General features: G+C 37.0%; 1 protein-coding gene across 3 annotated transcripts; it reads right to left on the bottom strand.

Annotated features, from left to right (window-relative positions):
* Nucleotides 1-24,227: 24,227 nt before the first annotated feature.
* LOC121376174 (alpha-glucosidase-like) lies at nucleotides 24,228-46,521 on the bottom strand. Of its 3 annotated transcripts, XM_041503983.1 has the most exons (10): nucleotides 46,106-46,519; nucleotides 42,982-43,161; nucleotides 41,832-41,989; nucleotides 40,765-40,890; nucleotides 40,255-40,380; nucleotides 39,254-39,369; nucleotides 35,655-35,838; nucleotides 34,000-34,185; nucleotides 27,662-27,796; nucleotides 24,228-25,420 (listed from the first exon to the last, which is right to left on the bottom strand). In XM_041503983.1, exons 1-10 carry the CDS (start codon nucleotides 46,329-46,331, stop codon nucleotides 25,082-25,084), a joined length of 1,776 nt encoding a protein of 591 aa, XP_041359917.1. In that variant the 5' UTR covers nucleotides 46,332-46,519; the 3' UTR covers nucleotides 24,228-25,081. The 3 variants fall into 3 exon arrangements, with proteins under 3 accessions (XP_041359917.1, XP_041359919.1, XP_041359918.1); XM_041503985.1 differs by lacking the exon at nucleotides 35,655-35,838 and having other exon boundaries at nucleotides 34,000-34,168; nucleotides 46,106-46,521; XM_041503984.1 differs by lacking the exon at nucleotides 42,982-43,161.
* Between the last annotated feature and the right edge of the window lie 25,568 nt (nucleotides 46,522-72,089).

The following is a 72,089-nucleotide window of genomic DNA, read 5'->3' as shown; positions in this document are numbered from 1 at the left end:
GAAAGAAAAACAAAGTCAGGTAGTTAAACTCGAGAAATGTATTCTTGTAAATAATTAATATTAACAGCAGTATAATAGTCAAAATATAGCCTATATATTAACTACACAAAATACATCAATTTAGTATTTAGAATTAAATTATGATTTCATTAATAAACTTTCTAATACCTTATATAGTTCATTTATTTATACTTATTTACACAATTCTAAGTTTTATCCTACCGCGTCACCCGTCACTACGTCAAGGAGACGGACGTAACTTTAACGTGAACCTAACGTTGTCAAAATCTGTAATCTGTTTGTAATCTTCAGATACTTTTTCTTTATCTGTTCTGTGTGTATGTGCTGTATCTGTGTGATAATATTTCTGTATTTGCTGTTACCTTTGGAGCAATCTGGATTTCGGGTGACTTTCCTTCTGATTGGAGAAAAGCCATTGTCATTCCTATTCCTAAGCCTGGCAAGGATCCAACAAATCCTACCAGTTATCGCCCTATTGCTTTGACAAGTTGCAATGGTAAGTCTTACTTGCAAATGCTAGATCCTATACACAAACAGGGACTTAGGCTTTGTCTTGGTGCTTTCAAAACATCTCCTGTAGAGAGCTTGTACGTCGATGCACACGAACCTAGTTTGGGTGCAAGACGTGCAAAGCTTTCTCTGCAGTATGCTACAAAGATTAAATAATGCCAAAACATCCTGCACACACAATGCGGTGTTTGATAATAAATATATGAAGTTATTTGATGCGAAACCGATGCGATTCGAACATTTGGTCTTCGCATTAAGCAGTTTTTATCAGTTTTCAACATTGATTTAGCAGACATTTTGGAAACGCCTTCATATTTTATTTTGCCACCTTGGTGTATCAAACCACCAAAAATTGTATTCGATCTTGTGCATCTAAAAAACAGATCGCACAGATGCAGTTATTTATAAACAGCATTTCATGGAAATCCAAGAGAGGTATTGTGATTACATTCCTGTTTACACAGACGGATCACGGGATGGGAATTCTGTGGCTTGTGCTACAGTTTTACCATGAGATTGCCCGATTCAGCATCAATTTTTACTGCTGACATTTGGGCAATCATTAAAGGTCTGGAACAGATTAAGGATTCATGTGCATCCAAGTATATTATTTTTACAGACTCACTTTCGTGTCTCCAAGCTCTACAGTACATGAAATTGGAGCATCCCTTAGTTGGGATGGTGATACGAAAGTGTGTCTTTTTATCAATTGCCAATAAAGATGTTATATTTTGTTGGGTACCCAGCCATGTTGGCATTAGGGGTAACGAAAAGGCTGATGTTGCTGCCAAGTCTGCTTTAAACTTGCCCCGTGTCCATTTTGGTGTGCCCTACAGTGATTTTAAATTTCACATTAAACCAATATATCTTTTTGACTTGGCAAGATGATTGGGACGGTGAGGTTGCAAATAAGCTTCATTCTGCCAAGGCAGTCCTGGGAGAGTGGCAGTCATCCTACAGGCGGTGCAGGAAGGATGAGGTGGTCTTGTGCCGTACCCGCATCGGCATTCATTTATATTAAAGGGACATTCCTGAGTTTGCTGAAACTTTTAATATGTTATCGACTAACAGAGCCATTTTAACGATTGTAATTATATATGAAATATATTTTTCAGCATAAAATATTAGTGGCTGTATATTAAACGTGTTCTAATATTTGTACTAGGTTAAATTTCATTTTATTTCCTAAAATATGATTTTTTCGTACGTACGAAATTATTTGAAGACAGAATCTAGTTTGGGCTTCCTACAAATATTAAGACGACCAGACACTGATATTCTAAACAAGAAAATATATTTAACATGTAAGTTTAATCGTAGAAATATTTTATTAGTCGGAAACATCTTACAATGCAGCAAACTTGGGAACGTCCCTTTAAAGAAGGTCCCTCATCCTCAGTGTGAACACTGTCAGTGTACACTGACTGTGCGGCACATTTTGGTGGAGTGTGATCATCTCAAGCCGACGAGAAATTATATATTTGGCAACAAAAATGTTTTTGGAATCGTTTAAATTCCATCCAATGTTAATTGTAAAGTTTTTAAAACACTTTGACTTCTATACAAAATTTTAATATATACTTAACTTGATTTTATATATATTGTATTATACTTTCCCGCCACAGCTCCTTACACTGGTTTTACATAACTATATATAAATAATATGTTCATATACTTACCATTTGTGACACCCAATAGCCGATATCTATATTGTGCTGGGGTGTCGTTAAACAAACATTCATTCATTCATTCAGTTTTGTTGATTTTTCTTTTTTGGCTGGTAGAACAGCTGCGGTTACAGCTTCGTTTTTGTCCTCTCATGAACAGTTGTGTGCCACAATTCAACCCTGCGTCGTTCATTGCTTGGATGCTAGTTGTTCCTCGAAGAGAGTGTTCTGTGTATAATATACTGTAATCTGAATATCGAGAAGAATTGGGGAAAATTGATATGGTTTTACAGGCTTTGATGTAATCTTCCGTTTCGGGTGAAATGTGCGTATTTTTGTTAGAACTTTATTAAAAAGCGAATGAGCGTTTGGGTCAGTCTTTTTAATAAGCATACGAAGTGCTTCTACAGAAAGCGATTGTCTTTTGTGTCATAGATTCGCTTCCTCGTGTTGGATGCTCCCTTGGCGATTTTTCTGTTTCATGAACGATAGTTAATTGGTCTGGGGGATTTTTGGCTTAAAAAAAGGGTTGTTACATAAAATTATGGTAGGTAGGGGAACCTGAAACACGCAGATTGTTTTAGACCTTAGAAGCCGACTGACTCTTACCTAAAAAATTTTGCATGTTACTGTACAGTAAAAAACATAAACGCCCTGCTTCCGTTTGTATTGCCAGGCCACTCATTTTAGGGATACTACGATCTTGATTTTCACTTGTTTAAGTTACTACTACTAGTCTATGATGAATAATTCATGATAATATATTTTATACATATTATAAAATTAAATTAGTTCCCTAATATATTAACCACTGAAAAACAGTTAAAAAGTTGTTAGTTGCCAGTGACGGATCCAGAAAATCCATTGGGGGGGGGGGGAGGGGGGCAGTGACATGAAGTGGAATTTCAAGGGAAGTTTGGAGGGGGATCGTAAAAAAAATGAAAAGTAATATATAATAAACTTATAACTCGCAAAATTTAGCCCCCCCCCCCGTAAAAAAAAGATAAAAAAACCAAAACAAAATCTGTTACCTTTAAATACAATAACATGACAATTTACTGGTTATTGATATTGACGTTTTAAGTATATAACCCCCCTGAAATGGCTGCAAAATGGTAGCTACGGCCCAGAGTTGTGATAATATTGATTAAATCATATTGTGTAGCAAATTTTTTTTTTTTTAAATGCCTACAATAAACAAAAGCCTAATACAATAAATAAATCGCTGGGTACCTTCTCCACACTACCGCCCCTACAGGCCTAACTTAAAATAACCCCGTATATTGTTGATACTATTACTAATAGTAATTTAATAGTAATATTTAATTCTGGTCTGACTGAAAAGTAAAAGGACCTACCGTTTGTCAAGGAACGGTAATTTTGCAACATCTTCGTGTCGTATGCCTGCAATGCTAGCTTTTTAGTTAAAGGGACATTCCTGAGTTTGCTGCAATTTTTAAGATGTTATCGACTAACAGAGACTTTTTAACGATTGTAATTACATATCAAATATAATTGTCTGCATAAAATATTAGTGGCTGTATATTAAACGTGTTTCTGATCTTTCTAATATTTGTACTAGGTTAAATTTTATTGTTTCCTAAAATAATGTTTTCGTACGTACGAAATTATTTGAAGACAAAATCCAGTTTGGGCTTCTTACAAATATTAAGATGACCTGAAACACATTAAATATACAGACACTGATATTCTAAACAAGAAAATATATTTAATATGTAAGTTTAATCGTAGAAATATTTTATTAGTCGGAAACATCTTACAATGCAGCAAACTCAGGAATGTCCCTTTAACACCAGCGACTGCACTCTTTTTCCTAGGCTCACTCGGGCAATATTTCGTATAACATCGAGACGTTGTTTGCGTTGTTTTCCCCTGACAATGCCGTTAATTATTTTGTCGACACTTCTCTTTGGTATTCGCCATTAATCGCGTTCCAAAATTGCGAAATCTCACGTGACCTCTTTTTGGGGGATTCCACACTTGTCATGAACCAATCAAAACCGATATCAGTAGGAGCCCGTCAGAAGTGTCCCACTTTCCAAATACTGGCTTTGTTTTTGACCCAGGTAAGCCAGCGTAGTGAAACCAATGCGGAGTGCGGCGTCATATATGCACCAAACGTAATTGGATTTTCTGTTCTATAATATGCTTAAATAATAAAAATATTCCAGGGAATGCCGCTTTAACTGTTCGCACTATTTTTATTCATGTCCCCTACAGTGATTTTAAATTTCATATTAACCAATATATCTTTTCGACTTGGCAAGATGATTGGGACGGTGCGGTTGCGAATAAGCTTCATTCTGTCAAGGCAGTCCTGGGAGAGTGGCAGTCATCCTACAGGCGATGCAGGAGGGATGAGGGGGTCTTATGCCGTGCCCGCATCGGCCATACATATTTGACGCATTCATTTATTTTAAAGAAGGACCCTCCTCCTCAGTGTACACTGACTGTGCGGCACATTTTGGTGGAGTGTGATCATCTCAAGCCGACAAGAAATGATTTGGCAACAGAAATGTTTTGGAATCGTTTAAATTCCATCCAATGTTAATTGTAGTTTTTAAAACACTTTGACTTCTATACAAAATTTTAAGATATACTTAACTTGATTTTATATATTGTATTATACTTTCCCCCCACAGCTCCTTACACTGTGGTTTTACATGAGTCTATATAAATATGTTCATATACTTACCATTTGTGACACCCAATAGCCGATATGTATTTTTGTGCTGGGGTGTCGTTAAACAAACATTCAATCAATGTATAACGATTCAGACCACTTCGTCCAAGTACTCACGACGAATAACATTTTGTATTGTTGCCAATATCAAAAGACTTATTCGTGCGTATAGGCTCGCAATTAATATTGTATCGAATAATTATGAGTCAGAGGCATCCCATCAGATTTGTCAACAATTAACACCGAGTTAAAAAAAAAGAGTATGGTTTATTACTTTTTTCGATTATATAGTACATTGTAGGTCTCTGTAGTACAGGTTCACAAGAAATTGCAATCAAAATATGCAAGGTATGAGTTTAGAAACTGACTCTTGACTTCGAAAAATAGTTCTAGAAGATGTTTGATATGTTGTTGGCAATGGGTTTTTTTTTGTTTTGTTTGGGGTTTGTACAGGATTTTAAAAAATATATATATATATATTATTTTTTTTTGTAGCTAAACGAAAAGGAAACTAAATTAAAGGTACTATTAGTCTGACCCTAGGGCTAGACGATTTCTAAATACGTCTGGCATATAACTCATGTTTTACGATAACTGACGTCATAACTCATTTCTTTTTCAGAATTTTCGCTAAGATACAAGTTTATGTTGAATCATTGTTTTAAAAATATTTAGGTGAAGTGTATTAATGGGTCAATAATAAGCAAACGGTTTGTTGTAATTAAGTGGGCACGGAAAACAACCAATCACCGTTGTGAGATATAGACAGAAGGCAATTCCAGCCCGCGGGACAGCAATGTCTTTATAAAGGGCTTCGGTAAAGTTCGGCCCTCACAAATATATTTTGTCCCTTTGGTTGGAATTACCGTATCTATACCCAACAGCACATTATATTAATCAAGACGGGTTTGTATGGTTGCGTAATGCAGTAGAATATTATGTTACCTTTTTTAACTAAATATAATGATATCTAGGTTTTAAGACAGTAACAAACGTTTGTAATATCCTAGACAAGTTTAGAAATCTTCACACAACACTGCTCAATGTGCGTGTGTGTGGGGGGGGGGGGGGGGGGGAGTATAATACAATACATGAATCAAGGTAAGTATATTTTAAAACTTTGTATAGAAGTATTTTTAAAACTTTACAATTAATTCTGGATGGAATTGAAAAGAATTATCAACCGTAGACTTGTCTGGTATCTTGAGTCCCACAAATTGCTTACTGACGTGCAATATGGGTTCAGGTCTAGACGTAGCAGGGTTGATCATCTTGTTAGATGAAACGTTTCGTAGGGATGTTTTCATTCATAGGCAACATTTTGTAACCAGCATGAGGAATCCAAATATCGAATATCAGACGGGTGACATCCAAATCTAATTATTGAATTAAAGTTTGTTTTGTTTAACGACACCACTAGTAGACATTGAAATACTAATTATATAATTATCTGCTATTGGATGTCAAAACATTTGGTTATCTGCCATGTAGTCTTAGAGGAAACACGCTACATTTGTTTCATTAGTGGCAAGGGATTTTTTTATACACCATTCCACATACATGATAGCACATACCACGGCTTTTGATATGCCGGTCGTGATTCACTGGCTGGAACGAGAAATAGCCCAGTGGGCCCACCAACGGAGACGTATCCCAGATCGACCGTGCATCAGGCGAACGATTTGCGACTGAGCTCCGTCCCGCCCTGATGTAACGATTACAAATCAATACAAATAACATAATTTACAAAATTCCGTTTATATTTGGATACCATATGGCTAGAGATTTATCTGAAACCAGTCAGTCGGCAAAGGCAGATAACATCATTTAACAGAGTATTTACAATATCAGTGTAATACCATCGATGTCTCAAATTCCGTTCACGTTAACAATCCGACGCTAGTACCGTGCATGCAAAACGAATGACTTCTATTTTTTAATTAGGTAGACCGAATATTTCTCTCTTTAAAGCTACATTTATTTAATTTTTTGAGTCTATTTTCTGTATATCTTATCTCCAATGGTTTTACAACAAGAGACCGAACGAGCTCTACACCAGAATAAAGTGACTGTCAGCATGATGATTGCGCTCAGTGTCTCGCCAATGCACAGTACAGAGTCAAATGGGCATTTGACAAAATAGTTATTAATTCCATGCATATCTCTTTCCCCCTGCGCGTGCTGTAACCAACCTCACCGTGGTGCAGGGGTGTAACATTCTCTTTGAGAATGGCCAATACAGCACAAATCCCCTTGTTTTCTTCGAGATACAATTGAAATTTTGAGTGATATTTGTATTTTTGCACAGTTCTTTACACTGTTTTTATTTAAATCTTGAATTTTTATATTGATGTTGATCATCACTTTATTTGTTTGTATTACCATAGTTTGACACCCAATAGCCGATGTATTTTTCGTGCTGGGGTGTCGTTAAACATCCATCCATTCATTCATTCATTCATTCATGCATATCTCTTTAGTGCCTTGTCTATAGGAGGACCCAGTGCAATGGTTTGGCGCTGTTAATACAGGTTAATTGTCGTTTATTTACTTTAAGACGATATGTTCATACATTTACATTCATTTAATAACAAATTGTGTGCGTCTCGTAAATGTTTCAAGTGCATTGATATGTTAGTAATGTGTGCGTTTTACCACTCATCGATTACTGTCGTGTAATTTGGAGAAACTGTAATCAGGATGGATTACAACCCGTACTAAATCTACAACAGAGAGCTGTTACCCCATTATGTTGGATGTAAATCCTCTTTGTCCATCTGCCCCACTATTTAAACAGTTACAATGGATGACTGTTGAAACAAGAATCACAAATGTGCACAATTTATAAATATCTATGCAATGAAGCCACAAACTATCTTTCACACTGTTTAATAACCCATCTGACTATATTCGTTCAGAAATAAGACTGATTGACGTTAGGGTCGTACCAAGGTACCGTCGTGATGTTTAGAAGGGCTGTACTGCGACCGTAGTACAAAGTTTGAAGGCAAGATGCCCAGAAAGAAGGGTGTTTTGTTTTTGCAGTTATATCTTCGTGTTTAAAATTGGATACATTTTTACTAAAGTTACCACCCAAGGAAGATTATATATAAATATAATTGAATATATATGTAATATGAAACATAAAATGATAGATATGACGCTACATTTGGAAGACAAACGTATTTTGAAATTCTACATTTTGACTTTTATTTCAAATTTTAATATACTTGTGATAATTATACTTTGCACAGCTCATTTTAATTTTATATTGATGTTGATCGTCAATTCGTTTATATCACCCCCCCCCCCCCCCCCCCCCCGTTTGACACCCAATAGCTGATGTAGTTTTGAGCTTGAGTATCGTTAAACATTCATTCGTTTATTACCCCTGCGCGTGCTGTAACATTCTCTTTAAGAATGGCCAATACAGCACAAATTGAAGTTTAGAGTAAAAGTCAGTATCTTATCTGTGATATTTGTATTTGTATTTTTGCACAGTTCTTTACACTGCTTTTATTTATATCTTGAATTTTTCTGTTGATGTTGATCATCACCTTATTTGTTTCCATTACCATAGTTTGACACCCAATAGCCGATGTATTTTTCGTGCTGGGGTGTCGTTAAACATTCATTCATTCATTCATTCGTTCATTACTACTTTAAAAAAAGCATCTTAGTGTGTCGACCCCTATCGTTCGTATTATGAGTAAAACCTGCGGAAATAGTGTAATACCATGTGTTTGTGAAAGATGAATTCAATCCTCATAGTATATTTAACCAATATATATTGCCCTGTAGTGCGCATACAATTTAAAAGAATACACTATTTTACACATTAAAATCCATAGTCTCCATGTGATGACTTCATGTATCGTTCTATAGACTCATGTTTTAAAGATATCTCACCAGTACTATGCTTATACATTGCCGAGCATACAAACAATTGCCTATGTGGCAATTAAACTAGAAAAACAATGTTTACCTTTCTTCTCCAGACGACAAGAGTAGCATCTGTGATTTTATTCTTCTAAAACTAGTTAGCCTCCTGGAAGATTGAACTACTACCACTATTTACTTCGAGGGATCCAAAACAAGACTGGCAACACTATATATGGCATTGATGCCGGAATCAACCCCGGTTAAATGTGTTTTTACACAATAACTCTGGGAGTTGTGTCCCTTTCATTACTGCGTAACATAACAGTCAAATTAGTTATGAGTCCAAAAAGAGAAGAGGATTTTATATAAAATACCGGATTCCATGCGTTCAACAAACTGAATCCAGGAGGAAGTCGTAATATTCGACTGTAATCCTAAATATTTAACTATTAAAAGAGCTGTACGTCTTCAGACTATAAAATACCTTGCTGCTTTATCACTAGACGTAGCCTGTCGCGGCAACAGGTTTTCCCTCTCACTTTCTTTGATAAAAGCGTCACAATAATGTATCGTTAAACAAATATAACTTTACTTACCTTTATTTTCAAACTATATCGTTCTGGTAACCTAACTTAGGTCCGGGATGGAAAACATATTTGTTGTAGTTAACGACACCACTAGAGCACAATGACGAGTCAATCATCTTCTACTGGGTGTCAAACATTTGGTAATTTTGACTCGTAGTCTTGATGGCAAACCCGCTACATTTTTCCTAATGCAGGAAGGGATCTTTTATATACACACCACAGACAGGAGAGCACATACCACGGCCTTTGATAAAATGTAGAATAAAAGTCACTATCACGCAAAAATTGTAATAAAAGTTCTGGGTGGAACCAAAATGATTCCATCACATTTCTTTGACCAAATATTTCTTTTCTAGTTTCTTTGAGGTGATTGCACTCCACCAGAGTACACTGACAGTGCTCACACTGAGAAGTATGACCGGTGCTAGCACAACACAATACTATTTCATCCTTCCTGCACCACCTACAAGAGGACTGACACTCTCCCAAGACCAGCTTAACAGCATGAAGCTTGTTCACAGATGCACTATTTCAATCATTTTGCCAAGCTGACAAGATATAAATTGGTTAATACTATGTTTAAAATCAGTATAGAGCACACCATTCCTGACATCAGACAAAACCAAAGCAGACTTGGCAGCAGAATCTTCCTTTTCGTTACCCCTGATGCCAATATGGCTGGGCACCCAACAAAATACAATGTCTTTATTGGCAATGGATAAAAAGACGCGCTTACGCATCACCATCCCAATTAAGGGGTGGTCCAATTTCATGTTTTGTAAAGCTTGGGGATTACAGTTAATGTTGATAAATCTAATATAATTATATTTAAAAATGGTGGATACTTATGACGTAACGAGAAGTGGTTTTATAAGGCATTCAATTACCAACTGTGTCATATTATAATTATTTTGAAATAACATTCTCTCCTCGTTTGAAATCGTCTATGGCTTGCGAGACTATCTGTTCAAGCCAGTGAATCCTGTTCTCCTATTTTTACTTTATTTAAGAGATACCCTACATTATCATATAATATTGTCAAGAATATATTTGAAACTAAAATAGCTCCTATTTTACTATATGTGTCTGAAATATGGGGATTTACCTATCGAGAATTAATTGAAAAGGTTTTTAGGAGTTTCAAAGAGATTATCATCAAATGCTGTACTTAGGGAAATAAGTAGAGATCATTTGTGTGTGAAATAGTTCAATCGTATAAAATATTGGTGCAAATTGTTATATATGGATTCATCCAGATATCCTAAAGCTTGTTATGATATGTTGAAATGTCATTATGAAACTGGTAAAATTAATTGGGTATCACACGTAAGAATACTGTTGTTTCAAACAGAGTTTTCTTATGTTTGGATTGGCAGTATCAAGTTATTTATGCCCAGCTTTGCACAGAGATGTAAAGACATTCATTTTTAACACTGGCATGATAAAATTAATCTCGTTTAGAAATTGAAAAGTATATATTATATTTGTCACAATATAAGGATCTCTTGAGCATTTATTTTCTTCTAAATTTAGGTGTTTGTCACATAAATTAAACGTTCAGAAAAGCAGATATAATCCAGTAATAGAAAGAAATGAAAATATCTGTTTAAAGTGTAATCTCATTCAAGTGGAAGATGAATATAATTTTCTTTTAGTATGTCTATATTATGCTTTGAGCAGGACATATGTCATATCAGAATACTTTATAGAAAATCCTTCAAGAGAAAAATTCTATTTATTGATTTCCACCCAAAATACAAAGTATATTAAAGGAATGACCTTGTTTATAAAACGAAATCTGCCAGTTTAAATTGAATAAATATTGTAAGTTTAAAAGTAGTTATCTTGGTCATGTGACCTCAATAGCTGAATAAATATCTTGTCTTATCGTGTGAGACACGAAAGTGAATATGTGAAGACGATAAATTTGGATGCAATAGAATCCTCGATTTCTTCTAAGGCTTTAATGACTACCCATCCAACCAGTTTGGACCAAAGTTCCTCTGGAGTTATTCCAAACTGCTCAAGTAAGGCCTGGATAATTGCCCTCTCTCAACTGTCTTGATGGCAAGGAAGTCTGTGCTGATAACACCACCATTAGCATGCCTTAGAAAAAAACAATACACAATTGGAACATGTTTACATATATTTTAATGTACTTGATCTATATAGGCTCTGCCTGTTGTGCAATCCTTTTGATTCTTTTTTTATCAATAAAATATCTCAAAACAAAACAAAACTTGATCTAACGAGCACCTCTATATAATATCCCCTTTCATAGTGTTTATATAATAAACAAATTGTTTTATATTAAGTAGATTGTGATTTTGAAATAAAAGAATGCCAAGCAATATTAATAATTTAAATATCAGTTTAAAATATATACTCAAGACTAGTGTTTTTAAGGTGTAATATATGAAATATTTAAAATTATTATTACTGATCTCGATGGCGTAAAGTTAACACACACCCTGATAGTTAAGATGACAACGTGAATAAGCACGTACATAAATATTAACCTTGTGATCTAAAATTTCTAAGGAATTGCTCGTTACACAAATAAGCATGTATATCCGACAGATATCTGTTTTTACACTATCGCCAATCATACATTTTGTTCATAGCATGAACGTAATATATAATGTACTATTTTATGCGAAACACTAGGTCTGATGTATGACAAAACCTTTGACCTAATCTCTGCACAATACGAGCCAGTAGGGGTGCCAATGGGTTATTTTAAATGTTAAAAAAAAAAATATTTATCCTGGGGTCTTTGCTCAATAATGCCCCTCACTACTGACCTAAAAGAACCCCCCTCTCCCATAGGTCTGTATTTTGTTTTTTTTAGATGGATCGCTTTGCCATCAACACCATGGTGGATTCCTTCACGAGCAGCGACTCTTACTTGCCTGGGCTAAGCAATATGGGCTGGAAAACGACGAATACGTCAACTTAAAACTCGTAGAGCTGCTATGTCAGGAAATTAAACAATCAGAAAAAACCCGCTGCGATGGAGATGGGATAATTAGAAGAAGCCACTGCGTTGGAGACTCCTCCTGGTCCCGAGGTTGAAGAATTATGGTCTCCCTTAACACCTGAGGAATTGATCAAACTGTGTGACGAACATTGGAATCCATCCTATGACAAACTGGCCAGAATTTGTATTGACGACGGAGAATGGCAACCAGAAGAACCTATGGTTACCTCCAAAGAAGAAGAAGACGACGTTAAACAGGGGAAAGATCTGCCATGAAGAATGCCCGATCTAATGAAGCATAGAATACAGTGTGCACAGACCATCGTCGCCACTACCATCTACATCGTCAGAGCCGTCATTGAAACGCCAGCGTACCATCAATCAAGTGAGAGGGATCCTCTTGCTTCTGCTACCGCTCCAGTGACCACTGAAACACCATCTACTCCCTACGTGTTTACAAAGAAAAGTACAAGGTCGCACAAGAAAACAACGGCAGTCGACACGATCTACGACATAAAGTTTGACGAGCAGTGGAAAAGGAAAAAACTCAAAGATTTTCACCACGATCTGCATGACATGTTTGAAGACGTTCTCAAAGAAGCCGCCATCGATCTACAAGGCAGAGACCTTGGACGTGTGATTGTCCATCACGATGCCCCAATTCACCGATCGTCGTACCCCTGCAACCACTATCCGAACTGAATGCTGACGTCATCTTGGGACACATCGAGAAAGTGCTCCAGAGTCACGAAGACCTGTCGTTGAACGCATCTTTCAGCATTCACCGGCCTCGGTGGCAGGCCATCGGTCTACAGGCTGGTAGGTACTGGGTTCGGATCACAGTCGAGGCATGGGATTTTTAATCCAGATACCGACTCCAAACCCTGAGTGAGTGCTCCGCAAGGCTCAATGGGTAGGTGTAAACCACTTGCACCGACCAGTGATCCATAACTGGTTCAACAAAGGCCATGGTTTGTGCTATCCTGCCTGTGGGAAGCGCAAATAAAAGATCCCTTAATGCCAATCGGAAGAGTAGCCAATGTAGTGGCGACAGCGGGTTTCCTCTCAAAATCTGTGTGGTCCTTAACCATATGTCTGACGCCATATAACCGTAAATAAAATGTGTTGAGTGCGTCGTTAAATAAAACACTTCTTTCTTTCAGCATTCAAGTCGGTACCATACAAATCCCGAGAGGTGGAAGATCAGCCACCAACCTAACTGTTCTGACAGGCCCAAACAACTCGGTGCACATAAAGCAGTCATTAGTCGAAATCGTAAACGACGACGATTTGTGCATGTCCCGTGCCATCGGTGTTGCCTGGGCCAAACTGAATTACATCTCAAGCAAGGACTGGCAAGACCTCGTGGGTGGTCCTTACCCCAAAACGCCGCTCATCGATTTGATCATGCATCACAAGAAATGCCCTCAATCATTCTACGACCATGTAAGGAAGAGGAATCGAGGAGAACAGAAAAAACTGGCTCTGAAACTGTGTGCACTGGCAGGAGTACCCACCGATCGTCCATGTAACTTGAACGACATCCCTGCCAGATCCTCGTGATCAGTGCCGAGCTGGATAACAAATTCCTGCGAGTCGGCGACCAGACGTCACAGGCACCCAGACTCTTTCTATATTTTGTGGAGCAGCCACGACCCCATTTTCACACCATTGTCAACATCACTTGATTTTTATCGGTGTCCTACTTTTTGCCAACATTGTTTGAAACCGTACACTAACAAATTATACCATTCCTGTTCTTTGACCTGCATCGTGTGTCATAGCCAGAACTGTCCCGAAACCGAAGTCCAGATGTCGTACCGTCACTGTCACGTGACCTGTCGATCGCCGGAATGCTTTTGGCGGCACAAACAACAGAAACGAGACAAGAAGGGATTCCCACCCCCTCCAAGTGTGAGAGTTTTTGTAAATGTACCATCTGCAAAAAAGATGCTCGACAGAAGCGAGAGGGATCCTAAACTCCACACCTGCGGGGAATGGAAATGTCCTTTGCTGCAACAACTATGTGGACGCATTCATTTATTTTAAAGAAGGACCCTCCTCCTCGGTTTGTACACTGACTATGCGCCACATTTTGGTGGAGTGTGATCATCTCAAGCCAACAAGAAATGATATATTTGGCAACAAAATGTTTTGGAATCGTTTAAATTCCATCCAATGTTAATTGTAAAGTTTTTAAAACACTTTGACTTCTATACAAAATTATAAGATATACTAAACTTGATTTTATATATTGTATTATACTTTCCGGCCACAGCTCCTTACACTGTGGTTTTACATAACTATATATAAATAATATGTTCATATACTTACCATTTGTGACCCAATAGCCGATATGTATTTTTGTGCTGGAGTGTCGTTAAACAAACATTCATTCATTCATTCATGCAATATATTCAGAAGTTGTAATAGACAAAATTAAAATAATAACGTCGAAGTGAGGATTTTTATTTACCTTTAGTATTTGTGAATATGTTATCCACATAAAATTAACGCTTTGTGTACTTGTTTTCCCCACAACATGCCTCCGACAATAAAACTAAATAATGGCTCATTTAGTGGAGAATGGACTTGGAACTGATTGAACGCTGGAACGCTTCTCGTTTCGACAGCCTGCACCACCAGGTTGGATTCTTTTTTAGCGAGATTCCTTGCCTACATGCCATTTCTCCGGCTGAGTATGTCGACTTGTTTTTTTCGTGACTCTTATGACGGCCATTCTGCAGAACGCCACGGTTGTTCGCGTTTAGTCTCTACATGACCGCCCCAATCTAAGAAGAAATAGGAAGCGGGGTCGGTCCCTACTACTCTCTCTAAGACTTTACTTTGCTTTATAGTGATACCATCTCGTATCCTCCGGAGTCTGGGCCCGTCCGCACCACAAAACCAACCCATGACGACGACTATACCCTAGTCTGATACTCTCTCTCGTTCAGATGGATCCGGCTTCTCAAGATCTGTATTTCAGCACAGCACTACACCTTCAATGTCTAATGACAGTCAATCTATGGGTTTTCTTAACGGGGTGCAACCCATCTCTTCTCTATAAGCTGTGCACCCAAAACGGCCTTAACGAGGCCACTCACGTGGACATATCGATCGGACTTTGAACTTTTAGATCTGCGTTCAAATTTTTTTTTAATATTATTAAATAGTCCGATCCTCTCTTCTTTGTCTCATTTAATTTTGGACTGTCCTAAAATGCTCCAAATTATATAAATAAACGGCCGAGCAGTCGATTCTTTTTATTTATTTTTTCATATTTTTTTAAAATTTATTAATTGTTTTACTAATTGCTATTTTCAAAATTCTGCCCATTTTCAACTCTACCCCCCCCCCCTCCCTCCGCCCCGATCCCGAGTCAGGCCACCGATCTTATCGAAGGTTCGGACTCGGGATGGGCCGTTTGGTGTAAAAAAATGTTAGTCGTCCGACGGGCAACTAGTATCATAGAATTAAGTTGCCCGACTGAATATGAGATCGTCACAGACGACCTAAAAATTGAGCGTTGCTAATGGTTTATGAAATGCATACTGGTATCAAAATGCACGTGCTCTCCTGTTGCGATAAACTTGTTTGTGTGCAGAATATATCTCTTGCTATCCTACTGTTTGTAGTAGCCCAAACTTTAATTTACCTTCATATAATATTTTATTAGGAAGTGAAATTAAATTGGAGCTATTATAAACATTAGGTCAACCAAACCATATTTGATATACACACTGTAGTTGTTAAAAACGATTTATTATTTGGAAATACCTGTATGTCACAATGGTTGCAAACTCCGGATAGTCCTTTAATGCTTGGGGTTTTCTTTATTAAAGTATGTTATTATACCACCACCACCAACAACGTATTCGATATAGTTTATGATGTTATTCAGACGTGTTTACCTTTTTATTAGATTATTGACGTTATTACAAAATATAATTTAGAAACTAATAATAAAAGTATACATTTTATTAAAGGGACATTCCTGAGTTTGCTGCAATTTTTAAGATGTTATCGACTAACAAAGACTTTTTGATGACTGTAATTACATATCAAATGTATTTTTCTACATAAAATATTAGTGGCTGTATATTAAACATGTTTCTGATCGTTCTAATATTTGTACTAGGTTAAATTTCATTTTATTTCTTAATTTTTTTTTTTTTCGTACGTACAAAATTATTTGAAGACAACATCCAGTTTGTACTTCTTAAAATATTAAGACGACCAGAAACACATTGAATATACAGACACTGATATTCTCAACACGAAAATATATTAATATGTAAGTTTAATCGTAGAAATATTTTATTAGTCGGAAACATCTTACAATGCAGCAAACTCGGGAATGTCCCTTTAATGCATGCCTACGCATTCAGTAAATAGAGGGGGCGAGACGTAGCCTAGTGGTAAAGCGCTCGCTTGATGCACGGTCGGTTTGGGATCGATCCCCGTCAGTGGGCCCATTGGCCTATTTCTTGCTCCAACCACTGCACCACAACTGGTACATCAAAGGCCTTGGTATGTGCTATCCTGTCTATGGGATGGTGCATATAAAAGATATCTTTCTGCTAATCAAAGGGTAGCCCATGAAGTAGCGACAGCGGGTTTCTTCTCTCAATGTCTGTGTGGTCCTTAACCATATGTCTGACACCATATAACCGTAAATAAAATATGTTGAGTGCTTTATTAAATAAACCATTTCCTTTATTTCTTCGGTAAATATAATGGCAATCTGAATGACGTTCAAATCGCAAGTCAAGGCTTTTCTTTTTTAATTTTCACGTTTTCCTGCATGGATCCCCAAGTAACATTTAACGACATGACAGCCGAAATGTATTTTTGTGCTGGGGTGTCGTTAAAGGGACACACCCTAGTTACGGCTAGTTGTTAACCATTACGGCGTTGTTTTTCGCTATTAAACCCATTTTTTCACAAACAAAATTGCACTTTACTTACCGTTTATTATTTAGAATATACATTTCCATTCACCTGAAGTGTTTTTTGGTAATCCTGGTAATCCTGGTGTTTGTAATACCACAAAATGCATTTTTCGTATTTCTGAAAAACGGACGCACGTTTGAGAAAAAACCGTTGAGCAGACAAGGTCTAATCTATTTTTAGACGGGATATTTCCATTTCAGTGTCACAGACGTTGGTATACCACGTGACCGTTATCATTTTGGTTCGGTTTGTTTTCTCGTGCACGGTTCGCGCAATCAACATCCGATTTGTTGTTGTTGTTCATTTGTGAGATTTTTCTTCACAGTTCGTGAACATTTTCAGTAACAATAAAGTTCAGACAAGTAAGTATCTCAATACAAAACGTTACAAACCCTTAAAACAAATAATTTTGCTAAGTCCTACGATATCTGGAGAGGGGATACAACCAGAACAGAACAGTTGGAACATGTCCAGGAGAGGTGAAAAGAACGCACCCCAAGTCTGTGAAATTTGTCGTGCTTCGAGCGACATCTACCGGTGACATCAGAATACAAACTTTCAAAATTATTTCAAGCAATTGGGACATGGGGATTCCCATGGTATTTATCGATATAAAACCTGCTTTTTCACTCCATTTGATAAAAACGTGATCTAAGTGTGTTACAGGTTTGTAGATTAACCAAATTATAATTTATTTTCGCTGGATGGAACTAGGGTGTGCGGCTTTAAACATTCATTTATTCTGAAACTCTACTGTCATTTATACTGACAAATGGTGCATCAGTTAAATCCAGTGTCTGAATTTACTTTGAAAGTCGCGAATGTTCTTATTATTTCAGCACCTTAACAAACTTGCTAAACCTTTTTGGCAAAGTATATTTATTTTACATTTATTATCGCTTCCAGATTAAAACCCCTTTCGCAAACCCCTGATAGATCACGGTTTTCATAGTGATTCATGAGTGCATGTCATCACAGCTGTACTTATTCCATTGAGCTGTGTCCTGTGCTAGTTTTGATTTAGTCAATTAGTCTGGAAGTGGCTGCCCTCCTATAGACGTCCTAGACAGAGATTCATGCAATCGGCCACTGTTTTGCTAAATGCCTTGATCACGTATTATGGTTTTTGTTCTTCATATTTATATGACCATAATTTGCACATATTTAATCAGCTACGGTGTTATAATTATTTTTTAGACAAATAAATTCTAGATAGTCCATCTAAAACAACTCATCCCTGTATGAATACACATTTATATATCGGCCGACTAGTGAATTTTGATTGTTAATGTCTTTCTTTAGAGTTGAATATCGGTAAAAGTATGCATTGCAGATCCCTGAACTTTTGCACATAACCATTTTGTTATATTCCTACACCCCATAGTCTCTATGTATTTATTTATTTATTTATTGTTGTAAAATACACTTCTTTATTTCTTCTGGAATGTATTTTGCCTCCATTTCAAGATTTACTTTTTATGTCTGCAACCGTATGTCCTACTGAGGACTCTTTCTCTGACAAAGACCAGAAATCTCGAAATGTTGAGACCAAAATTAACACTCGAAAAAACAAACAAGTGTATAATATTCATGTATGAAAATAATAAAATTGCACTCATTAGACAACATAATATATTGATTTTTATTTGCAAAATTTCAGTGTTCTGATTTATTTGCATACTTGTTCCGCAATTCAACCGCTATTTTTCTTCAAAAAGGTGGATTTGTTTTTAATCACCCTGAATAAATATAATTTTGTGTCCTAGAGAATTCCTTTCTTAAATGTTAAAAAAATAAAATAATAATAATAATACACGCACTACAGAAAGAAACCCGACAGCACCCACATTCAGCTAAGCTTCGGCAAACTCCGGACAGCTGGACCCATATTCACAAAATATCGTAAGCCTAGTTTTACACGTAAACGTAAATCTACGACTTAAGAGCTATTCACGAAACAACGAAAACGTAAGTTACGTGTTAAGTTGGACGTAAATATAAGAGTGCCTCAGGTTGCAACTAACGCTGCACGTAAGTTGTGTACATATAATAAATCAAGCACGATCGCCGTTATTTACTATTATTTACGGAAACTAGCAGTATTTCCAATAAATTAAGCAGTTTGCGATGGCGAACGCCCACGGATTGAACATATTTTTGTTCGTGATCGAACGGATGTTTTCGACACGGCCAATTTCTCCTGAGTTATCTTTTCCTTTTTAAGAAATGTCCTCAAGTTCGTACCAAAACGCGGATCCCTACCAATACCAAAATGCCATGGTTCACTGTTCGCTATGTTATTGTTAGCAGACGACAAACAAAATTGCGTTTTGCGCATTTGTTATTTACCCGGTATCCATCGTTTCTAATGTGTTTTTATTAATTACTCCAGTGAGAATGTTAAATCGTAGATTTACGTCCAACTAAGTTACGTTTACATTTACGACCATCTTTGAGAATAGGGTGCTTCTTGCACGTAAACGTAAATCTACGGCACACGTAAGTGCTAGTCGTAGACGTAAATTTACACTTTTTTGTGAATATGGGTCCAGAATTCTAAGTTCGCCGACCTATATCGTGACGTTGCGTCACATGATCGCCCACTCAGCCATTCCGTCTTCCAGGGGCCATCTCAAAACGACAAGTGCCCGACAATCACCAAAAAAAGTTTGTTTTGTGTAACGACACTACTAGAGCACATTGATTCATTAATCATCGGCTATTGGATGTCAAATATTTGGTAATTTTATCAGTGTTAGAGAGGAAACCCTCTACATTTTATCATTAGTAGCAAGGGATCTTTTATATGCACCATCCCACAGACAGGATAGCACATATCACGGCCTTTGCCGAAGCTTAGCTGAATGTGGGTGCTGTCGGGTTTCTTTCTGTAGTGTGTGTATTAGTGATTAATATCTGAATTTCTTTTAATAAATGAACTCAAAAATGATCGATGTAAAGGTATTTCACGTCAAACATAGGATTGTTGTGGTATTAGAGCGGAAATCTTTGCCAACTTTTTGGTTGTCGGGAATTGCCAAAAAAATATATAGCTTGGTCTCTGACTGTAATGAGAGCGTATTTATGTCCAAATGTCCGTCTAGCTCTCTTACAGTCAGAGTACTCAGGCTATCCTGTCCCGTACATAGTCACTGGCGATGTCAGAGGCTAAGCCGTGATGGGCGTGTTCGAAATCTTCGTGGTATATGAACACGTTAACAGAGTTACTTACTTCCAAAAAATGTATTGACATCATGCGTCCTACTGGCCGTTTCCAAAGCAAAGTATGGTGTACATTAAAGGGACATTTCTGAGTTTATTGCATTGTAAGATGTTTCCGACTAATGAAATATTTCTACGATTAAACTTACATATTAAATATATTTTCTTGTTTAGAATAACAGTGTCTATATATTCAACGTGTTTCTGGTCGTCTTAAAACTACATTCCCTGGAATATTTTTATTATTTAAGCATATAGAACAGAAAATCCAATTACGTTTGGTGCATATATGACGCCGCACTCCGCGTTGGTTTCACTACGCTGGCTTATCCAGGTCAAAAACAAAGCCATGATTTTGAAAGTGGAACACTTTTGACGGGCTCGTACCGATCTCGGTTTTCATTGGCTTATCACAAGTCTAGAATTCCCCAACAAGAGATCACACAATTTTTTAACAAATTTAACTGTCTTGACTGAGGGGTCGTCTCATATCTCCAAAACATATTTATAGCCATAGAGGTATGGTACAACGCCTTTACAGGGGTCGGTGAGTGGGGGATTTGCCTTGAAATTTTGACAGTGGCAAGCTGTTAGCATACGCGTTACATGTAAGGGGGCGTTACTAATTACGTAACGCTCTAGGAGTAGAGGAAGAGGGTACTGTGTTCGATTTACGTAACATTTTTAAAGACTATATGTTATTTTTATTCATTACTTAGACCTAAAAAGGTGTTTTCTGGAAATGCGCGGTCTGTCTAGGATCGATCCCCATTGGCGGGTATACAAAAATACCATGGTATGTGATATCCTGTCTGTGGGATGGTACATATAAACAATCCCTTGCTAAAAAAAAAAAAAATGTAGCGGGTTTCCAAGGCGCGTGTGCGGGGATTTCAGCGGGGTTGGGGTTATAGACTGTGTTAAGCGAAGTTTATATGGGGCCATGCTCCAAAAAATACATTTCAATTTTTTTTAAGCTTGGGCAAGTAAGGGTTTCGACCTCCAATACCATTCCCCTGCACATGCACCCGATTCCTCTAAGATTATATGTCAAAATTACCAAATGTTAGACATGCAACAGCAGATGGAAGGAAGGATAGGATATGTTTTATTTAACGACGCACTCAACACATTTTATTTACGGTTGTACGGATGATTATTAAATCAATATACTTGATCTTTGATGTCGTTAAACAAGCCCTCCCCCCTCAACTTTACCTTTCCAAACGAAATAATATTTATTTGAATTTGTCGATTTTAACACTTTATAGTATATTTTATTTTTAAAATATATACATGATTAATCTGTTACTAGTATACAAACTAAACTTTGAAAGTTCTACTAACACTTTATAAAATATCAATTCTGAAATAGGAAGGTACGACTCGATAATACGTTGTCAAGATCAAACCGGATTTAACTACAGCGCAAGATTTCTCTTTTAATTTTTTGAGACGAACCCTACAATTTGAAATCGGCAAACGTTAACTGAAACTGACAACAGGCTGTCGTTTGTGCTTTGCTGAGCTATGGCGGCACAGGCGACGAATCAAGTGTATACGTTTGACGATATCCGTTCATAGCGATCACACACGACTTTATAAAAAGTGCATTTGAGCTTGTATTTCACATTTGTACATGATGTTATTTGGTAATCAGATAATATAACTTTAATATTTGTAAGTAGTCGAAACGGGATTTTGTCTTCAAATAATTTCGTACGTACGAAAAAACATATTTTAGTAAATAAAATAAAATTTAACCTAGTACAAATATTAGAATGATCAGAAACACGTTGAATATACAGACACTGTTATTCTAAACAAGAAAATATATTTATTATGCAAGTTTAATCGTAGAAATATTTTATTAGTCGATAACATCTTAAAAACTGCAGTAAACTCAGGAATGTCCCTTTAAAAGCGTCTGATATTTTTGAAGAACTGATATAGTTTGTGTCACATTCTGATTTTAACAGAAAAAAAATAGTTTTGTTTAACGACACCACTAGAGCACATTGATTTATGAATCATTGGCTATTGTGTGTCAAACATTTGGTAATTTTGATATAGTCTTAGCGAGGAAACCCGCTACATTTTTACTTAGTAGCAAGGAACGTTTATACTGTATGTACCTTCCCACAGACAGGATAGCACATACCACGGCCTTTGATATATCAGTCGTACTGGCTGAAACTAGAAATAGTATAATGGTTCCACCGACGAAGATCGATCCCAATTAACAACAGAAAGTAGAGAAAACATCTTGGAAAGATTTGATTAGATGTCACAGGCTAAAAAATACCCAGATCGAGTGTTAACAAATTGAGATAGGCATTATTTGCTGCAGAAGATTGATGCTGCTGTCATAGGATTTGTACAATACACTACGGTTCTTGGACCACAATCAGTCCGCGCTACAGGAGAAAATAACATTGAGTTGATCATTGTTTGGTTCATTGTTGTTGACAAAGTACCAGAACATGCCCGATTGGCGAAACATTCTTTTTTAACAAGCTATAACCGATTTATTAGTTGCTGAAAGCAGTTTATCCCTATATAATTCGATACTGACATTTGTAAGAGTTATCTTCAGATTATATGTGGCAGAACATGCCGTACAATTTGTCAAATCCTACCGCAGAATATATAGTCCAAGAGCTGGGGGGGGGGGGGGGGGGGGGGGGGGGTGTAACCAAAAAGGTCCAAACGGTCTGAGGGTATTTGTGAATACCCTGATATATGTAGTTTATGGAATGGGGTATCTTAGATGCCAAATCTATTCCGATTTTAAAACATTTTGATGTTTTTAATAAAAGTGTTGAAATCTGCGCCATGAAGGAATTAGAGGTAGGGATAACTAAAATGTCTGTAGTTCAGTCAATATACAAGACAGAATAACACATAACCTCGTATATGAACTCTACTGGTCGCTACTATATATTCATAAAATTTCTAAAAATGTAAATCTTTTAATTAGGTCAGCAGAGGTCCAGTTTGGACCGACGCCGAAAATATGGACCATTTGTTGCTCAAACGTCTCTCTCATTTCTGTCAAATGTATCAAACTTTTAAAACAATTTTGTATACTTCTGTGCACGTGGAAGAGAAAAACAAGATATTTAGTTAACTGGTTCCGACATAACATATATAATGGCATGATTTTCGTGATATGACAGTTTGTTGGATTTCCCAATATTTCCTAACTGCTGTTCCTGTTATTATCATCAGTTTAATTCTGCTTCGTTACTCACTATCAACTTTAGGTTTTTCTTCCTCTTCTTTTTCTTTCTTCTTCTTGTTTTCCTTCTTCTTCTTCTCTCGTTGTTACCCTTTTTTTCTTTCTTTTTTAAAGTCCTGGACCATAAGGCGTGCATAAAAGGAAGTACTATTTTATTTTGATATGTACCTGCATATATCAGAATAGAATGTAATGTGAGTGCGTACGTGCGTGCGTGTATGCGTATGTGTATGTTTGTATATATGTATGTATGTTTACACATGTATGAATATTAATTTAAAGATAAATTGTAAGGCGGTGTATCAGGGCTCCCCAACCCTGGCACTGTCTAATGGCATGGGGACAATAAAAACTAAAAAATAATGGTAGAGGAAACACAATTCCACATACCTTTTTAACGGTAGTATTATATATTAACACTCAAATTGAAAGTGATAACACGAGATAATCATTGATCTGCATTTCTATATAGTTGGTTTATTAATTAGGTCACCAGAGGTCAAAAGGTCACGATATTTTACCGACGCTTAGAATTGGGATATTTTCTTTGGTCAGACTTCGCTCTTAGTTCTATAGCATGTGATTTATCAGTTTTTGTATAGTTTAGGCACATAGAAGAGGAAAACAACTGGTTTAGTCAAGTGGGTCCGACTTAAAATATATAATGGCACGATATTTGTGATATGGCGGTTTGTCGGAATGTCACACATTTAAAGGTAGTGGAAACATAATGCTATATAACGGTATGATTATATATTACCACTCAACTTGAAGGTAGTAGCGTGCATTTTTATATGTTTGGTTGATTAATGAGGTCAAAAGAGCTGACCATTTGTTTTTACAAACGCATACAATTTTAGCCATTTTCTTTTGTCAAATATTTCTCTTATTTCTATAAAATGTGGTTTATCGAGTCTTTTAATCAGTTTTTTGTATACTTCTAGGTAAATAGAAGATACAAACAACAGGTTTAGTTAACTGGTTCCGACATAAATTATATAATTTCACATTTTTGTGATATGGCAAATTGTCAGAATTTCCGATATTTATGCATTATGAAGTATGGTGTATTTTACAGCCACAAGAGCGATAAAAATAATATGGCGCTTGAAATTATATAATGCATTATAACATATGGTTTGATTAGAACTATAAAATATGGTAGCTCTTGTGTTTAGAAGAACTATAACAAGTGATTGCTCTTGAATTACAAGATAGTAAAATATGTTTTCTTTTTCGACCATAAGAACTATGAAATATTGTCATCTTTGAAATTATACAAACTATAAAATATATCAACTATTTTGAATGTCACAGTTTGATAATAATACCACTACCAGGCAATAACGATATGTCTTTTAGTGATCTTGTATTCTTCTCTTCGCTGTTCAAACTGCTGGTAGTCACAACAACTGTGCCTTTTTCCGTATTAACTGGATGGATGCTATAGTTATCTGTTGACGTCTTGTGTCCAAAATTCATAGCCACCAGGAACCTACCCTCACCATCTGATCCTCTGACATATGACAGAATATTCTTATTTACTACCACGTACTGGAGGGAACCAGTCTGAAAAGATGGATGCTCTCTCAAAAACGCCAACTTTCTGTACAGTTGAAGTGGGGAAAGAGACTTGGAATTCTTCTGAACCTGAAATAACAATTTGTACAAAACTCAAATTTGTGTTAAATGAATGTTTCTAAATAACTATTACTTATATATTATGTCCTATTTCAATCGATACATTTTGTGTTAATAGTGTGTATGTTCAAGCATACTTAAATGAGTCCACTTCATTGCTCAAGGCAATCTTGAATATGCATGATCATGGTTAGCAGATTATTTCAACAAAACCATCTTGAAATTTTCTTTTTTCAAATATATCAAATTTACCTGACAATCACCGTCCTATAATTTCGATCTGCACATAATGCTCGACAGTAACCGCTCGATAGATTTCATGTACAACTAACAGGTGCGGGTCCAAGGAGGGTCACAGGGGTCCCGTGGCCTCTCCTTTGGACAAGGTTAAGGGTCACAATCCTGCTGTGATCCCTAAATAGTTTTCATTCATATTGCACAGTAGCTACATAATATTACATTGCATTAAAACAAATGTTGTACGTTATTCAAATTAAGAATCTCTTAAAATTATGCTAAATATACTCTCTTCTTTCTTGTATATTTCGTAACAAACCATAGACTCTCGCCGATGTAGACGAAAAGCTTGGTCTGTTATAAGTTGTTAAATAATATCTATACAAACCCCGATATTGCAGCCTTGATACATTCACTTGGAGCTGCATAATGATAAAAATATGTTTTCTTGTGAAATGTTACGATTTTATCTTGAATTAAATACCCGTATTCCACCCAAAAATAAAAATACATCCAAGGGTTCGAATTTCACCACGGCACCGACGGCAATTACCGTTATGCGTCGGAAATCTAACGGTGTCGACGGCAAGAAAAATGCCGCCCTGCCTTACCTGGTATGCCACCGTGCCCTTCGGAATGTTTTTTTTCTTAAAACCTAGCATTTTATTATGTAAAAATTACACAAAATGTAACATGAAAAATCACATCTAGCGAAGTGGGGCTGCTTGTTGACACACGAAGTGACAGGTCAGTTATACTAGGATGTAAAACAAAACGTGCTAAAATGCCCTTTAAAATAACGTTATTTACAGCAGTTTAAGTTCACGACATTTATAAATATATTCTTTGTGACTTACACATTAGTGATTACTTGGCAAGATGATTGGGACGATGCGGTCACGAATAAGCTTTATTCTTTGAAGCCAGTCTTGAGAGAGTTGGGAGTCCCCCCACATGCAGTGCAGGAAGGATTAAGTAGTCTTGTGCCGTGTCCGCATAATAATAGTCAAAATAAATACATAAAGGAAGCTCGGACGCCTATGTTGATTGTTTCTTTCTTTTTTTATCATTGAAACAATAAACAATGAATGAATGTTTAACGACACCCCAGCACGAAAAATAAATCGGCTATTGGGTGTCAAACTATGGTAAGTCAAAACATGAAGACTTTCTTTATCAGGACCGACGAAGTAGGAGGTCACCTGGTGGGTGCGTAGGCATTGGTGTAATCAGTATTTTATACACCCACACTGTCAGTGAGTTGTATTATTGGGTGACAAGTACATATAAAAGATGATGGGGGAAAAAAGGTGACTGGCGGGCATTGCAACCATGCCTCTTTCCCAGCTACGCCAATAAATGGTAATAAAGAATACAAGAAATGTTAGCTAGCTTAATTCAATTCAGTTTCTTAAATCAATTTAAGCATAAGAACTGTTCCCAAAGGACTGCAACCGTGGAACTAAGAGGAGGGTGTTAGAGTGGCACCTCTCCTAAATTCGAAATGTCCACTGTTTAGCAGTCGAAAATAATGCATTTATTGGTTTATTGTTTTCTTAGTACAACCACCCCCTTCTCCATCGCCAGCTTCACAGCCTCGTTATAACCCCTGCTCGATTTCACGCTGGATAAGCCACTGACAAGTAACTGTTGATAGGATCATGGACAAGTAAGTTAACAGTCACCGTCCTGTATTTCAAAATTACCTCAACATTGACCGACTTGTAGTTTAATACATAAATAACTCAAAATTACCTCAATATTGACCGACTAGTAGTTTTAATGCATAAATAACTGAACATTGACCGACTTGTAGCTTTAATGCACAAATAACTCAAAATTATCTCAGCATTGACTGTCCTGTAGATTTAATGTACAAATAACTCAACATTCACCGTGCGTTAGGTTTCATGTACATTTAACTAAAAATTACCTTGACATTCACTATCTAGTGTACAAATAACTCAACATTGACAGACTTGTAATTTTAATGCACAAATGACTCAAAATTACCTCGACATTGACCGTCCTGTAGTGTCCATGAACAGGAAGCCAGGGTGTTGGTGACGTGCTGAACCCTGATTGTACTGAAGACGTCCACTGCATGGGAGAACGACACGGGTCGCGCGAAAACTCCGCGTAGTATTCCTAATTGGAAATTTTTTTAATACAAAGACATACATTAATATTTGTTTATTTGTTTATTTGTATATCGATTTATTTATTTATTTAATAATTCCTGGAATAATGTACAATTATAAATGCATTTTTTCATTAACAACAATAACAAGAAGAAGAACAAAAAGAACAAGTAGTAATCTGAATAAAAACAATGTTTGTTAAAAATAGACATACATTAATATGTATGTATTTATTTAATAATTCCTGGAATAATATACAAAAAAAAAAAAACATTTAGTAGAGTCAAAATAAGAGTTCCGTGACCAATTTACGTGTTCAAAAGTTTGAAGGTGTTTTTCATATCTTCTGAATAAAAGTAGCGGGGGCGACCCTCTCAAAAGTGTGGGCTAACTCTGCCAGGAGACGAAATCCAAGATGACCGCCAAAATTATAAAAACACGTGTTTTTCAGCTTCTGTTTGTCGTATGAAGATTATTTCGATGTCTAAATATATGTTTTGGAGGTCAACGAATTTATTTTTATACAGTAGAACAGTGTTCGATATCATAAACATATTTCGGACCAAACTCCAAAATAGTTGTAAAAATGTATCATTTGTTTGTCTTTTTCATATAACTCATCTAGGAAAGTCACACAGGCAGTTGCTGTATTATTCTTAGATGCTTTTAAACTGATTTGGTTGCACAGAAAATACACTTTTATTAATGATAATTTATGTCCAGGATGGTATGTTCTCCTCAGGCTCCGAATCAATTGTTGAGTCGGACACGTTTTATGTTCTGCATTCTCTGCCTTGAGGGCGGGACATAGCCTAATGGTAAAGCGATCGCTCGATGCGCGTTCGGCCTGGGATCGATCCCCGTCGGTGGGCCCATTGGGCTATTTCTCGTTCCAGTTAGTGCACCTCGACTGGTATATCAAAGGCCGTGGTATGTACTACCCTGTCTGTGGGATGGTGCATATAAAAGATCCCTTGCTGCTGATCGAGTAGCCTGTGAAGTGGCGACAGCGGGTTTCCTCTCTCAATATCTGTGTGGTCCTTAACCATATAACCGTAAATAAAATGTGTTGAGTGCTTCGTTAAATAAACCAGTTCCTCAACTGATTCAGAGTCTGAATAGGACAGTGTCAGCCTGATTTATTTCAATATTAATGTGTTAAGCATTTATATAAGTTTCATTACATTTCTCATATATCCATTGTCAAATACAAATACGCATAACATAGCAAATGTATACGCAACCTCTTTTTATGGGATTAGTTATATAAAAATGAACAATATTGTGAATTTTGGCAACTACTATGGATTATCATCTGAAATAATTTTGTTTACTATCTCACATTGTGTGTACAGATGAAATCTTTGACCCCAAAAACATATATTTGCACATCAAAACCATCTTCATACGACAAGCAAAAGCTGAAAAACACGTGTGTTGATCATTTGGTGGTCATCTTGGATTTCGCCACCTGGCGGAGTTAGCGCACACTTTTGAGAGGGTCACCCCTGCTACTTTCATTCAGAAGGCTTTGGAGATTTTAAAAACACCTTCAAACCTTTGTCCCCGTAAATTGGTCACGAAACTGACTTGACAGAGACAGCGATTTTTATCATCACAACCGGACTCCAAATATAAAGCATGATCAACTATAGCTTGACCGCAAAAGAACAAGAAGGTCACGGAACTGTATTATTTTGCCTCTACTAATTAACAACAACAACAAGGCACTATTCCCCACTACATTTCTAAAAGTAATACAATCTGAACGACAAAACCGTATTCCCCGATCAAAATCCTATCATGGTAAAGCACGTTAGGCAAAATCGTGATTGCTTCCATGGTCCACTAAATTATGTTAGTTTCTTGATTAACATAACCTTGTCTGTAGCATTAACTTAAAAACAGGAAGATGAACTTATATATATACACACACACACACACAGTCACACCTGTCTTAAGCGGTCACACACGGGATTACATGAAAGTGGCCGCTTAAGACAGGTGGCCGCTGATTACAGGTTGCGACATATAGTCTTTAAAACATGTTGTTGTTTTTTGTTTTAGCGTCTATACTGCTAATTAATGGATGTGTGCTTCACAGTTTACTATAAATAAACTTTTGACATGTCGCCTCCTTCAGGAAAAACTGCAACTGGAATGTATTAAATTGTTCTCAACAAGTTTGTTTTCTCTTTCCATTTAATTATTTAATTTCTACTTCATACGGTGTATTGTCATAGTAAGTGAATCTACAAATGTCGAGCGTAGACTGCCCAGAGGCAATTAGATGCTTTCCATAGTCATACTTTCTTAACTGATACACAGTAGAGATGTCGGGACTGAATGGGTACTATTATCCTGTTCAATTATTTAGACCCAAAGTTTTTTGCAAATGTTACGTTTATTTCCTATTCGATATTTGTTTTCTTTGCATTTACATGAAAACAAACCCAAACCCCGACAGGTTTTATATACAAATCATCATATAAAATGCACAAAGTTGACTTAATTCCACTTTTTAAAAATCTCTGTGTCTTTTGAATGCACGTTATTTCTCCTATAAATAACTAAGGTCATTTGCATATCAAAACATTGGGATCTGAGGCTACGTGAAGGCCATTATAGCTTGTTTCACTAAATCAAGGTTATTATTGTTTTGCAGTGTGTAACAGCATTGTCTAATCTTTCCGTTAAACATAGATGTAAACAAACAGAACATGTAACCCTTTCTTGTAGGTGCATTATATTTAATAAATTTAGCTAGTGTATTATGTATTTTTATTTTATTATATCAATTATATATTAGCATACCATACCTAACCTAACACAACTGAGGTGTAGCACAGTAATAAACACAAATCACCTCACACACCGCAGGAATGTGCTTTCCAAATTTATAAATAAATTTAAAGCAGGGCCGGACCCAGAAGACCGGGGGGGGGGGGGGGGGATAAAATGTCAAAGGCCACCAACATCAAATAATAATAAAAATGTTATTTAATTTGCCTCTAAATTGGGAACTCATACGTATATATATATATAGTATTTAGGGTGGTGCTAGGGTTTGGGGGTTGGGTGTTACATTTGTAATGCGAAAAACCAAAGGGCTATTGTTCGGACTCGTATGGGTTCAACCACTTTTTCATCCCGCAGACACAGCCCTGAATGTTCAAAATACGATAGCATTGCTTGGTCAATAACATCATTATTTCGATCTATGACTGCACGTGCTATTGTAGCAATGTGTAAACCACGTAAAATACAAGTTAGGTAGGGTATATAAATTCATTGAAAATGTATTAGTCGATATTCTTGTTATTGTTATTTGAGGGAAAATATGGGTAAATCGAAAAACACTTCAGTTGATGTAAAATCGTGTATTAAGAACGTTTTCGATTATTTTGAAGATGAATATCAGCGCGGTAGACCTAGGTATGCTTTTTATCGAATTGTCGATCGAGTTTCCGCTGCACTTAAAATTTTGGTTTCAACAGTAAAAAGAACTGAAAAATCTAAGCTCTACGAATCCAAGCACAGAAATCACTGTTAAAAAAACGCGACCGAAAACAGAAAAATGTTATTAGACGACGAGTATACAGATTTTATAGAGAGGGCGAATTACCTACATTACATAAGATTAACGTGGCTTTAAGGGAGGAATGTGGAATCAACATATCCATATCAACTTTACGAAGAACACTCCATGACCTCGATTTTAAATACCAACATATGTCTACAACCGGAAAAGTGATTTTTGAGGACGCCAATATATTAGACAGGAGACTGTCCTATCTCCATGAAATATCAAGTTTACGAGAACAGGGGTATTTAATAGTGTATCAAGATGAGACCTGGGTGAATGTCAACCACACAACATCCCACCACTGGACAGATATCCACCCGGGCACAAGTACCGCCAATCACCTGCCGAAATCAGACGCTGCTGATCGAGTTCCTAAACTCTGTTCGGTGACTGGGAAGGGAAAAAGACTTATTATTTGTCATGCTGGCTGTGATAAATATGGATTGATAGATGGCTGTGAATTGATCTTTGAGGCTAAAAAAAACAGACGGAGACTATCATGGTGAGATGAATCATGAAAATTTCATCAAATGGTTTGAAGAACAACTTATGCCTTCTCTACCAGAACCTTCTGTTATCGTCATGGATAACGCAAGCTACCACAACAAATTAACTGGGATTACACGATGTCCTGCACTAAACGCTAAAAAGGAAGAAATTCAGTCGTGGCTACGAAACAAAAATATACCTCTTGAGAGTAACATGACAAAGCCAGTTCTTTATGAACTTGTGAAAAGTAACAAATGTGCAAAGCAATTTGTTACTGATGATATTGCCGAACGCCATGGGCACTTGTGTCTAAAACTGCCGCCAAGACATTCTGAACTCAATCCGATAGAACTGATCTGGAGTCAAGTCAAAGGGCACATAGCTCGTCACAATGATGGTAAAATGACCACGGTGCGGAGAGAACTTGCACATGCATTGAACTCTGTCACACCTACACACTTCTCTGACGCAGTTAAACATGTAATAAAGATGGAAGAAGATTTTAGAAAACAAAATAGTTTTATAAGAAATAAAATACCCCCTGTGATAGTCCCCCTTAACGAAGATAGTGATGAAGAAATGAGTTCGTCGACTGATTAAGTTATTTCTCCATACCCATCAGGAGTATTACTTTAATGTATGCATGAACTCTTTAACACCAAAAACAATTTATTTCCATATCATTCACTATCAAACAACCTAACAACCTATAAACTAATCGACTAGAAATGCATATAGACTACACATACATACGAGAGAAATGTTTATTTAACGACACACTCAACGCATTTGATATACGTTTATGTGGCGTCAGACAAAACGGTTAAGGAGCATTATGACAGTGAGAAAGAAACTCGCTACCGCCACATGGGCCACTGTTTCCGATAAGCAATTTTGATAAGCAATAAGGGACGTTTTATATGCACCATCCCATAGACAGGATAGCACATACCACAGCCTTTATACATCAGTTGTGGTGCACAGGCTGGAACTAGACACAACCCAATGGGTCCACCATGTGGGATAGATCAGTCGACCTACCATGAGCGAACGCTTTACCTCTGAGCTACGTCCCGCTCCATGTACAAAAGAAGCCTTAAGTGGGGTTGGGGTTGTGCAGAGGGTCACACCTCCACCAATCGCAAGCATACCATATTCTTCTCTCTCTCTCTCTCCCTATAACCATAGATTAAAATATGCTGAGTGCGTCGTTACATAAATGACGTGTCTCTCTCTCTCTCTCTCTCTCTCTCTCTCTCTCTCTCTCTCTCTCTCTCTCTCTCTCTCTCTCTCTCTGTCTGTCTGTCTGTCTCTCCCTTCAGCGCGCGCGCTTGTGTATTCCACAATATAATTATAATATTTGATACATATTTTTTTTTCAAACTGAGGTTTTGTCACTTGAACTCCCCACCTGAATCCGCGGCTGCTTCATGTTTACAGATATTTTCTTAAATATAGGTCATACTACGATTTTTGCGGATAGGACGATAGAACCGAACATTAGTTTGAAACGCACTATAGAATGATGCTTTTGATATGCAAATGACCTTAGTTATTTATAGGAGAAATAACGTGCATTCAAAAGACACAGAGATTTTTAAAAAGTGGAATTAAGTCAACTTCGTGCATTTTATATGATGATTTGTATATAAAACCTGTCGGGGTTTGGGTTTGTTTTCATGTAAATGCAAAGAAAACAAATATCGAATAGGAAATAAACGTAACATTTGCAAAAAACTTTGGGTCTAAATAATTGAACAGAATAATAGTATTCCTGAAGGTGTGAAGATCGGTTATTTGCTGCACCTTATCGCTGTTGTTAAATATCCCTTTTATATAATAGTGAACATTTACTGTGGCCGCTTAATACAGGTATTTTAGCGATTTGGGTGGCCGCTGGCCGCGTGAGACAGGTGACCGCTTATTACAGGTGCATTTACGTTTTAATTCATTTGGGAGGGAAAAAAGTGGCTGCTTAAGGCAGGTGACCGCTGAATAGGTTTGGCTCTCTCTATATAGATAGATAGATAATAGATAGATATAGATATTATTTTTGTTAAATAATATCTCCAGTAAAAATGTTTCGACATTTTGAGAAATCCTTTAAGTTATAAAACATCTGTTCTTAAACTGACCTTTCCTTGCTTAAGTCCTTGTGGGTCCTGAGTGTCCTCGAAGCTGACTTGTATCTCCTCCATGCCCAGCTCTTCTCCATAGTACGTGGTTGGTGTTCCCCACAAAGTTAACAACAGCATATTGTAGACGTTCACGAATTCCAGACCAAACTTCTTGGAGACTCGATTCCTGTCATGGTTACCAAGCTATATATATATAAAAATATATTTTTGTAGTTGACATAAATTCTTCACAATTAAGAATAAAGAACATGAACGACAAACACAGTACCGCCGATTTCAAGCAAGTAACTACCGAGACACGTTTTTCAGAACACGTCTTTACACTGTGTTTTTATTTGAATCTTTAATTTTTATATTGATGTTGCTCATCACTTTTCAATTTACCATAGTTTGACACCCAATAGCCGATGTATTTTTCGTGCTGGGGTTTCGTTAAACATTCATTCATTCATTCATTGAGAACACGAGGCACGAAACTAGCAGGTGTCAGAATTGCGTTTTATAGTAGCATAGGATCATTTATATATACATGTTGAAACGTAAACAATTCGTAAAGTGTTGCATACAACAAAACTATCTTAATCATAGAAAAATAGAAAGAAAGAAGTGTTTTATTTAATGACACACTCAACGCAATTAATTACGATTATATATTGTCGGACATTTGGTAAAGAGGTCAATACATTTATATATGTTGAAAGATTGGGGGAAATGTTCCTTGTTTACCTCCCGCATCCAACGCCCGTGTAAATAAACCCGTGGATTTGTTCGTGCATTTTTACCATTATCAATCACGTCCCTTCGGATTAATACCGGCATAATGTACACTGGTTCGGGTTGTTGTTTGTTTTGTTTTTGTTAACTGAAAATTGTATTTTATTCAGTATTTGACTAGTAGCTGTAATAATTGAGACACACATGCATGTCTCATGATATGTCTAGGAGTTATATAGATGAGAAATAGGTATATTCCATGACCATAAAATAGACAGTAAATATTGAACAAAATACTTAAAGGGACATTCCTGAGTTTGCTGCAATTTTTAAGATGTTATCGACTGACAGAGACTTTTTAACGATTGTAATTACATATCAAATATATTTTCCTGCATAATATATTAGTGGCTGTATATTAAACATGTTTCTGATCGTTCTAATATTTGTACTAGCGTAAATTTCATTGTATTTCCAAAAATATATTTTTTCGAACGTACGAAATTATTTGAAGTCAAAATCCAGTGTGGGCTTCTTACAAATATTAAGACGACCAGCAAGACATTGAATATACAGACACTGATATTCTAAATAAGAAAATATATTTAATATGCAAGTTTAATCGTAGAAATATTTTATTAGTAAGAAACATTTTACAATGCAGCAAACTCCCTTTAAGGTAAGCGGTTGTACCATTTTCCTTTCGTTCACATGTTGCAATATCCGGTGAACGTTGATAAAATGCTGATATGTAATGAGATATTAACACTAGTGTCAAAAGAAATACCATTTCTCTGAAAATTGTGATAGATGATTTTCATAATCATCATAATGTCATATACTTGTATGTATTTATCTTTTGCATATGTATTGTTGCAGTGTCAAAGCCATCAACGTCTACGTCTTAAAACTATTTTCAGAATGCCAGATGAACTTACTACAAATGTAGGCCAGGCTCCGGGTGGCAAATTTGAATATTCTTTCTCGAGAACATCTCGAATACAAAGTCCTCCACATTCTGACGTCACATCCATTATGAGGTCGAAATTATATGGAACTGCGCCGTGGTCATAATATATATTTCTCTGTGATGGTTGCTCATATGTTTCAATAACCATAAACCTACAATGTATCAAAGATATATAGAGGATACTCCCCTGGTGTTTTGTGATATCATAATTTATCAGCACGAGTTGATAAAAGTATGAAATCCCAGGCTTGCCGAGGACTTTTATACTTTTATGATATCACAAGATACGGAGGGGGTATTCTTTTTATCATCCATTATCATTCTTTTCATTTGCGACAATTGTAAACAATATCAGTTAATATAAGTTATACAACGAATTTATCTTGCCGACATGTTTAACTAGTAAGCAATAATTATTAACAATAACAAATTAACGCCAAACTGTAAGGACTACTAACCGTCATGTATATAATAAAAACATGACTACGCAAAAACGACGGCAATAAGATGAGAAAATATAGTTCATCAGAAAAATATTTTTTAACTTAAAATGTCTTCAATGTGTCATTGTCCGAAACAGATAATAATTGAAACAATAACAAATTCTCAAAACTGAATATAGTAAACAAATAGAAATAAACACTGTAGTGGAAGTCGAAATGAGCTGATAATTTTCCTATATATAGATTTGCTCTGGTAGGGAGTAATAATTTTTTAAATATAAATTATGTTAACATTTTTAATAGAGCAGTTTTGAAAAATAGACAATTTTTGGCGTGTCATGTTGTACGATTGCACATTTGTAGTGAAGTCGGAGAATAACATGTCCATATCTACACCATCAAGTGGTCAACTTCCGAACTGCTCATCTCTGTTGTTTGTGGCGTTTTCCTGGTGTGCGACGAAACGAGGTCAACTGCAGTGATGTTATTGGCGGCAATCCTTTTGGTTGCAGGCCTACTAGAGGATCATGTTGCTAGTGCGTTAATATTTCGCCGGTTTTCCTGCAGACCAGACGTAATAACCTGTCCCATCTGAAGCTTTTCTTCGTCAAATATGCGTTGGTATGCGACAACAGAACGTGTACTTTTGTGACCAGTCACGCTTTTAATTTGTGCTGCAGCGAAATTTGACCTGGTGAGAATGGTGGCCCCAGTTACTCGCAGACAGTGATTTGGGAAAGACGACATTGCTTGCTTAGAGTGGACATGAAACTACCCAGTGTGTTCTTTCCAATTGGTTTATTAGCGAGCCATACTGCTTCATCATCGTAGACCGGTCGTGGTAGGCCATCGGTCTACAGGCTGGTAGGTACTGGGTTCGGATCCCAGTCGAGGCATGGGATTTTTAATCCAGATACCGACTCCAAACCCTGAGTGAGTGCTCCGCAAGGCTCAATGGGTAGGTGTAAACCACTTGCACCGACTACTGATCCATAACTGGTTCAACAAAGGCCATGGTTTGTGCTGTCCTGCCTGTGGGAAGCGCAAATAAAAGATCCCTTGCTGCTAATCGGAAGCGTAGCCCATGTAGTGGCGACAGCGGGTTTCCTCTCAAAATCTATGTGGTCCTTAACCATATGTCTGACGCCATATAACCGTAAATAAAATGTGTTGAGTGCGTCGTTAAATAAAACATTTCTTTCTTTCATCATCGTAGATGCTGTCCCTAGAATATTGACGGTCACATTTTGGGATTAAGCTTTGAAATATATTTGACAAAAGATGAAACTGGACACAGAGGGGAGCCCGGCTGTTCGGGCATGAAAGCACTGTACGATTCCTTGTCATCACGGTGATTTTGGCTAATTTTTGACTTCGTTTTCCCCACATATCGTAGGCTAGTGTCAGGATTTATGCGTACTTCGAAAGTGTTTTCGTAATTGTCACCATGTTTTCAATGCCACGACGGAAAAGGTATACTCTGATATCATATTGAACTTTATTGGCTAGTCCAGTGGGTATATAGAAATTTATAAAAAATTGAAGAGTATTTCTTCTCGCGATCATGAACAGAAATCGCTTGTTTGTGATCAGTCTCGTCTTTGCCAGCTGATTTCAACTCTATTATGGATCTTTAATTATGTCGATTGTGCGGCAATGTGGCGGATTTTTCAAATATCGGTTAAGACCATACCTAAATGAATCCAGCGTTGATGTTTTGTAGAATCCACCATCCTTGGTTCTCAGATCCAGGTAAAAATTACATAATACTTCATTTAATCGCACAGCGTCAAATGTTTCGAAATTAATGTCCTGTTCTTTTTCTTGTAAGTATTCTTGCAACCGATTTGTTTGCTGTTTTAGGGCAACCTGGTATTAAACTTGCTCGCATTTCTTTAATTTAATTTTCCGAGTGGTGGGCAAATCGTTTGACAGCCATATTTTATTTACGTTGGTAGGAGACGAATTTTTGCATGGCGCATTAATACAAAAATAACAGTCTGATGTTACAGGTGGGGTATAAGAGATTTGACTCCGCCCACGCGAGGTATAAGGGATTTTTTTCAAGGCTAAATAACCAATGAAATTCCAGTAGTTTATATGAAGGTGAGATAATGTGGGTTGAATGTCACGATATTTGGCAGCGGTAGACTCGTTAATTAGCAGAACGACAGAGGCGTAACGTTACTAATGATAGGTTTAGCGCTGAAACATACACTGTGACGTAACAAACGAAGCGATATCTCATAGGAGAATATCGAAGGAAATATCGCAAATTATAGTGCCAGCGATATCTACAGAAGCCTTTAATGGATAATAAAAGCAATTATTGTCCAGAAATATAATTTCCAGTCAGTAGTAACAAGGTATACCTATAGCACACCAGCGTTTAGTACCCGTTTCTTAATTGGATTTTACTGTTGTTCTTGCTAATCCCACCGAAAAGAATAATTATGTGTTCCTACGGAACAGTGAGAAAGCAAAACCTTTCTCTATCACAAAATTTAAGTTTTTTCGCTCTTATTTTTTTTTACATCGATTCTCTGTTCACCCCAATAATCTCCTGTGCCCTCCTTGTCTTACACATATTGTTTTTTTTAGGGCTATACAGCCCTATTTAGACATTACAGTGAATAGTGAGTCAGCATCAACACAGGGAAGCCAGAGTTGTCCACTCATGAATGCTTTTACTCGTAGATGATTTTAGGTACACATTACCGACTTCGGTTCTGCCGTGGTTAAGCCACCGGACTTACGGCTGGTAGGTACAGGGTTCGCAGCCCATTACGGGCTCCAATCCAGAGCGAGGTTTAACGACTCAATGGGTAGGTGTAAGGCCACTATACCCTCTTTTCTCTCACTGACCACTAACATTTTCATTTCAATTTATTTTCGTGCTTGTATCCAATTAAGGTTTAAGCACGATAAATGAAAGGTACACATTTTAATAAGCTTTTTTATCATATCATTTTATAACAGGTAAACGGACATATATCATTTTCAAACGGTGAAATTGTAAACAGTCAGAAGACGATGACCTTCGAAGACATCTGGCGCCAACGCCATTAACAAAGTTACCATAGATGGACATTCAGTCATAATTCTTCGTGTTGGGTTTTATTACCTGGATATTCCATCCTTATTCTCAAACTCGTTCATAACATCCTTCCAACGTGTGACGACCTCGAATGTTTCTGGAAGACTCTCTGTGTAAGGATGATTTAAATAATTGTACTGGTGCTAAAATATAAATTGAAAAGAAAAGGCATAAGCACAGTTTCAGACATGGTCATTTAGAAATTCGGGGATTCAGTTGCAACTGAACAACGGTTTTTATTACGCGACTGGGGCACATTTACCCATTCCCCGTGCTCGCATTTAACGTGCATGTTTTGAATAGTTCTGATGGACCTATTTGTCTGTTAACGGCTTGTCGACCTACTTCAGACCTCTGTCCTTGATTGCGTAACTTCAAACACTTGTTTCAGCTTCATGAATGATGATGATGATGATGTAGGTGCTTGTCTGCAGTGTCGGGTGATGTGTTAGACTGAAAGGAAACCCACATCCGCCACATGTGCTAATTTAATCTAAGTAGCATCAAGGATATTGATTTTTTTTAAACATTCGTTGGACATAGTCCATACCATTATGGGTCTTGATTTGTGAGAAGTATAGGGTTTGCAGGGTTCTAAATAGCGACCTGCGAAAAGTAGTCCTATTTTAGACCTAACAGATGAAAACAAAATTCACGTACTAAATTACCCAAAACATCGCAGGTCATTAATCGGGAGACAGATGTATGTACAATCATCTCATCTTCTATTTAGCTGAGACTGAGCTCGTGATTCTGTAATATTTTAATTCTACAATACTCCAAAATACATCTCAGAGGTCCTGATTTTCCACACACTGTCCCAAACCCAACACACACATCGTGATGTATTATTTCCAACAGGCCATGTTGTTTCTTAGCAGGCCATATTTCTTTTGGGCTGCTATTTTAAAAACAATAACATATCATATTTTACTTCCTATTTCGAGCCTTGGTTTGTAATGTTCTTTTACTTTAATTAATTAATTAATTAATTAAATATAATTATTTAAAAATGACGTTATACTTAACTCGTGGTATTCCTTAGCATTGCTTGGAGGCTCGTTCAAGGATAAATCTGTCACCTCAAACAACTTCTGAAGAGCATCAACTCTTATACCATCAACTCCTCTCTCGAGCCAGAATCTCAACACACCCTGTCACAGGAAAACAAGACAACCAGCATTAAAACTACGATACAATAATTTAAGATTGTTTATGGCAGACACACATATACTTTTGTAATCTAATGAAATTCAGGACTGTATCTAGTGGGTAGAGGTTAGGGGCATAAGCGTACGAGACAGGGTGGGGGTGGGGCAGGGGGAAATTGCCCCTTCCCCACCCCCCAGTTCTGGAGAAAATCGTCGAATTCGGGCAAAAATGTTAGAGAAATTCGGGAAAAATTAGCTAGCCTGAATCCTTTTCTAAATATATTTCCATCATTCTACCCACAATATTGGTTGTAATCCATGTAAAAATGACATGTAAGAAATACATAAAATGAAAACAATGGTTAAAAGCTGAAAGTTGTCTTTAACCTTCATATCGTCAATAACGTCTGTATTCCTAAAGTTAAGATCGGGCTGTTTTGTCAGAAATGCGTGATAATAGAACTGACTTCTATTCTCATTCCATGTCCATGCAGAGCCAGAGAAAACAGACAACTGAAATATAAAATAAGCAAAGTAATCTTTTTAATTGAATAACAAGAATCCGATTATTTTTGTTTCTTTCTTTCTTTCTTTCTATGAGCTGGAGTGTAAATATTTGAAAGAAACTCGAAAAGATATATTTGGTCAGAGAAATGTGATGGAATCATATCGATTCCATCCAGAACTTTTATTACAATTTCTTCGAGATGCTGACTTTGACCTATCTGTAATATTTTTATCTTTTGCGCAGTTCTTTACACTGATTTTATTTGCATATATTTTGCACTTATCATAGTTTGACACCCAATAGCCGATGTATTTTTCGTGCTGGGGTGTTGTTAAATATTCATTCATTCATTCATTGTTTCTGTGTGCGTGTGTATGTATGTATTTGTGGTCTGTGTGTATTTGCGAGTGTAAGACAGGAAGAGTGAGAGTGTGAATGAGCAATAGTGAGAGGCAGGCAGAAAGAAAACCAAATGATAGTGAAGATAAAGAAAGAGCGAATAAAGGAACAAGGGACACATGCAAAAGCTCACATACGCATACATGCAGATAGAAAGAGATATACATTATATTTGAGATATATATGTATGAGAAAGACAGATATAAAAGTTAAAGTTGTTTTGTTTAACGACACCACTAGAGTACATTGATTAATTAAACATTGGCTATTGGATGTCAAACATTTTGTAATTCTGACACGTAGTCATCAGAGGAAACCCGCTATGTTTTCCTAATGCAGCAAAGATCTTTTATATGAACTTTTCCACAGATAAGAAAGCACATACCACGGCCTTTGTGCATTGGTTGGTACGAGAAAAAACACAATCAGTTGAATGGATCCACCAAAGTGGTTCTATCCGACAGATATAATGTCCGTAAGAACCAATAACAAGGGGCTCTTTGTACGTAACGCAAAATCAGACCTTTCAGTTTTCAGAAAAGTATACCCAGTTATTCGGGGGTTTTCGGCTTCCGCCAGAAGTTACGATGTCGTCTGCCCAGATGTAGTAGTCCTTGTATTTGTCATCATTTTGTAGACTCTTCTCAAACCAAACATGTTTGTCGCTCGTGTGGTTTGGGACGAAGTCTATTATTATTCGAATACCTACAAAATAACAAACACTAAGAAATCAGAGGTATACAAATTATTAAAGGGACATTCCTGAGTTTGATGCATTGTAAGATATTTCCGACTAATAAAATATTTCTACGATTAAACTTACATATTAAATATATTTTCTTGTTTAGAGTATCAGTGTCTGTATATTCAATGTGTTTCTAGTCGTCTTAATATTTGTAAGAAGCCCAAACTGGATTTTGTCTTCAAATAATTTCGTACGTACGAAAAAACAATATCTTAGGAAATAAGATGAAATTTAACCTAGTACAAATATTAGAACGATCAGAAACACGTTTAATATATAGCCACTAATATTTTATGCAGAAAAATGTATTTGATATGTAATTACAATCGTTAAAAAGTCTCTGTTAGTCGATAACATCTTAAAAACTGCAGCAAACTCAGGAATGTCCCTTTAATAATAAATCACAGACTACAAAATCATATTTCGGTACACGAATGATAACAAGGAATACTTTTATAATGCTATACGACAGGCCGTTGTATGTTCTGTTCCATCTATTTGGTAGTGTATTTGAAATATTCCTTACTACTATTCGGTAGGCATTTTTTTATGTGGCGAATGCGGGTTGTTGGTGTTGTTGTTGTTGTTTTTTTTGTTGTTTTTTTTTGGGGGGGGGGGGGGGAATTTCTTGTGTTTTGGGGGGCTTTTTGTTGTTGTTCGTTTGAGGTTGTTTTTGTTTCGTTTGTTTGTAGGGGTCGCCTTACAACGGAAGTATTTGTATTATCTTAGCGTTGAGGTAGTTAGTGCTCCTAATAAGCATAATTTAAAACAAAAACGTTCTGATAGTTAAACAAAAAGACTGCCTCCGTTACCAGTTGGTGTAGAAAGTGTTAAAGGAAACACAACGTGACCACATAGGCTATTTCTAGCTATGGAATAAAACGTTCCAAGGATATTTGCATGCACCACTGAGCTATCGTAATTAGCATGTTTTGTCCTAGCTACATGTTACCCCTAGCATGAGCTTCTTCAATCAACTGATCGACGTCTTCCAAACTTCCAAATATGGAGTCCACGTCTGTGTGATTTGATATGTCATAACCGAAATCTGCCATGGGAGACTTGTAGAATGGACTCAGCCACAGGGCCTTGATGTTCAGGTAGACAAAATAGTCCAGTTTCGAAATTATCCCTGAAAGTAAGAATTAATAGAATCCATATTGGTTTTTTGTTTCTACACCATGTAGACTTTGTGGACACGGTAAAAAGTAGGATATCCAAAATTGTGAACTCGATTTACTCGAAGGGATAAACTCAGATTATACAAAATTTAGCAAATGAAACATAGACTCATATATATATGGCAAACATTCCAGTAAGTATTCGTCAAGTTCATCAGCGACGTAGACTTTACACGTGGAGTTTATAACAACGTCTACTTTTTAAATGTCTTTATTTACATTATAGTGAAAATGAACAAAACAGTATCATTTTACTTGTGGGATATTAACGCCACTGGGTAAACGGCTATTGCATTATTACTGAGAAAGCACGTATGTTGGTGTTTATTATTTGTTTGTTGTTGCTGTTGTTGTTGTTATGTTTCTGAGTTGTTTTGTTGGGTACTTCTTAACTGTTCCAAACGACAGTTACATGCAAATGTCTTCTTATACTCTCTCTCTCTCTCTCTCTCTCTCTCTCTCTCTCTCTCTCTCTCTCTCTCTCTCTCTCTCTCTCTCTCTCTCTCTCTCTATTCCTGCCTGCCGATCTCTCTCCATCTGTCTCTTGTCTCTCCCCTTCGTCCGTCTATTCCTGCCTCTCTGTCTCCCTTCTCTCTCGGTTTTTGTAGCTGATAGCTTACAAACCTTGAACGATCTAAACTGATATGTATAACTTAAAAGCTGAATATAGTTGGACATTAGGGCTACACTTGCATAATATTACTGGTAACGTGACATTCGGCACACTATATTCAATCCTGACCTTGTACATGTTTATTATCTGTAACAAGGAAGCAACTGAAGGCACTGACACACGAGGTTAAGTACATATATCTACGGTAACATTTACAATACGTCATCTTGCTTGTGTAACACAACAAAATTCAAATATACAGCAAACATAGCATACTCTTTTATCTTCGGCTGTGAAAACTGTGTCACTTTTTAAATCTTTATGGGGCGTTTTGCAGAAAGCTAGGCGTCCACGCATCCTTCAGATACGATAACAATTTTTACATAAGTAACTGAATAGGAGATAAAGCGCTCGCTTGATGCGCAGTCGGTTTGGGTCGATCCCCGTTCGTGGGCCCATTGCGCTATTTATCACTCCATCCCAGTGCACCAGGACTCATATATGTCATGGTATGTGGTTTTCTGTCTGTGGGAAGGTGCATATAAAAGATCCCTTGCTATTAATGGAAAACAATGAAGCGGGAGTCCTCGCTAATGCTAGGCTCATACTATCAACTGTCACAAAGACGTTGGCCAACTCGAAGGTAGCGTTGTCATTTTCCCAACTCTCGACCTAAGACTGGTGCGCTCAGATTAACAACTAATCGGTCGTAGGAGTTGTATACGACGAGAATCGAGTTGTATACGACGAGAATCGAGTTGTAAGAGTACTCAGACTAGCAACATGACGAGATCGGCGAGTTGGCCAACTCCGTCGTAACAGTTGGTAGTCAAAATCACCAACAGCCGATGATTAACAAATCAATGTGTTGTACACACGCACACACACACACACACACACTCTCTCTCTCTCTCTCTCCTCTCTCTCACTCTCACTCTCTCACTCTCACTCTCACTCTCACTCTCACTCTCACTCTCACTCTCTCACTCTCTCTCTCTCTTTCTCATTTCTTCGTCACCAGTTGCGAACCTTTAACGATGTAAACTGATGCTGCATATCTTAAAAGCCGGGATAGTTCGGCGTACAATAGGTAACCTTGTTAGTGTCTGTGCACTGTCTAGTATCGCCTATGGATAGGAACAAACACTAGGCCTTGACACAGTAGGTTAAGTACATATATCTAATATTTACAATACTTCATCTTGGTTGTGTAAGATAACATTATTCAAATGTCACACAGCAAACAACAAAGATTTTATCTTTAGCTGTATAAACATGTATATATACAGTCAAACCTGTCTTAAGCGGCCAAACAAGAAAGTAAACAAAAAATTACCGACAGATGGCCGCTGTTACAGGTTGCCTCATATACAGTTCTTATAATGTTTATTGTTGCTGTACAGTAGGCCCGTAGGCGGGGGGGGGGGGGGGGGGGGGGGGGGGGGGGGGTGCGACGGGTGGGTACGCACCACCACCATCCCCCCCCCCCGAAATTACTAAAGGTCCACTTTTCTCTATTAAATTTAAATAACGTTACGTAATCGTTGTTGTTTTGAGGTGTTATTTTTATGTTGATTGGTCCCATCACGAGCAATTCGCACCCACCCATTAAAAATTCTGCGTACGGGCCTGTACAGTCTGTACTGCTAATGAATGGGTGTGTGCTCTATAGCTTACTTTAAATCAACTTTAGAAATGTAACTAGAATGTATTAATTTGTCCGTTTGGAATTCATTCTCTCACACGTTTGTTTTATGTTTCCATTTAAATATTTATTTACTATTTGCTGCGGTGTATTGTCATAGTAGATGGATCTACAAATATCAAGCTTAGCTTACTCTAAGGCAGTCAGATGCATTTCAGAGTAATACATTATTAATTAATACGCAGTTGAGATATCAGGACTAAATGGGTACTAGTAATCGTGAAGATTGCTTATTGTGTGCACCTTGTAGTTATTTAAAATAATTATTTTACGGAACAGCGATTTGGATCCAATTTAGGTGGCCGCTGGCCGCGTTAGACTGATGGTCGCTTAAAACGAGTGTATTTACATTAAAACTCGTTTGGTAGGGAAAAACTTGGCCGCTATTTGAAAGTGACCGCTCATTACAGGTGGCCGCTAGGACAGGTTTGACGATGTATACCATCAAGGCAATTGAATTAAAGAAACATTGCAAAATTTATTACTAGATTTTCCTCAACTCTTGTAAAAGAAGAGGCGGCGATATTGAAAGCAGATAATTTTGCTTTAGTATCCAGAAAATTGTATTTGTGCTTACCTTTAATATCACCAATACCATCCCCATCGGAGTCTTTAAACGAACGTGGGTAAACCTGGTATATTATTGTTGTCTTCCACCACGGCAACTCAAGCGATGATGACGTCTTGTGTTCGGACAACCCTACGAAAACGGCTATTCCAGATACCACGACTGCCGCTGTTAGCAGACAATAAAAACCTCTTGGTTTATCAGCTTTTGGTTTAGTAGTGACTTTCTCCTCCATTGCAATAGGCAGGACTCTTCTGAAAGGATTGCCAACAATGACTGTCGAACTAAAGACGATAGAATATGAGTCTGTTTGCACTACGCATTAACCGAATGTGGATCAGAGAAAGTGCGATTTATTTTTGGAGTAGGCTAGTGCAGCCCAGTAGGCTAGTCTTTCCACTAAATCACCCCCACCACCCTCCATCCCCCACACCCCCGACCCAGCCCTTGAATATGTCTCTTGAATAATCTGTATCTTTCTGTAACAATAAATTTAGTGTGTCTCTAGAATAGCATTTCGTACATTTTAATCAAATTGTAAAAAAGAAGTCTAGACACTTGTACCCACTGTGAATCTGTCACTGGAATACTTATTATCAGAGTTTACGTAAATTATATAGGCTAACGTCGATTCGACCCGGACTGGTGACTAGAGCAACATAATGGGTTATTTGTTAATAGTTATTTAAAGCTACGATCTCCCTTGACATTCTATCCTTCCATTTTCTTTAGCTGCAGTTGTCAAACTAGGTCATTCTACACTTACAATGCTGAACGCATGTATTTACAAATGGCGGCATACATAATGTTTATCGTATACGGTGCGGAATGTGTTCCAGCGATAAAGCGCTCGCCTGATGCGCAGTTGATCGACATCTATCCCCGTCGGTTGACCCATTCGGCTATTTCTTGTTCCAGCCAGTGCTATGTATGTACTATCCTGTCTGTGGGGTGCTGCATATACAAGATCCCTTGCTGCTAATCGGAAAGAGTAGCCCATTGCAGGGCCACAGCGGGTTTCGTCTCTCATTATCTAAATGGTCCTTAACCGTACGTCCGAAGCCATATAGCCGTAATTAAAATATGTTCAAGGTGTTGTTAAATAAAACATTCATTCCACCTTTCTTTCTGTTTATCATATAAAGGCATTTGACTACACATGCTGACAACGAAAACACACGAGCTTATTAAAACGTTTTTTTGTTGTTTCTATTTTGTATTAGGGAATGATGTTGAAAGGACATTCCTGAGTTTGCTGCAATTTTTTCGTACGTTATTGAATATACAGACACTAATATTCTAAACTAAAATATATATATTTAATATGTAAGTTTAATCGTAAAAATATTTTATGAGTCGGAAATATCTTACAATGCAGCAAACTCAGGAATGTTCATTTAAGAGATTGCAACTTAACACATTTTGTTTTCAGATCACCAAGTTTAATGTTCTTCTCATGACGTGCTATTCCTCGGTTACAAAACACCGGCTAAAAGCGGAACATCATGACACATTACATCTTTAAATTGTGCATGGTGTGAGTGTTTGTAAATGTTTTGTTGATTTTAGTTATTAAAAAGCAGTCATATTATGTCCATCTTAAAGAATATGTGAAGTACATTGTCCGACATATTGCATTTTACACCAAATATCGAATTATGTTGTATGTAGTGTTATTAACCATGTGTTAAATATGTGTACCGGGAAAAAAACCGTACCTTTTTTTCTTTCTTTCTTTGTTTTTTTTTTGTCAAGTGGGCTACGGCGAAATTTTACATTAAAAAAAATTGTTAATTTTCGGAAGTATATTTTGTCCTTGGCTTTGTATTATTCAATATTATGTTTAAATAATGCAGATGTAACAATGGCTGCCTTATTGGAATATGCAACCAAATTCACCGCTGTGGAAATAATAGCTGTTCACACTTACTCAACGTAAACTGGTTTATCTATATACCTGTTAAGAAAAAACACTTTTGGTTGGAAATGACGAGCGTTCAAACATGCAATAACTATACCGGTATAATGAATGAATGAATGAATGAATGAATGAATGAATGGATGTTTAAGAACACCACCGCACAGACACATGGGCTATTCGGCGTCAATAAAAGGTAAGTGTATGTAAATATAAATCGGAAGTGTAGTTATCCGCGCCTGCGCAAGACATCAAAACCACAATGAATACGGGTCTGTTAGACCGTTGTTAACTCAATTACTGCTTATTCTGACTATGACGTCACTGTCATTTCCGCCTCACACTAGTTTAAATGAACAGTTTGCTTTCACATTTACGTTTTAAACTGTTTTTGTCATACCAGTTTAACTAAATAACATACCGAAGCGTTTTATCTATACCAGTTTAGCTATAGTATTACAGGTATGGGTAAAATATCGTGTTCACACTTACAGTTTAAACAAGTTTAGTTATACCAGTTTAGTTAAAACTAGTTTAACGTGTAAGTGTGCATCTATCGCAGATGAGATTTATTATATATTTATATGTAATAAACTCAAAGAAACGCTCAATAAATATTATTTTGTGAGACCTAATGTGACTAAAATTAAAGAACTCTTCGACTGCAAACATGTCAGTACTCTTAAAAAACTGAATTTATTAACATTATAAATAGCAATTTTTCCTCCTGAAAACCTATTTCATGTCGCTTGAGGGTTTTTTGGTGTTAATTTGTATCTATTAATGTTGATATATACTATAGAGAAATGACACTTGCAGTCCTGTTTGTTATTTATTTGTTATATGTATACAATCCTCTGGTAGGTGGCCTTGAGCGAAATAAATATATATTCTGTTCTGCAACTAATGAGTGCTTATACATTTCGCGACTTAAGTTGAGCTGCTGGACGTAACATTTTTACAAAACCCCCCCCCCCCCCCCCCCCCCCCGGTTTACAGTAGTAAACGGTATTGTATGATGTGAAGGTGATATTGCAGCTTTAATATACGCTAGAACGTTATGCAAGGTATGCGTTATCTGTATTTAATGCATGCCTAGACGTGGCCTACATAATAAGTGCAGGAAAGGAATATTCAATAGTTAAACGACACATAATGGCTCTAATATCACCATATTCACGATAATAATATGTAGCAGGTGGATTTGTTTCCGTATTGTTATAATGACACAAACTGCAGGTTCTTTTGAATGCTTGTTTATTCACATAGTTATCATCAAAACATCAAGTCATCTAAACATAATACAATAATAAATACTATGTAAAAGAAACAAATCTACACATACATGTGAACATATGCATGATAATTAATGCATATATTAATCATATTAAATATTTCCAATACACATTAAGAATTAACACATTGACCAGAATTATACTACACGGTAATCCTGATAAATATAATCAGTAACATATAATGTACATAACAATCAGTTATACACAAATATCATATAATCACATTCAAATACATTTAAATTATACACAATAGATGTTATCCATATCTGCATTGAAAATATAAACCTACCTGTTTATTAAATAATACACAGCACATACCTAAATATATCAATTATCTATAAACTTCATTTATCTAAAGAATTATACAAAACAATAATCTGTAGCTTACCAAGTATATGGGACAAGGGCCCTTTTATCCTTCATAAGCCACCACTTTAAAACATGTTCATATGCCTATAATATAATAAGATACATAAAACACATGGACATCTATTAATAAATATTATCTATACGATACAGAATAAAGATAAGTATTATATACATAATAATTTATAAAACAAAACACACTACCCACTTCACTTACTCACCATAATATATAACTTTTTATATACTTTTTGAACACACGCACGCATGTACACACGCGCACACATCTTTAGAATGTTTCATTTATCTTAACAATTATTTCATTAACAATATCACATAAAGTCTGTTTGGATTTAAATATTAAAACAACTAACTTTCACAATATAAACTATTTAATATTATGATAGTATTTAGTTGAACATTATAAAACATTTACTAACCTTATTAAATCTTAATTCTTGCAAACCACAAAATGCTGACAACTGTCTCGTTTGAATATCCGAGTTGAAAGTGCCCAGATCCTAACACTTCTAAAGATTTTACCTTGGATGTTAATCAACACCCAAGCTACAGAAAAGATCTAACAAAGGAAAGAATGTTAGTAGTGAGCATTTCTGTGTTCAGGTGAATAGGTGCACAGCTTGGTATTGCAACCAAGCTAACTGCTGACATTTACTTAAAAGAATGTTAAAATATCTTATGTACAATAAAATGACTGCTATGTTAGTTCATTGGAATAAATACCTTTTATCTGGCGTGTAAATTCACATATAGTACTGAATGTCACAAGAGTGGGGGTGGGGGGAGGTAGTTGTAGGGAAACGATTTCAATCTGCTCTTTCTTACCAGTGGTGGGTGTAGGATTTTGCTAATGGCCCTGTCACACTATAGCGTATGAGAGAAACGTATGAGTTGTGTATGAAAATTAATAAAATAATTTTCATACGCACAAGAAGCCCTTGAAAATGCAGAATTGTGCGTATACTTACCGTATTTAACCTATGCGTAGCGTATGGCCAGCGTATGACCAGCGTGTGACCAGCGTATGGCCAGCGTACTCTGCGTATGGCTAGCGTATGAGTAGCGTATGAACTGCGTATGTCCAGCGTATCTCGATCACGTGACAAAGTGCCTATATCAACGGCAGTCTTTCCAGATTGCAGTAGAAGTGAAGAAGAGATAGAAATGGTAACCTATATGTACACTTTCTCAATACGCTGGGTATACGCTGGCCAGACACCAATCATACGCTAGTTGTACGTTAATAACGTTACCCAATCGTCAGGCATACGCCAAGATGTCTATATACGTTGCAGATACGTCAGACATACGTTAGAAGTACGTTACTCATGCGCTATCAATACGCTAGCTATACGGTACACCTTCATGCCAGCGTATACCAGCGTACTCGACCTAGGAGTCACGTACCTCTAGCGTACCTCTAGCGTATTCAGCGTCTGCCTAACGTATGCTTAGCGTATAAACCATACGTCGGTGTACGCACAAATTTTTTAAACATGCTTAAAAATAATTTTCTACCTCGCCGTATGCCAGCGTATGCCACCGTGCTTCAAACGTATATAACCTATGCCTAACGTACCCCTAGCGTATGTCAGCGTATACCAGCGTATGAGTGATATTTTTCATACGCTGACATACGCTAGTACGATACGCTACATTGTGACAGGGCCATTACAAGGGGTTAAAACATAACAGTATGTATTATGGTAACTAGGATTTTATATTGGTGGGTGGTAGGAAACCACAGTATAACTGTTTTAGGCGTGTTATGGGGCTACAGGTGGTGGAACAAATGAAATGAATTAATAAAACGAATTAATGTGTAACGACACACTAGCTCAACACTACACAACGGCTATTGTATAAGCCAGTGCATAACAAGGGACATCTACAGCTTTCCTCAAACACTAACAATGTAATAGAGTTTCGAGCCACATCAGCAATTGACACTTAAATGTTTAGGGCCAAAAGTACATCGCCTTGGTATATGAGTATCAGACAAAAACAAGCTGTGCAACTTCGACACAGGTTTTGATTAATATTTCCTTTTTGTGAGATGATCTCAAATGCACCCAGAGATGGCATCTCCATTTTCAAGCAGATGAACATGTTTGCTGGCGACTTCTGCAAGAAATGTGATGTTGCACCTTCCTTGTTGATAGACTGGTAATATCTATCAAAGCATTCGTACAACGTCCTGTATTTCAAAAGAGGTAATCCAAAGTTGTTTAATATGGGACATGAAACCAGCTTTTAAAAGACAATGAATTTCTACACATTGCAATGTGTTACGCCAAGAATTGTTTGTTTTTAAATATGACCTTTATACTTATGGTCATATTGACTACACGACAGTTGCTCATTGGGTAGATGCATTTGGGTGATCCATTGTAATTTCTCGCGTTGCAAACAGTGGTTCACCAAGAGCTGTGGTATTAGCTAGCATCTGTGCGAAGAACGTATAACAAGAATGCCATCTACAAATGAGGTAACAGAAGGTTTTTTAATACTTGAGGACTGAGGCATGCTTAAGAGGCAGGTCGTTGTTTCATTTCTTGTTTCATTTCAGTCATTATATAAAGAAACTGGCTTCATACCTTTATCAAAGAGAAGAAAATGCCACAAATTGTGTATGATGTACCGAACCTGTAAAGGTGTAACTCCGGCTTATTTTCCCAAATAATTGCCTAAAACAGTTGCAGAACATTCTCGATAACCGTTGCGTGATGCCGATCACTTACACGGATATAGAAGTCAAACAAAATAATTTTATGATTCCTTCTTTCCTTCAGGAGTTAAATTATGGAACAAACTACCGATCACTACTAGATTGATTGATTGATTGATTGATTGATTGAATGTTTGTTTAACGACACCCCAGCACAAAAATACATATCGGCTATTGGGTGTCACAAATGGTAAGTATATTAACATATTTATATAGACTCATGTAAAACCACAGTGTAAGGAGCTGTGGGGGGAAAGTATAATACAATATATAAAATCAAGTTAAGTATATCTTAAAATTTTGTATACAAGTCAAAGTGTTTTAAAAACTTTACAATTAACATTGGATGGAATTTAAACGATTCCAAAACATTTCTGTTGCCAAATATATCATTTCTTGTCGGCTTGAGGATGATCACACTCCACCAAAATGTGCCGCACAGTCAGTGTACACTGACAGTGTTTCACACTGAGGAGGAGGGTCCTTCTTTAAAATAAATGAATGCGTCAAATATGTATGGCCGATGCGGGCACGGCATAAAGACTACTTCATCCTTCCTGCATCGCCTGTAGGATGATGCTGTCCACCTCCCAGGACTGCCTTGACAGAATGAAGCGTATTCGCAACCGCACCGTCCCCAATCATCTTGCCAAGTCGAAAAGATATATTGGTTAATATGAAATTTAAAATCACTGTAGGGGACACCAACATGGACACGGGGCAAGTTCAAAAGCAGACTTGGCAGCAACATCTGCCTTTTCGTTACCCCTAATGCCAACATGGCTAGGTACCCAACACAGTATAACATCTTTTATTGGCAATTGATAAAAAGACACACTTTCGTATCACCATCCCAACTAAGGGGTGCTCCAATTTCATGTACTGTAGAGCTTGAAGACACGAAAGTGAGTCTGTAAAAATAATATACTTGGATGCATATGAATCCTTAATCTGTTCCAGGGCTTTAATGATTGCCCAAATTTCAGCAGTAAAGATTGATGCTGAATCGGGCAATCTCATGGAAATTATTGTGTCTGATGGAAACACTGTAGCACAAGCCACAGAATTCCCATCCCGTGATCCGTCTGTGTAAACAGGAATGTAATCACAGTACCTCTCTTGGATTTCCATGAAATGTTGTCTATAAATAACTGCATCTGTGCGATCTTTTATTAGATGCACAAGATCGAATACAATTTTTGGTGCTTTGATACACCAAGGTGGCAAAATAAAATATGAAGGCGTTTCCAAAATGTCTGTTAAATCAATGTTGGAAACTGATAAAAACTGCTTAATGCGAAGACCAAATGTTCGAATCGCATCGGTTTCGCATCAAATAACTTCATATATTTATTATCAAACACCGCATTGTGTGCAGGATGTTTTGGCATTGATTTAATCTTTGTAGCATACTGCAGAGAAAGCTTTGCACGTCTAGCACCCAAACTAGGTTCGTGTGCATCGACGTACAAGCTCTCCACAGGAGATGTTTTGAAAGCACCAAGACAAAGCCTAAGTCCCTGGTTGTGTATAGGATCTAGCATTTGCAAGTAAGACTTACGTGCTGACCCATACACAATGCACCCATAATCAAGTTTAGACCGAACTAAAGATCTATAAAGTCGGAGCATAACCTTTCGATCTGCTCCCCATTCAGTCTTGCCAATAACCTTTAAGATATTGAGGGCCTTTAAGCCCTTCTTTTTCACATACTGTAAATGAGGAACAAAAGATAGCCTCCTGTCAAAAATAACCCCCAGAAATTTGGTCTCCTCCACAACTGGAACCGGAGTTTTGTCCAGAAACAGCTGTGGATCTAAATGGTGACCTCTTTTCTGGCAGATATGCATACAGACTGTTTTTGTCTTTGAGAATCGAAATCCATTGTCAGTTGCCATTGTTGAAGTTTATTCAAACAAAGCTGCAACTGACGTTCAATGATACTCATACTGGACGACCTGTAGCAAATCTGAAAATCGTCGACATATAACGAGCTATCAACGCCAGGTTTTAAACACTGGGTGATGCTGTCAATTTTCACGGAAAATAAAGTTACTGACAGGATGCTACCTTGAGGCACACCCATCTCTTGGGAGTGAGAATCGGATAACGTAGATCCCACTCGTACCTTGAAAGACCTATTCTGTAAGAAATTTGAGATAAAGCCAGACATACGGCCTCTTAGGCCCATGCCATGGAGGTCTTTCAAAATCCCATACTTCCACGTGGTATCATAAGCTTTCTCGAGGTAAAAAAAAGACCGATACCAAATGCTGGTTATGGATAAAAGCATCCCTACAAAACATTTCAAATCTAACAAGATGATCGACCGTGCTACGTCTAGGCCTGAACCCACATTGCACGTTAGTAAGCAATTTGTGGGACTCAAGATACCAGACAAGTCTACGGTTGATCATTCTTTCCATGGTTTTACAAATGCAACTTGTCAAAGCAATAGGGCGATAACTGGTAGGATTTGTTGGATCCTTACCAGGCTTAGGAATAGGAATGACAATGGCTTTTCTCCAATCAGAAGGAAAGTCACCCGAAATCCAGATTTTGTTAAAGATATTTAATAGAACCATTAAGGATGATTCAGGTAAGTGTTTTAAGAGTTGATAATGTATTTCATCTGGTCCTACCGAAGTATCATGGGCTCTACGTAGAAGTGAAGAGAAGTGCCTGTTGTATACTTCAACATTTTCAGATGAAAAGTTAATAGGTTGCTTTTCAGCTTTATTTCTGACAGACGTAAAAGCATCTGTACTGAAAGAAGAAGAAGAGTTATGGGAGAAACTGTCTGCCAATGCATTGGCAATGTCACGATGAGACGTAACATCCGTGTCATTGACAGACAAATGGCGAACTGTATTATTGGATTCTTTTCCCTTGATTTTACGTATCCTATTCCAGACAGATTTCACAGATGTTTGAGAAGTCAACTTGGAGACATAATTTCTCCAAGATGATTTCTTACTCTGTCTGATAGTTTTACGAGCCTTTGCCCGAGCAATGCGATAACTATTCAGGTTATCCCCGGTAGGTTCGCGTTTGAACCTCTCGAGGGTCCTGTTTCGCTCTTTGATTGCATCTTTGCATGTCTTATTGAACCATGGTTTATTGAAACGCTTCGGTACTGCCGAAGTCTTAGGAATAGTTTCCTCTGCAATATCTTTCAAGATGGAGGTGAACAAAGACATGGGATCATCGGCACCAATCATGGCAGTTTGTTGCAGTCGAGTGCTGCATAGATGCCGAAATTGATCCCAGTTTGCCCCTGTCAACCTCCATCTCTGAACTCTTTCAAGTGATGGAGGTCTATCATTCTCCAAAATAACTGGAAAGTGGTCACTACCACAAGGGTCTGGACAAACTTTCCATGAGAAATCAAGACAAAGTGATGGACTACAAAGGGTTAAATCAATGGATGTGAAAGAACCACTTGCAGGATGAAAGTATGTATGACTTTTATCATTAAGTAATATTAAGTCATTTTTGAGAATTAAGTCTTCTAATTGTTTACCTCTAGTGTTTATGTCATCGCATCCCCACAAAGTGTGATGTGCATTAAAATCTCCCATGATAATAAAGGGAGTAGGGAGTTGATCAAGAAGACCTTGAAAGTCCCTAGTGCTAAAATTGTAATTGTTTCGAGGGGGTAAATAAACTGAACAGAGAGTAATAGTTCTATGAGCCGTGACCTTTACGGCCACAGCTTGTAAAGTCGACTTTAATATGACTTCACTCTGGGGAATGTTTTCATTTCCAAATAATGGAAACGCCCGCCCCCAGACGCTCTGTTTTCACTCTGTTGACATTTATGGTAGAGATTAAATCCTCTGATGTTAATACTGTCAGTATCCTTCAGGAAAGTTTCCTGAAGACACACTGCAAGAGGATTATACTTTTGAATTAGAAGACTTAATTCATCAAAATTGGGCCTAAGCCTACAACAGTTCCACTGGATAACTTTATTTTGCATCGGGAGGAAGTATGGGTTTTATCTTTGGCTTTGCTGGTGGTCTTTGTGATCGGCAATGATCTGGAGATGAAATCTCCATATCATCATCACCGATATCAGCCAAAGTATCATACATATTGCTGATCGGGACCGAACGTAATTCGATCTTTTTCAGCCTACCAGACAGTACTTCTGTAGCTTTCTTTGGAGATTTCTGTTTCATTGCCTGTCTTAGGGAGACTAGTGCTCGACCTATTTGGTGGATTTTTAAAATCCAATGACACTTGAGTTTCAATTTCCTTTTTCTGGGGTGTGATTTTTTGTTTTTGTGCTGCTTTTTGCACCTGTTTTTGCGTCTTCTCAATATCAGACAGTTTCTTGTACTTGGCTTCATCACAATGCCAAGTGAGGTCTGTGTTGACTGCAACACTTTTAGTGGCGACTTTGGCAGCAGCTGCAGCTGCATATGACTTGTCACCGACTGTAGTTGTTGCTGTCTCCACCAACCTCCTGGCATCCGTGAAGGACAGTTTATTTTGTACCTTCACCTGTTGAACTCTTTTTTCCAGCTTCCACCGCGGACACTCTCGCGAGTATGCACAGTGGTTGCCCTTGCAGTTGAGACAAAGTGTATCGTTCTTACATGTCTTGCTGTCATGGTAAAATAGACCACAACGAGCGCATGTAAGTTTTCCACGACATGTGTTCTGACCATGGCCAAACCGCTGGCATTTGAAGCAACGCAAGGGGTTTGGAATAAAGGGTTCAACAGGAATATTAAGGTAACCGGCTTTGACAGATTGAGGAAGGGTAGGGACGTTAAAGGTGAGGATACAAGTATTCGTCGGTAACAAGTCATTGTTTCGACGAACCTTTATCCTCCTCACAGCAGTAACTCCTTGTGTACGTAAATTTTGGCATATTTCTTCCTCGCTAACATCCCCTGCGCGTGCTGTAACCTCATCGTGGTGCAGGGGTGTAACATTCTCTTTGAGAATGGCCAATACAGCACAAATTGAAGTTTACAGTAAAATTCGGTGTCCGTAAAATTCTGTGATATTTGTATTTGTATTTTTGCACAGTTCTTTACACTGTTTTTGTTTAAACCTTGAATTTTTATATTGATGTTGATCATCACTTTATTTATTTGCATTACCATAGTTTGACACCCAATAGCCGATGTATTTTTCGTGCTGGGGTGTCGTTAAACATTCATTCATTCATTCATTCCTCGCTAACACCTTCCAAATATCTGCATCTAATAACTCCCTTTGACGAATTAAGGGAGGAATGCGCAGTTACCTTAATTGGTACGTTGAAAAAAACTGTCGACTTGAGAAGACAAGTAGAATGCCTTTCGGTTAAACATTCAACCAAAAGACCAGTCTTAATTTTTTTGACAGATTTTGGCTCACCAGCCAAGCCAACAATTGCCTTTTGAATGGCAAAGGGTGAAAGTTTATTCAAGGCTCCGTCATCAGTGGAACTGATGACGAGAAACCTTGGCCAGTTTTGTGAAGAAATAACTTTGGATTTCTTCACACTAGTTTTCGATTTCATGGACTCCTCGTCGGAAGACAAGAAGTCCAAAACTTCGGTGTGGACCCTTTTAAGGGTCCCATCTGTATTTGGTATAATTTTTGGTTGATCCATATTAGATTTGAAAAAATGTTCATCAACCATGCCCCCACCCACCACCGGGTCCAACAAGGGGACATGGTGCTGCGGATAACCAGCAGACATCCATGCCAGGGATACATGGTTGATATACTTGGGCATTAAGAAAACAAAATCACCCAATTGACCCTAGCCACCGCCCCAAGAGCAACAAATACATATGGTATATAAAAAAATGTTTGCTCTTGACTAAATGTAAACAAAACAAAGATTGTATGCTCTCGAGCTTGGCGTGACCAGCCGATTGATCAGGTCGGGCCTACCTGACCACCCGTCTATTTGAACTCCGGGCCAAAGTGATGTATTGTCAGAAGTCATACCCGCAGGTATGCCCCAACTCAATCACCAGGATCCCATCATCCATTTTCACGGGTCGAACCTCACGGCAAACAAGGCGCCCCAAAAGGGGAGTTGTACTGTATTAGCCATTCTCAAGGAGAATGTTTCACCCCTGCACCACGGTGAGGTTACAGTACACGCAGGGGATCACTACTAGAAGTTATTTACTCTCGTGTAGAATAATTTTAATTTTACTTGCATTTAAATGTTTTTAAAGCAACTTATGGGTAAATAACTTCTAGATCACTACTAGAAGTTATTTACCCATAAGTTGCTTTAAAAACATTTAAATGCAAGTAAAATTAAAATTATTCTACACGAGTAGTAAGGAGGTCTGTATGTATAGGATAACGCACGCCTCCGAGGTTATGGTTGGGATAGTAAAACCCGAGGGAAGAAAGGTTTGTGAAAGTAAGACCTGAGGGCGAAGCCCGAAGTCTTACTTTCACAAACCTTTCTTCCCTCGGGTTTTACTATCCCAACCATAACCAAGGAGAAGTGCGTTATCCAACATACAAATCGTTAATAAGTGTTGTTTATTCTGCGTTTTATGATAAAGCAATTTTTATTTGGAAAAAAAAAGCCCAACAATCTTTCCCTCGTCGAAAAAATAGAACAGTCGACAGTTTCATTGAATTCACCTATGCACGTGCACGAGTTGGGTCAGCCCACATGTGTCGAGAGAAGTCACGTGACTATCACTGGAATTTCTCGTGCGGTACACCGCGTGGTCATATTCGCAAATGCAGTGGACTGTCATGGACCGAGGTTTTACTTCTGTGGTAAAACCTGCGTTGGAGGTTTTACTTCTGTGGTAAAACCTGTGACTAGGTTTTACTTCTGTGGTAAAACCTTCAATGAAGTTTTACCTAGAATATAATCATCATCCAATAGCATAGGGGTAATTCGGGATAGGTTTGTATAGTGCCATGACCTACTTTCCGGTGACCTTGATGACGTTACGGTCTAGACCCGGCCCCGTCCTACTGGTCCCGACCTATTTAGGCCTGCCCCGACCTACTTAGACCGGTCCCGACCTACCCAAACTGGTCCTGACCTACTTAGCCCGGCCCCGATCCGTCAGACTAAGCAACGCCCGTGCTATCCTGACTGAGGGAAGTGTAGGATCCCTTGCTACTAATGGGAATGTGTAGCGGGTTTCCTCTCTAAAACTGTCAACAGTATTGTTGAAGTCCAGTAGCCGATGATTAATATATCACGGTGCTCTAGTGATGTCGGTAAACAAAACCACTTCTAACGTATTGTGTTTAATTTTACCGCGCTGAATGTTAAATGGTTATAACTGCTTACATCCGGCAAGTGATAGTATCATATTTTGTTGTCAGTCGCTATACTCTGCGTCAAGCATTCACAAGATTATTATGAACTATTTTAACATGCCCCCAGAGGGTACTGACCTACTTCGTCGCTTCGTCGCTCGCATATATATATATATATAATATTTTTTTTATTTATTTTACTTTTTTTTAAATTATTAACACAATATATACATAGGTACATAAACGAATACAAATATATAAACAAATATAAATAATAAATGAATAAATAAATAAATAAAGATGCATATATGCCAATAAAATACACACGCTAATGGGACGTACTCGCACACGCGCACACACATATACACATACATACATTACTTAGTGTACAAATAAAATATATAAGATGTATAAATGCTTTACATTCTGTGCAGCCTTGTGAGGCACAGTATTACCATGAGTTGTAATATATAGACTCCTGGGAAATAGTATAATATTATAAGTAACTGATATATTATGCAATAATTGAAAACTATGAATTCATGTTAGGGTTTCAAAAAGGGTATGGTACATGGACCATTTGGTTAAAAAAATATCAATATTGTTTTTACTAAAATAGATATGTTTTTCTATAATGTATCTATGCTTGATTTCGTGTTGGAAAAGAGTTATGTCTAGCTGTATCTTTTGAACTTTGCATTTATAAATAAAATATTTTGCTGTAAGCAATAAAAAGTCAAAAATAGTGTTTGTTGTGATATTGTCAGTAGTTCCAAATATAATAAGTTCAAGGGAGAGTTTTAGATTACGTACATGTTGACATGATCCCATTAACCAACTTAAAAATGCATTCCAAAATTGTCTGACAATTTCACATTCTCAAAAGAGATGTACAATAGATTCTTTATGTTTATGACAAAAAGTACACGCTTCACTATCAACAAGTTTTAATTTATAGGCGAAAGAGTTTGTTGTTAATATTCTGTGTAAAATTCTATATTCAAACCATCTTAATTTTATTTCCTGTGTAGTTATAAATGGCTTTAGATAGATACTAGGCCAATCAAGATCAGAGTGAAAATGATATTGCCACTTGGATACAGCGGTATTTTGAATATCAGAAAATGTCAATGTATAGTAATATAATTTCGAACCTTTCTTGATACAGAAAAGTTTACGTTTAACAGGCGAATCATCTAAAGGTACATTTGTTGCCATTCTTGTAATTTTTAATTGGGTAAAATATGAATTAAGAGAATTAATTACACCATAATATTCTAAGAAACACACATTTAATTGATATAATTCATTAAATTCCTTTAAATTATAAAATTCACCATTTTCTTTCACAAGATCGCAAATCTGTGAAATACCCTTTTCTAACCATTTCCTTTTAAAGAAACTTTTACTGTCTATTTTTATATGCGAATTGTAAAAAATTGGTTCAGATAAAAAGTCTTCAAACGTTGTTACTTTTATGGCTGCAGAAAAATCATAAAAGGCATTAAGGCAATCTTTCCAAAATGCATTATCTACATCTCTAATAAGACGTTTTGGAAAATAATTACCAAATGAAGCTAAGTTACGAAATTGAGGAAAACATGCAAATAAAATTGGTTTCCATTTTGGGTCTTTTGTCTCCAGTTTTCTTAACCATGTAATTTTAAGAGCTTTAATGTAATTAAATATGTCTACCATTCCAAGACCTCCGTCTTTAACAGGTTTACAAAAAGTTATTCTTTTTATTTTATCCGGGGTTTTTTTGTTCCATACGAATTGGAACAATATGCAATTTAATTCTTTTTGAAATAATTCAGACGGGTTCGGCAATGTTAATAGTAAATGGTTAAGTTTCGATATTAATAGTGCTTTTATTACAGCTATTTTACCAAGTGGTGTTAAAATTCTTTTTATCCAATTATTTATAATTTGCTTAATTTCAAACAATTTAGACTCATAATTAAGTTTAATAATTGTACTAAGATCTGTACTGAAGACAATTCCGAGTACTTTGAAGGATTCAGGGTTCCATTTTAGATTGAGATTGTCTAAGAATCTTACAGTGCTGTTTCTACGCGAGCCAATCCAAATAACTTCAGATTTATTATAATTAATTTTTAATCCAGATAATTTAGAAAATAAATTAAGTGTATTAACAGTTTGTTCAAAGGACGTCCTACTACCATCCAGTATAAAATCTGTATCATCCGCATATTGTGAAATTATATATTCCTTATTAAGTAATTTAATTCCTTTAATATTTTTATTTTTTATTATTAATCCTGCTAGAACTACACAAAGAAGAAAAATATACGGGGATAATGGGTCTCCTTGCCTGCAGCCTCTGTAGATATAAAAGGAGGAAGACATACTTCCATTAACAATCACACTAGATTTAATATTTTGATAAAAAATATAAATCCATCGTTTAATATCTGCACCAAATCCAAAACAATCTAGAGTCTTTTGTATGAATGACCACGAGACTGTATCAAAGGCTTTTTTAAAATCTATTCGAAATAACATCCCTGGGATATTGTGAGTTTCAGTATAATGTAAAAGATCATACACGGTCCGAATATTATCACCAATGTATCGTTTTGACATAAATCCCGTTTGGTCTTCGTTAATAAGATACTGCAGTATGCGTTTTAGTCTTTCAGATATGCATGCGGATGCTAATTTATAAATAACATTTAACAGGGAAATTGGTCGCCAGTTTGACAGGAAGCGCTTTGGCTTATCACCTTTTGGTATACACGTTATTACTCCGAGTTTTTGTGTAATCGATAATTCTCCTTTAACAAATGCATAGTTAAGAGATCTAAGGACAAAATAACCTACATCTTTCCAGAAATATTTAAAGAATTCAATAGTAAAGCCGTCAGCGCCCGGGCTTTTATTATTACTAGTTTGTTTAAGAGCCTGGGATAGTTCTTCATATGTCAGCCAACCTTCTATAGAATCAGACTGTTCTTTGCTAAGTTTATTTATATCCTCGTCTGAGAGCAAATCATTTAGATCTATGTCAGCTATCATATTTTCTTTAGACGAATATAGGTCTTCATAGAAGGATTTTGTCTCTTGCATAATATATTTTTTCGGTAATTATTTAGCCATCTTTTTTCTCAATTTGGGATATTGATTTACTAATAAAATTTCTATTTTCTAATTTACAGATGCAACTGGTAATTCGTTCACCCTCAGTTATCCACCTAGCTCGTGATCGGATATAAACACCTTCCATTTTCTTTTGACGTAATTCTTCCAATTCTTTCTTTTTAGTATTAATATATTTAATAGTTTCGGAATCATCACAATTGTTTTTATCTAAAGTATCTATTTCTTCTTTTAACACTTTCTCTTGTGTATTATTTTTCTTTTTTAAGTACGAAGAATAAGAAATTGTCTTTCCTCTGATTTCCATGAGTAAAACTTCTAAAAATAGTTGATCATTAATTTGAAAAACTATGTCTTCCAATGGAATGTTTTCAATAGCATCCATGTTATACACTAAAGCTGCATATTGCATCTTGACATCAGTAATAACCTTTTTAATAATATCTACATATGTTTTATTTTTTAATAATGAATTATTGAATTTCCAGTAAGTACTATGTTGTTTTTGCTCGTGGAATTCAAATGTAACACTAATCATGGAATGGTCAGTTTTATATCCACATTGTATATTTGAATGTATCACATCAGAGTACAGTGAATCTGAAATAAGAAAAAAATCTAGTCGAGCTTGTTTTAGTGGGGTATTTCTCCTCCATGTAAAATTACGCAGTTCGGGGTTATGGTCTCTCTAAATATCTATAAGGTCTAGTTCATCTATTATCTTCAATACTTCATCGCTGTTTTTTGGATTGTTAACATTTACATAGTTATATGTGTCAACATCTGGGTTTAGAACAAGATTCCAATCGCCACCTAGTATATAATATTTATTATTAAATAACTTAATTTGTCGTAAAATCAATTGATAAAACTCAGGAGTATCAGAATTAAGACCGTATAGATTTACTAGTGTCATACGTATATTACAAATAGTTATATCCAGTATTATCAAATTGCCTCCAGTGTCTCGGAATATATGATGTAATATATAATCGAAATGATTATTTAAGAGTATTGCAACTCCACGGGAATTGCTAGTTTTAGAACTAGAAAAAACATTCATATCCCCATTCAGAGCGTATAAGAATATCTTTTTCTGACGTGAAGTGTGTGTCTTGAAGTATATAGAAAATCTTTTGACCTCAAAAAGTTAAAGACATCCCTTCTTTTCTTTGTATCGCATAATCTCCGGCAGTTTACAGAGTAACAAGTAAAACCTTTAACCATTTTCAAATAAGCTTGTAAAACTTGCTACTTTTTGTAACTGATAATACTTTGCATCACTTAGAAGACACATATTACACAACAATCATATAATGCAGACATTCACATACATCTATACGCATCCTACACGTATATATTCCAAAAATACTCAACCTGAAAAAGACGAAAAAATAAAAAAATGTCAAAAAAATAAACTTTAGAGTCAGGGAACAACATAAAATCTCCATGAATTAAGCCCTTTCCCCAAATGATATTATAAACGTTCTCTACTGGGAACCAAACACAAAGATCAATAATAATAATGATGATGATGATGATGATGATAATGATAATAATAATAAATAATAATAATATAGTTGCCATGATTAACATGTACATTGGTTACAGGTAGACGAACAACGATGAAAAATAAAATAAAAAATAATTCAACAGTTTATAGTGTCTCTCTCTCTCTCTCTCTCTCTCTCTCTCTCTCTCTCTCTCTCTCTCTCTCTCTCTCTCTCTCTCTCTCTCTCTCTCTCTCATAAACATATAACACCTTCCACACTGATTTCATCTTCAGGTAATTATCTGTAATTAAACAAACATAGAAGTTATTGTATGCCGTCTTTTGTTTATCCCCTGCGTGTGCTGTATTCTCACCGTGGTGCAGGGGTGTAACATTCTCTTTGAGAATGGCCAATACAGCACAAATTGAAGTTTAGAGTAAAATTCGGTGTCCGTAAAATTCTATGATATTTGTATTTGTATTTTTGCACAGTTCTTTACACTGTTTTTGTTTAAACCTTGAATTTTTATATTGATGTTGATCATAACTTTATTTATTTGCATTTACCATAGTTTGACACCCAATAGCCGATGTATTTTTCGTGCTGGGGTGTCGTTAAACATTCATTCATTCATTCTTTTGTTTATTGCATTTCACCATTACTCCAATCTCTCTCTCTCTCTCTCTCTCTCTCTCTCTCTCTCTCTCTCTCTCTCTCTCTCTCTCTCTCTCTCTCTCTCACACACACACCACACACATCACCACCTACAATCTTCACTTCTTGTTTATCCGTCTACTTGTTTTAAATCAATTGTATTATTCTGTCTGCCATGTAAAACTTGCAATTGTCAAATGTAGGGAGAGACCTTAATATAGGAATCGCCTGTTGGTCAAGCCCAAACGTTAACACAAACGTCAATAAATATTTCTTCCTTTTTTTTCTTTTTTTTTAACGTTTCTTCTTTTATTTCTCTTTTTGGCGGGGGGTACATTTCCTTTTACGTTTAAAGGGATATTCCTGAGTTTGCTGCATTGTAAGATGTTTCCGACTAATAAAATATTTCTACGATTAAACTTACATAATAATATAGTTTCTTGTTTAGAATATCATTGTCTGTATATTCAATGCGTTTCTGGTCGTCTTAATATTTGTAAGAAGCCGAAACTAGATTTTGTCTTCAAATAATTTCGTACGTACGAAAACATATTATTTTTGGAAATAAAATTAAAATTAACCTAGTACAAATATTAGAACAATCAGAATCACGTTTAATATACAGCCTTTAATATTTTATGTAGAAAAATTTACTTGATATGTAATTACAATCGTTAAAAAGTCTCTTTTAGTGAATGACATCTTAAAAATTGCAGCAAACTCGGGAATGTCCCTTTAACGTTAAATGAATGTGATGGAACAATAAGAGAGAACAAATACCAGTCAAATGGTCTGCTGCGAACGCTCGCACTCCTGAACACGCCTATTGGTTGCTTTTCTCCCACTAAAACCCCTGACAGCAAGAGCTGAATGAATGAATACAAATAACAAAACAAATGTATACAACTTTATTTAGACAGTTCGTACTTCACAACTCCTTGATTATAGAGCCTGCCTAGGTCTGTGCACGTAGACATATCATGGTGCTGGAAATCCAAGATCGTTCCAGGTACGTTGATACTACAGCTAAATACCTGGGATATCTCTGACTAACACACGGATACGAAGACACCCAGTGTAACTATAATTAGGAATGCAGTTGATCGCAATTAAGCTCCAGTCAAGCTTGGGGCGACGTCATCTTCTTTTCCTTTTCTTCCTTTTTTGCCTTCTCGAGATCTGTGAATATTACAATAAAATAATACAATTAACTATGCTCAGACAAAGACATTATAGAACACTTGGTAATGTAGACCAAATGTCAGTCAATATGTGTTACTTAATGGTGTAAAATACGAACATGTAATGTGGAATTGAATGTCAGTAATGTGGAATTGAATGTCAGTAATGTGAGCGTGAATGTCAGTAACATGGTTAAAGTTCTAACACACTTCCCTGTTAGTGTTGATGCGACCATTATTTCTTTTCATCAGTATAATATATCACAATATAGCACGTCGTACCACAGTACATGTTTGACAACCGTCACGCGAAATAAGAACAGCACGTCCAGGAACATGAAATAGAGCTGAAGTGCCAAAGCAGAAGGAATGTTAATCAACTGGAGTACTAGTGTCACAATGGTTGAGCCATTCAGATTAAGGTACGTGCGTGGCAAGGATAGTCACAAGAGACAAGCACCTGTTGCGGTTGGAGAGACAAAGACTGGGTTATGGACAGCGAAAGAAGTTGAAAGATAGGATGAGCTGCCAGAGTGGGAAGAAAGATATGGAAGTCAAAGGAGAGAAAGGTAAGGGGGCAGTGGGATTAAAAAAAACTAAGGTAGAAAGGACTTGCGTTCAGATACCTGTACAGGATTCTTCCCAGTTAGGGAGCACAGTAAATTTAAAAGATGTAACTCCCTAAACCAATTCACTTTTGGACATACTAATAAAAATGTAGCATATCGAAATGTAAATAAAATGAATAAATGGGACTTTTATTACTTGATGTTGCAGTACACTGAAGTGGGCAAACACTCTTCTCTCGAAACACTCTTCTGCCGTTAAAGTTTATTATGTCGTGGATAAAACTCCTTTAATACTAAACTGTACTGGTCTATTTACCCTGCATTCAGCTTACCCGATTGTTTGGCTTTCCTTTCGAACCACGAAAAGAAGAAAATGTCGAGAATCTCAACAAGTGTCAAGATGCTTCCTCCCAAACACAAGCCAATGCTTCCACCAATGTCACCTGCAAAATCGTTACACCAGCATTTAACACTGAATACACACCAAACGTCTTATCTGTAAAGTGCTGTCAGTCCTTTTGGACCGATGTGGCTTGAGGTAATTGTTATAAAACAGAGTACAGGTGTTAACATGTGGAATGGGCTCGTAGCACTCAAACTAGATCCAGAAGAAGACATTTTTTATTATTAAAATAGTTAACTTAGATTAGTGACTTAATAAAATTATTTATTCGTAAGCATCCCTAAACGACAAACCCATTAGCGTGGAAATTCAGATTCTATGTGCATATATAATAAGACCTTCAAACTGACGTTTTGACAAGCGTGTGAAGGCTGTGCTGGTGTGAAACTATGAATCGGGTATCTTTTTCTATGGGATAACCATTTTCATCAACAGGAATACTGTTGAACACAGGGACTAAACTTTAATGAAAAGAAAACTTTTAAAAAAGAAGATTTCTATCGGTAAAATATTTTGTAAAACTTGAAGCAAATCTAAATTACACAACAATTCTATGACATGTTATTATCGTTTAAACTGAACCTGTATTTCACCTGTATTAAAGAGGAATGTACTTACAAATAAGTCCCCTCATATCAGCAGAGTATGCACCTGACTTTAGATATTCGTTAAATGGGGAGGGACGTAGCTCAGTGGTATAGCGTTTGCCTGATGCACGATCATCTAGGATCGATTCCCGTCGGTGGGCCTATTGGGCTATTTCTCGTTCCAGCCAGTGCTCCACAACTGGTTTAACAAAGGCCGTGGTATGTACTATCCTCTCTGTGGGATGGTGCATATAAAAGATCCCTTGCTGCTAATCGAAAAGATTAGCCCATGAAGTTGCGACAGCGGGTTTCCTCCCTCAATATCTGTGTGGTCCTTAACCATACGTCCGACGCCATATAACCGTACATAAAATGTGTTGAGTGCGTCGTTAAATAAACAATTTCGTTTAGATATTCGTTAACGAATCTAAACCTGTATTTCACCTGTATTAAGGAGGAATGTACTTACAAACAAGTCCCTCGGCCGAGTACGCAGCTGATTTTCGATATTCGTTAATGCTGAGTTCCTGGAAGTAGATCTCTAGCTGCAGCTGGTTTTGTCTGCAATGAACAGATACATAGTTCTAACGAAATGAATATTTGCTACAGTTAAAGTTTGTTTTGTTTAACGACACCACTAGAGCGCATTGATTTATTTCATATAGAGAAAAAAACACCTCATTTTTGGTCATCACAAACATAATTATATGGATGATGATGAGATGAATGATAAAACCACAATAACTTCCATTTGTAGAATCTTTTCACAGGGCCTTTCTGTCCATTATCTCAATATCACCCGAATCTGGGGTACATGGCACCTATAGCATCCGCCGGGTAATCATCTCCCGATGTATGTGGCCTTACCCATTAAACTCAGCGGTACACTCTCTCTGGTTTAGAGCTGGAAGGTCTACTGAAATAAAACATTCCTCAATGCCTCAGGTGGGATACCAACTCGGTACGTGTCAGCCTCAAGTCCGACGGTTTAATCACTATACCAGCGAGGCCGGCGTGAGCCGATATTTTAATTGCCAATGACAAATGAGCGACAGTTTCCATGTTAGACAAATAAATATTAATTTGAAAATTATAATTCTGAAAAACAAAATACATTTCTAAATACTGTATAAAGGATATTTGGACTCATCCTTCGGGACGCAAAATTCCATAACACCAAACCACCCCTCCGCCTGTTACCGATCACGGTCAGACTGCAAGTGCTTCCTTGCACCTGGCAGTGCAGGCGCCCCCCCCCCCCCCCCCCCCCCTCTTCACCTCCCCACCCCTTTCCTGTCCTGGACGGAGGAACAGGCTGAGGCCGACACCTGCGCCCAGGACAGGCGTGCGCTACAACAGCTTGCTCTGAATGTGCACGTTAAACTCTTTGACGTGACCTAAGGATATTACATAAACGGTGAAAAAGCAAGATCTCGACCTGTCTCACCAATAACAGTAGTTTACTTTTGTTTAAAACAATACAATAAATATAAAACCTATATCCACACCTGTAGAAGTCTGGCAGTAAGGAGTCCACAGGTCGATCGTTAACGCCGACAAGTATGCTGTTCAAGGGTGGATGTTGAATATCACGGCGCTGCTCATCCAACTTGTCGATATGTTCCCCAACACTGTCTTTCATGCGAATCATCCGTTCTCTGTTGGCAGACATCTTCTCTGAGAGACTGGTATTCAGAACCTGCCGTGTAGGTTAAACATATATTCAGGACCATCTGTTTTTAAAATAATACAAGTACAGTCTGTTCAGAATAGAAAACAACTTTTTAACCTTGGAAAATACTTAAAACGTGCATTACATTTGAGATTGCAAGATGTATTATTTTCCATCCTCCAAATACACATCCACTTCGTTATATTTATGTTCATGATTGTTTATATATGTTTTATATTATTGTATATAATTCTATGCTTGAGAGCACGTCTTAAGTAAATAAACTACTACTATTTAAATGGGGGAAGGAACCCAAGCTATAATCATAAAATCAATTTACCAGTTAACATTGATGAATAACACAAATCAAATACTACAACTAATTTTGTTCAGTGTTCGACCCTAGGGAACGGGTGAATGAGTAAAGGTAAATATAATTAAAATGTCAAACAATTAGTAATTTTGGCATATAGTCTTAGAAAACTCGCTACATTTTCCCATTAGTAGCAAGGGATCTTTTATATGCACAGTTCCACACAGGACAGCACACGCCACGCATTTTGATATTCCAGTCGTGGTGCACTGGCTGGGACGAGACGTTCCAAAACTGCGCAGTATTCACATATGCCTATGTTAAAACAAATTGTAGATATTGGAACTCAGAAGCCAATGCATGGCGACTCTTCAACAACCAATATGTGTAATTCATCACCTAAAGATCCTTCACAATTGTCAACCGTTTCACTAGCATACAAATAATACTAAAACAGATTCTCCTACCACTACCATTCCGAAAGGCGTGATTCAAAAATGTTGATTTTGCACAGACTATTATTATTGTTATCGACCTTTGTTTTCGTTTTAAAAACGTGCGCTGGCATTAGCCCCTCCCACATGCCCATAACAATGGTTTGTACGCTCCTGCAAATGTTTATACCTGTAACCGGTATTTGTACCTAAATTATATTTAAAAGATTATTGATGAAACCTCTCGCTAACAGTTGGAATCGTCTCTGTGACGATTCTTCATGACTGTATTTCATCTATTCTATTCTATTCTATTCATGACTGTATTTTGTATGACCGTCTTGTACAAATAGTTTTATATTAAACATAACTGTAGTAGTTGTTTTCTTTTTGATCAACTGTTTCAATTATAAAGTGTCTCCACCCTAACCTGCATACATGGGTCCACTGTAAATTAATCCTACCTGGATATTTTCAAGCTCTTGCACAATGACTCTGGAATAGTTCAAGATGATGAGAAGGTTGCGGTCAAAGACTTCAAAATGCATGTTCAAAATCGCGTGAATTATGACGATATCCTGTAGAGCGTGGGCTTTGTCTCCGGCCAAACTGTCAGCCACCATTGCCTCTAGTGACCAGGGCATGTCACCGTTTGACCGATATATTTTCTTCATCACTGTGCTGTGTAATAACCTTGCAGTTTCAGACAAGCCATTGCACACGTTTGTGGCATACGGGATGAACGGCTGTCCACTTGTAGGTGGCTCATAGCTCTGCAGACTCGGTTTCGTCGTCTTGGATTCCACGATGTCTTGAATGCCATGTTTTTGCATGCTGTCCAACAGATGGGAGAAGTCCTTCTCGAAGTCCGGGGCAGCATCAGCAAGGCTCTCGGTTCCCGCCAAGAGAGCCGTCAGACGCTCGGCGATGCCACTGATCTTGTCTGTGATGTTGGGGTCGTACTTGTTGAGAGTGCCCCACGCCTGGATCTGCCCCGCTTGGTTAACTTCAGCCGTGTCCGAGTTCGCGTTATTCACCGCAGTGTTTTTGAGGGTCTGTTCCGACATCCTCGCTTGGGAAAGGAACTTGTTGTAGCTCAGCGCAGTGCAGGGAAACGGGCATTGGCATTTCCCCAATAGTCCTCTAGAGTAGAAGAAATCTGAAGTGGTGAAACATTATTGATAAATAAGTTGTTAGCGACAGAGGGTAATTGCGTTTCATCTGATCTATCTTTTCATATTTCTTTGATTTTATATTTTCTTTGGTTTTCTCTCTTATTATATTTCTTACTAATTTTATCAACCATAAATTAATCTAACTAATATAAGGAATTGAGGAACGTTACATAGTTAGGTATGTATAATTTATTAAGTGTGGTCTGAGACCATGTTATAAGTTTGTAGTTATGGGAAATTATTCGGGTTATGTAGGAAATAACGGAGATCGCAGAGTCTTATACCAATCAGGATTAATATGTAATTATAACTGACCAATGACAGGTGCATGAGCTAAGGGGCGGGGCTGGTCATGTGTGATCGCGGGATTTGGAATTATTTCTGTTTTGGCTTCTATTGGTATAGGTGAGAATTTGTATTCTAGGGTTTTTTGTGTAGTTTTTGCTCGCTTCCAACAGAATGTAACTATATCTGTAGTGGATATCATCTGAGCCCTGAGATTTAGAATAAATATGAAACTATAAAAAGTATTAATTGGTTTTTTAATGCCATGTGTCAGGGAGTTAATTAGTTGGAAGTGGGTAGGGGTCATGGTTTTCCTAACGAACTTAGATATCGATTAAAAGGGTACTGATACTTTTTAATAGGGGGTGTATTATAGGTGAGGTTACAGGGAAGAAACTGACTGGAATTGACATGTTGTTAAAATAGTTATATTTATGAGCTATTAAAATAATTATGTAGTGTTTATATGACAGAATGACGTATATTTATAGGTAATTAGAATTTATATTTAAGTTATTAAATCAT

Source organism: Gigantopelta aegis, chromosome 6 (genome assembly GCF_016097555.1).
Source record: "Gigantopelta aegis isolate Gae_Host chromosome 6, Gae_host_genome, whole genome shotgun sequence".
Classification (NCBI taxonomy): domain Eukaryota; kingdom Metazoa; phylum Mollusca; class Gastropoda; order Neomphalida; family Peltospiridae; genus Gigantopelta; species Gigantopelta aegis.
Note: the sequence above shows the minus strand (reverse complement) of the source record. Positions and strands in the feature narration are given on the sequence as shown.

Excerpts from the sequence above, each read along its gene's own strand:
- LOC121376174 (XM_041503983.1), bottom strand. The coding sequence starts at position 46,331 with ATGGAGGAGAAAGTCACTACTAAACCAAAAGCTGATAAACCAAGAGGT. Across the intron at positions 39,370-40,254 it reads ATGCTAAGGAATACCACGAG|CACCAGTACAATTATTTAAA; the intron begins TTAAGTATAACG and ends TTTATATTTTAG. Across the intron at positions 35,839-39,253 it reads AATAAGGATGGAATATCCAG|GTTTATGGTTATTGAAACAT; the intron begins GTAATAAAACCC and ends GATACATTGTAG.